The sequence below is a fragment of the Melozone crissalis genome, unplaced genomic scaffold, assembly GCF_028551555.1.
Source record: "Melozone crissalis strain CALT ecotype California unplaced genomic scaffold, PUWL_Pcris_2 ptg000018l_1, whole genome shotgun sequence".
Classification (NCBI taxonomy): domain Eukaryota; kingdom Metazoa; phylum Chordata; class Aves; order Passeriformes; family Passerellidae; genus Melozone; species Melozone crissalis.
The window spans coordinates 2584378-2653929 of record NW_026535796.1 but is presented as its reverse complement, the minus strand read 5'-3'; the positions used below and the strand labels follow the sequence as shown (position 1 = coordinate 2653929).

Here is a 69552-nt window from a genome sequence, read left to right as displayed (position 1 = left end):
TCCTGCTGCTGTGATGGGCACAGGAATGTCACCGTGGGAATGACAGTGAAGACAGCAAAGAAGGCCCAGTATTGGACAGTGCCCATCACCCACAACAGGCGCTCGGGAAGCTCCCAGGGGCAGCAGAGCCAGCAGAGCTTGTACACACACTGCACATTACTGCCACCTATCAACCACAACAGCCCCCAGTAGGGGGACACCACTGACAGCTGGAAAAGGAAATTCAGGTACAGCAGGGGCAAGATATGAGAGCAGGACACGTCCTCCACCAGGATGAGGAGGGCAGATGAGACCGCAAAGAGGAGGTAGAGGAAGTCCATGACAGCCAGGTCAAAGAAGTCAGAGTTCCTGCTTCTCAGGCTGAGGAGGCCAATGACAGCCCCATTCCCAGCCAGCCCACAGAGGCAGATGAGCAGTGTCACACTGTTTATGGCCACATCAGTGTTATCTGTCTCACACAGATCATCTCCTTCAGTGGGTGAGGCAGGAGATGGGGACACGGTGGTCACCTCCATGGATGGACGCTGGGCAGGCAGTGGGATGTGGCCCTGGCTGTGGTCAGAGTGGATGGGCAGTCAGTGCTTGGAGAATGCAGGGATGGACCATGTGGCTCCTCGGCAGCTCCCTGCAGTGGGAAGGATTCAGTGGGGAGGAGTGAGGTGGGAGGGCAGTGGCTATTTGGCAGGGAATGTGAAAGAAAAGCTCAGGGCAGAGGATGGATGACCTTGGGTTGGCCCTGCGGTCAGTGGGAGAGGGTGTCAGGAACAGAGCAGCTGCTGCAGGAGAGGAAGGTGGGGTAGGGAGGAAGGCAAACATTCCACTGCCCTGTTCCCTGTGGGGCAGCAGCAGGCAAAGGGCTCTGTGCAGATCAGCGGCGCTTCCTGGTGCCTCTTGCTCCTTTGGGATCCATGTCCTAAAGCGGCTCCTGCCAGGTCAGGGACATGAAGGAGAAAGTGCCCAGGTCACCAGGAGCTCCCCATTCCAATCCTGCTGGCTCCTCTCTGTGCCCTGTCCTGGTACTGCTCGCCAAGGCTTGGTGGGGCCATAGGGCAGGTGGAAGTTGTTTTACAACTTTGGCTATGTCACAGCTCCACTCCCTCTGAGGTATTTATCTTGATTTTTTTTTTCTTTGCCACAAAGGAATTGACTTCTGTCAACAGTCCGCCTGAAGAATTTGCAAATGGCTCCTCATTTCCTTCTCATTAGAAATACTCCTTCCCTGCCAAATTTCCCATACTCCATTCACTTTCTCTCTACCATTCCTTATTTTTCTTGTCAGAGGTGTCAATGTCCCTCCTGCAGCAGAGGGATGCTGGTGGTGCTGGTGGCACTGGAATGCTGCTGGCAGTGCTGGCAGTGCTGGTGAAGCATCTGACTGCTTGTCAGAAACTGCTCCCATTCTGGGAAGAGCTCCAGAGCCATTGCCAAAATCTTCCCTGGGCCCAAGGAAGGACAACTGAGGCAAGAATTCCCATTTTTGTCATTCCAATGCAGGCTCCCAGAGCCCAAGGGAAGAACAGCACTCAGTGTCTTGTAGCCAGGCTATCAGTAATTGGAGCCCACGTTAACTACTGCCAATCCTCTTGATGATGCAGTGAAAGCTATCAGGGACCAGGGTGCTGTGAACTCCCTGCCAGCCCTTCTCCAGAGCTACTCCTGCTCCTCCTCAGTCCTGGGAACACTTAGGATTGTTTTTGTGGCTGTCTGATCCCAGACTGTCCCTCTGCCAGCAGAGACACCTTCCACTATGCCAGGTCTCTCCAAACTCCATCCAGCCTGGCCTTGGACGCTTTCAGGGATCCAGGGACGGCCATTGCCTTACTGCGCAACCTGTGCCAGGGCCTTGCCACCCTCAGGGAAGGATTTCTTCCCAATATCCAAGCTATCCAATGGCTTCCCACCCTCTGTCAGTGGGAAGCCATTGCCCCTTGTCCTGTCATTCCATGCCCTTGTCCAAAGTCCCTCTCCACCTCTCTTGGAGCCCCATCAGCTCCTGGATCATGAAGCGTTTGCCCTTGAAAGAATTGGGCTGGTGAGGGGATGTGACATTCCATAGCTGGGGACACAAACACGGTGTCAGCAGGAAGGGAGGTGACAGTTCTGGTCCCAGGGCCAGCAGTTTCCAGCAGAAGCATCCCAGATCCCTGAGGCACATGTCAGCCTGGGTGGGAACCATCTTGGAATCCACTGTAGGGTGCTGTGTGAGTCCAAATGGAGTATAGAGGATGACTCAGATGAAACCTGCAACTTTCTAAGGATTAAAGCCATGAGAGCAGCATTCATTCTCAGAAGAAATTTCATTGCTCAAATCCCAAATCATCCCTCTACTGTGTGCCAGTGCACCAGCTCACACTGAATTTATTATTGCATGGATCCTCTTGGACGCTGCGAGGTGCGTGTCCAGTGCCAAATTATGGTATACAAGTGGGAAAACTAGATTTGAACAAGAAATCAAAGTTTAGCAGCACATTTGTTGTGCAGGGTCCTAAGGACCCACCCCAGGAAATAGAGGGGACAAGTTCAGGCTTGACCATTCCAGGGAACCTCCTGCAGATCCCGGTCCAGGGACAGCAGCTGGAGCCTGGCAGCTGAGGGCAGTGCACTGCGGGCAAGTTCTCCAGGCTGCCAGAGGAAACCAGGTCAGACTCTTCTCTTCCACCTTCGTCAGGGCCCCCTCATTGGGCTGTGTGGTGGTTTTGCACGGGAGGCGTTTACAGAAGTGGCGTCAGTTTCTGTTGAACGCTCAATCTGTAGAGCGACTGGGAAAGCTGTGTACGCCTCTGTGAAAAACACATGTTAAAGATGGAGAATCTCGGGAAAGCTCTTTCTCTTGTGGCAGGTACAGCGGTATCCCAGCTGGGCGGCCCTGCCGTGGAGCCGCCCCCTTCCCGGGGCTGCCCCGGCCCAGCCTCACCTGTCGGCCTCAGGCAGGGCAGGGCAGGGCAGGCCGCAGAGCCAATGCTGAGCTGAGCTGTGACTCTGACATCTTGCTCAGCCTCGCCTCTGCCTTAGCCTGAGCCCCATGGCCCGAGCCGGACCCCAGGAACAGCCCCGGGCCGGGGCCAGAGGTTCGCCCATCAACTCCTCCCCTCTGGTCCCAGCTCCCCAAAACACCGAGCCCCGTCTGACCATCTACAAGCCTTCAGCAAGGTATTAACTCGTTCAGTCCTTCAGTCCTCCCTCGAGTGAGAGAAAGGAACTACATACAAGCATGTAAAAAGCAACATAAAAACATCAAAGTCAGTAAAGGAACAGTTAGATCCCAGACAGGAGGGATAAGGAGATACCTTGATCTTAAGGCTGCAATCCTCTTGTAAAGTTATAAAGAAAAGACTCTGTTTCCCGATAACACATGAAAACATGAAGAGATGAAGAGTTCCAATTGTGATAAGTAGGTATGATTCGTGCTGATAAAAATTGAAACAATAATCAATATTGATACAGTAATTAATATTTGAGAATAATAAAATAGTTAATAGTTAAAAGTTGTAATGCCAAAGAAGAGAGGGAAAGGAGGGGCTCCAACCCCCCTTCCCAGCAGATGCTCTCAAGGACCACAAGAAAGAAGCTGAAGATACAGTTGCTAAAAATGACCAAGAACCTGGTTGGGTCCCAAGAAAAGGCTAATTATAAGGGATTTATTGTCTTGATATGTAGATGCAGTGATACGTTAGTCTTGGCTTACATTGTTCTGGCTTGGTGCGCATGTGCCACCCAAAGGTGAATTAAAGGACAACGAAGAAGACTACAGAGCCTTCATCAGTGACGACCCCCAAAGACTTGTGCGACCACCAAACCGAGTGGTGGCGCATGCGTGATAAGCAAGGTAATGAGGGCAGAGATAGAGATATGACGAACCGAAAATAGGAGGAGATGGTATTGACACATGGTATATAAAGGGTAATTTTACTTAGCAAGCTCGTACGTGAGGTGGCAAGGGCCCCAGAACCCTGCCCTCTGTACCCCCCTCCCCCCCCCCCGGTTATCGTTTGCTTATGCGCTATTATTGGAAACACATTATCCCTTATTTTAATCAAATTATACTGTATCCAATTTTTTATTTTTTATTTTACTATTCAATTTAAATTGTTACTACTTTTAATATTGTTTGGGTTTTTTTATGATGGGATAATTGGGCAAACAAAATGATCCCAAAGCCATTTGCTCTCTGATATCTCCATGGACAATCCTCTCCTTCTCCAATTGTTTTCCTGCTCCAGCTGTATCGTGTCCACAGCCAGGAAGGAGGTATCTCCCTGGCTTTTGTGCCAGGCACACAGGACCAGGCTGCCACATCCTCCTTGCCATCTGTCCTGTCCCTCACCCCTCCCTGTGCTGCTCCACATGGAAGCTGTGGGTGGGAAAAGAGGGAAAAGCCACGTTTGGGGGACAGCAGCGTTGCTCAGGTGTGTCTGTTTGTCACCCCTGCAGCTGTGTGAGGGCAGAAGAAGCAGCAGAGGTGTCCCCATGAGCACTTTGTCCCCTGGCACGGAGGGAGCCAGCCCTGCCTGCTGGAGCTAGCCCGGTGGGAAGGCATCCCAGGGGAGCTGGAATGAGGAGAGCCACGACAACTGGAGCCAGTGTGACAGCAGGCAGTGGAGCAAAGTGCCTGTCCCGCTGCTGCTGCTGCTGCTGCTGCTGTGCCTGTGTGGGATGGTGGGAATGGGGCTGTGCTCTGGCTCCTTGGCCAACAGCAGTGCCCACCCTCTGATTGACTTCCTGGCTGGGAGCTGTGCAAAGGAATTCACCCCCTCTGTTAGTGCTGCCTTCCAGAGGGCTTTTGAGGATGTGCCAGAGCCAGGGCATAGGGACAACACAGTGGAATCATCATCAAGTGGAATCATCATGAAAGAGAGACATCACAAAATAGAACCATAAAATATCCAGAGTTGGAAGGAAGCCACAAGGATCATGGAGTTGAGCTCCTGGCCCTGCACAGGACATGCCAACAATCCCAGCCTGTGCCTGAGAGCATTGTGCAAATGCTCCTTGAGCTCTGTCAGGCTGGTGCTGTGTGCAGCAGGGGAACTCCTGCCTGGGGCAATTTTGGTGACAGGAGGAATACTCATGGAATGGTTTTGGTTGTGTCCTGGTTTAGTGAATATTTGGGAGCAAACCTTTAAATGGGATCCCCTTTCAGAGGCTTTCTCAAGAAAACAAATTCAAGCAGCCTCTTCCCCAGCTGGTTCAGGAAAAGATTTCCTGAGAGAAAAGTGGAAGAACTGTTTATTTAACAAGGAAAGTATTCACAAGCATTAGAAATGAAAACAATATGAAACAATAAAATCTCTTGCTGTTCTGAAGAGTTGGCAAATTCAGACAGTCCTTGTTGTGGAGTGTAGTTTGGCTCACTCAGTCCCTTCTCAGTCCCTCTGGTGCTGGAAAATGCCGCGTCCCAGGCCCCGGTGGGCCACAGGTGTGAGCTCCCAGTGCTCTTCTGGGTTTTCAGTCCAGAGCAGGTTTGAACAGTTCCAAGCCAAAGGAAAACCACAGTCCAGGGAACTTCTCTGCCTCAGCCAGCTGAAAAAACCCAAAAGCAAAGGAGAGCTCTGTGCTGCATGTCTGTGCTGCAGACAGCACGGTCTGGGAGCAGGAATGGGGAGGAGTGAGCGCAGCTTCTGAAAACAAACTGCTGCATCTGCTCTGCCCCTCTTTGCTCAAGAACCAGTCTGAAATGTGCAAAACCTATTTCTGGGCTAAACAGATGAGTGGGGATACAATTCAGCTCATAAAGTCACTCCAGGACAGGTTGGAAGGAACAGCAGAGATCATCTCATTCCATCTCTCCTTCTTCCATGGGCTGGGACAACCAGGAAACCTTTTGCTTTGAAGTCTTGGTCATTTGAAAGGAAGCTCAGGTAGGGAGTGGCCTGGGTGACAGTGGAGACAAGGAAGGTGCTGGGAAGGAGAAAAAGTACATGGACGTATAATGGTCCTTCTGCACTTGTCTTGGGTGGGACTTCCTGGCTGTGCTGTTCTTCCATGGACAAGAGGTTGTACATTGGAAAGATTTGCCTTTCCAATGGACAGGAAATGGGAGTCAGGGAGAGAAAAACCCTCTCAGATGACCAAGTCTCTCTCTTCTGTTAATAATCAACAACTCTGTCAATAAATGCTCCTTAGGTGTTTAACCTCACATGTGTCTCCAAAGCCTGACTCATCACCCACAGCTTTCACTCTCACTTCCCTTTCCAGAACCAGTGGCATGTTGGTTTTTCCTGGATTTATAGCAGTGGGAAAAGGAGGGACAACTTCCCCCTGAGCAAGAGATGTGGCTGCTGCCCAGGTCTCTCCCAGCAGGAATCAGGAGCTCTTGGCACTGCCAACATCATCCCAACCACTGCAGGCACGTGCCTTAGGAAGGGCTCTGGTATGAGACAGGGACCTGCCCTGCTCCCAGAGCAGCCAGAGGCTTTAGAGTGGGATAAAAGAAGGAAATGAGCTATTTTGGACACTGTTTAGCAGGCACAGGCTCTGCGGTGAAGCCTGGATGTGGTTTATTCATCAAATTCAGAGGCTAGGACCACCACAGTGGAAAGAAACAAAAACCATGAATGCAAATCTGATTGAGAGGTGGTTACAGAATGACAAAGATCAGGAGAGGCTGGGCTGTGGCTGGAGCTGCTGTGCAGAGTGGCTGTGCAGCCCCTCCTGAGGGTGGCCAGGTTCAGGATGGAGGTGCTCAAGGGCTTCCCTGGACACTGATGCTGGGGAACCAGAGGATGGATGGCCCCATTCTGCAGAAGAGCAGCATAACCCCCTAATCTCTGTACAAATAAATGGTTCAAGCATCTGGTGATAGGAATTTCCATATTTCGTGTACTCTCTGGTACAGGCACAAAGGATCAGTGGAGTTCACAATTTACTCACAAGGATTTAGTTCTGGAATTCAAGAATGTGAGACATTCCCACTGAAAGGATAAGGAAATGTTGCTGTCCCTCCCCAGCTCTGAAGCCCTACCTGGTGTCCCTTCCCATCAGCTGGGAATGCAGGGCCGGCTCTGCTGGACAGAAGAGGAAGGATGTTCCCAGTGATCCCAATCCCTCTCCTGCCATCCAGAGGCACCAGCCCTGCAGGGATTTGGGAAATCACTGCCACCCCGTGCTGGGTGTGTCCCCAGGGATTAAGGTGTCCCATTCTTTGCCAAAAAGATCTCCCTGGAAACACCATGGAACTCATCTGCTGAGCCAAAGGAGATGGAGTTCATTCCCTGGGGCTGAGGCCATGAGGGTCATTGCATGGGGAATAGAGGTGGGGAACAGCACTGAGCCCAGCTGCACTGCTTGGAGCCATGTGGATCCAGGAGGGAGCCTGAAAGCCATGTTCCAATGTGCTCCCTGCAGAGCATCCCACAAAAATCACCCAAGGCAATGCCCCTGCTCCCTTCTCCTGCAGGAATACAACACCACAGGGAGGGTGTTCCTGTGGATATTTATTCATCAGTTATTCCTGAATAATATAAACAAAAGCTCTCAGCCTCTGGCCCAGGTCCTTCAGCAGAGCAGTGGAAGGCATCCACAGGCTCACATCCCCATGTCCCTGGGGGACTCAGTGCTATCGGCTGTTCTTTCTTTCTGCTACTCAAACACCCTCTGAAGGGAGAACCGGAGGGACCTCACTGTACAATGCCTCCAGTAGCTCACAATGGAAAAGGTCCTCCAGGAACTCCCTGCAAGAAGTAGATTAAGGGTTTCATGCTGCTGTTGGTAGGGTGAGCAGGAAAACAGCCTGGGAGGGCACATCGATGTACCCAAGCTGCTGCAGGAAATGGCAGAAGCTGAGGAGGAGAGTTGACAGTGCAGTGAGGTGGAGAAGCATGTCACGCGTCTTGGGGTGCTGCTGCTGGGAGCCCCACTTTGCTCTAATGAAATCAATTGTGCCAGAAATGGCCACGGGAGCAGCCATAAGGAACAGGATGATGGTGTACATGGAGATGAGAGGCAGCCGGCAGTGCTCCTGCTCTTGTGAGTGGAACAGGAATGTCACCATGGGAATGACAGTGAGAAGAGCAAAGAAGGCCCAGGACTGGACACTTCCCACCACCAGCTACATTCGCTCGGAAAGGTCCCAGTGGCAGCGCTGGAAGATGTTGTACATGTAGAGCACAGTGCCAGCTGGCCTGAGCCAGAACAACCCCCTGTAGCACAGACCACTGAGAGTTGGAAAGGGAAACGCAGGTACAGCAGGGGCATTACAGGAGAGCAGGACACGTCCTCCAGCAGGAAGAGGAGGGCAGAGAGGACGGTGAGGAGAAGGAAGAGGAAGTCGGCAACAGGCAGCTTGAAGATGCCAATGTTATGGGTTTTCAGGCTGGGAATGGGACTGTGCTCTGACTCCTCAGATGAGCAGTGTCACACTGTGTATGGCCGCACTGGTGACCTCTATATCACACAGATCATCTCCTTCAGTGGGTGAGGCAGGAGATGGGGACATAGTGGTCACCTCCATGGATGGACGCTGGGCAGGCAGTGGGATGTGGCCCCTGGCTGTGATCAGAGTGGATGGGCAGTCAGTGCTTGGAGAATCCAGGGATGGGCCCTTTGGCTCCTCAGCAGCTCCCTGCAGTGGGAAGGATTCAGTGGGGAGGAGTGAGATGTGCAGGGGAAGAAGGCAGTGGAAGTTGCTGGGAGACAAAGGTAGGAGGCTTGGGAGTTCAGAAGAAGACACAGAAGGGAAGCTCTGGGCAGAGGAGAGGAGAGCTGGGGAGGGCCCTGCAGTCACCGGGAGAGGGTGTCAGGAACAGAGCAGCTGCTGCAGGAGAGGAAGGTGGGGTAGGGAGGAAGGCAAACATTCCACTGACCTGTTCCCTGTGGGGCAGCAGCAGGCAAAGGGGTCTGTGCAGATCAGCGGCGCTTCCTGGTCCCTCTTGCTCCTTTGGGATCCATGTCCTAAAGCGGCTTCTGCCAGGCCAGGGACATGAAGGAGAAAGTGCCCACATCACCAGGAGCTCCCCACTCCTATCCCTCTCTGCCCTGTCCTGTTTTTGCTCCCCAAGACTCAGTGAGGTGACATTGCAGTCGGAATTGGTTTTACAACTTTGGCTGTGTCAGAGTTCCACAGCTTAGTGTTACTGATCTTGATTTTTTTTTCCTTTGTCTCAAAGGAGGTGGGGTTTTTAATGCTATGCAATTCCTTCTGATAAGAAACAGTCCTTCCCAGCTCAAGGTGCATTCTGCAACTGCCTTCCCTCTCACAATAGGTTTCTACCATTCCTCACTTCTCTTCCTTGAGAGGTCATGCTGCCTCCTGCAGCAACAGAATGCTGGAGCTGCTGGTGGCACTGGAATGCTGGCAGTGCTGGTGAGGCAGCTGGGTGCTTCCCACAAGTAACTCCCAGTCTAGGAATGGCTCCATGATACTTGCAAAAAGATGCCCTGGGCCTAAGGAAGCACAGTTGAGCTGCTTCCTTGTTCTATCCCTTTACCATCCTCATCCCTGCCCCCACTCCCCATCCCCACCCCGCTCCATCCTCACCCCATCCTATCACATCCCACAGGTTTCCCAGACGGAGCTGTTCCCCCACTCTGAGCATGGTCTGTCAGGCTCTGCTCTCCTCCAGTGGGGAGATTTGGGATTCACAACCTCCAGACCATGTCCAACCCGCTCTGACCCTCTCCTGGCCACTCCAAAACAGACTCCAATACCCCAGATGCCCCAGGGACCTCGTCCCCCCTGAACAGCCTTGATCTTCCCCTGCTCAACCAGGGACTCCTGGCAGTGCCCTGCTCCTCCTGGCCACAGGGTTCTTGGACCCAGGAGGGAGGAGGAAAGCCCAGCTCCAATGTGCTCCTCAGGATCACACAGGATGATAAATGTGTCTGGAGCCAGTGCAGAAACAGATTTGGAGGCCTGCATTGGTTTTGGGGCAAGTTCTGTAACAAGCAGCAAGAGCACATGGCCAAAGGAAAAGTTCAAGGCAAAGTCACCTTTAATATCTCAGCACTCAGTGAATGAGACCACCAGAGACCCCTCTGAATAATCCTCCAGGCCCAGGAAAGGACTTGGAGAAGGAGGTGGATGCATGGAAATGAGTCCTAGGAAAGTGATGTGTATGTATTAGATAAGAAAGACTCTGTAATGACTGTGTGTGGTTATGATGGGTATAACCCCTGTTGTAAAGTCTCACCCCAGACAGAAATATGGAGAGATCCTTCTGTGTGTCCTCTGCTTCCTAATGCTTCTCATTGTGTTGGAAAGGTTATTCTGGCTGATTTTGCTATCACTCCAAGTCCCATCTCCACTCCTCATGCCACGCCCCGCCCCGCCCCGCCACGCCACGCCACGCTACGCCATGCCGTGTGGTGCCATCCCATCCCATTCCATCCCATCCCATCCCATCCCATCCCATCCCATCCCATCCCATCCCATCCCATCCCATCCTATCCCATGGCCGCTCCCCATGTTGAAGCTCTGTCCCTCAGGCTCTGCTGCTCTCCAGTCAGGACATTTGGGATCAGCACCATCCAGATCCTTCCTGGCTCCTCCTGCTCCCTCCCACACGCCCAGACCCCCGGGGACGCTTCCCCCCCTGCCCGCCAGCCCCGCTGCACCCGGGAGCAGGGACATCTCTGCTGTGACACTCACAGAGCCCTCGGGGTGGGGAATGCTGAGCGCCTGGGCCATCGTGTCCGTGCCAGCCCAGCTCTGGCACTGGGCATCATGGTTGCTGCAGGGAGCACAAGCCATTGCCGTGTCCCCTCCCTCCAGCCACATTCCCGGCTGGCAGCAGCAGCCAGAGGAAGCCGGGAAGCGCTGGCAGAGGGGGCAAAGGCAGCTCAGGGTTCATGGTGCTGTTTATTGATATCAGACCTCAGTGGGATGCAGGAACCAGGTGCCAGGGGGAATTCTGGGGTCACAGCCGTGTTGGGAAGGATCCCTTTCAGGAAAGCAGGTTTTAAGTGTTCTGGGAGGTGTGAGAGAGGAGGGAAAGCCATGCTCCAATGTGCTCCCCACAGAGCATCCCTCCCACATGGCCCTTAGCAATGCCCCTGCTGCCTTCCCCTGCAGGAATTGAGGTGGGAGGGTGACCCTGTGGATGTTTATTAATCAAGTGACTCAAGGAAACCCTCAGGCAATGTCCTGGGGTGCTTCATCAGTGCAGTGGAAGGGATCAACAGGCTCAGACTGTCATGGAATCACTGAAATCATTCCCTGGTGGAATCATTGCTGCTGGCAGTGTTTTCTTCTAGCACCACAAAACCCTCCAGAGAGATTTCTTTAGGACCTCATGGAGCAGTTCTTCCAGCATCTCCCTACCTGGAATTAGATGATGAGTTTGATGATGCTTTTGATTCAGGCAAGCAGGAAACCAGGCTGGGAAGGCAGAATGGTGTAGCTGAGCTGCTGCAGGAAATTCCAGAGGCTGAGGGGGAGAGTGATGAGGAGAGAGAGGAAGAAAATAATTTGGAGCCTTTTGGGCTTGCCCTTGTCTGAGCAACATGAGTCCTGAATGCAGAAGAATATACTGGAAATGAGCATGAAGGGAGCAAAGAGGAGGAGGTGGAGGGTGCGCATGGAGATGAGAGGCCATGGCAGTGCTCTTCATGAAACTGGCCCAGGGAAGCCACTGTTGGATTGAGAGCAATGACAGCAAAGAAAACCACAGCAGGACACTCACCACCATGCATGGCAGGCACTCAGAAAAGAAAGAGGAGCAGCAGCAGAAGAAACTGAAGGCTGCAGAGCCTAACCCTGACTTGTTCATGAAGAGCACACAGTACAGCCCCAGCACATGAGTGACAGCGGGAAAAGGAAGCTCAAGGACCCCAGGGGCACAATAGCAGAGCAGACCACATCCTCTACAAGGAGGAGCAGTGTGGGTGGGAGCATGAGGAGGAGAAAGAGGAAGACAGTGACAGCCAGGTTGAAGATGAAGTTGGTGGTGAAGCCAATGCGGAGGAGGCAGAGCACAGCCCCGTTCCCAGCCAGCCCACAGAGGCAGATGAGCAGTGTCACACTGTGTATGGCCACATCAGTGACATCTGTCTCACACAGATCATCTCCTTTAGTGGGTAAGATGGGAGACTGTTGAAAGCGAAGGGAGAAGACCCATCTTTTTGTTGATCAGCATCGACTCCGATTTATTGACCAAATCAGCCACTTTATATAACAGTGTTAATTAACTTCATGCATATTGGAAAATTCAAGCTCACGATAGGTTACAGAGAAAACTCTAACCCCTCCTTTTGTTTTACAATACCTGTGGTTTGTTTATTGAAAACAGGACCAGCGTTCTCACTGTGATAGGAAAAGTTCTCAAAATCTCAACATCTGTTCCCAAAGCAGCTATCTGTTCCCAGAGAGCCCAAGGACAGAATGTTTTGCCTGTTATGGGAAGACTGTCTGAGAATCTTATTGTTTATAAAGTGGTGCCTGAGAGCCTAATTATTTACAGAACGAAGCCTGGGAAATGCTGTTTTACAGCTACCTTTTTTTATTTTCCCTCAGCTGTATACCTTCATGGCCTCTTTCTTTTAACCATGCTTTAACCAGACTCTCCACAGGAGACGAGGATTCAATGGTCACTCCATGGATGGAGACGTGGCAGATAGTGGGATGTGGTCTGTCCTGGGGTGACGTTATGATGCTTGTATCCCCATTCATCTGTTCTGTGCCTTTAAGACCGGCTCTGAAGAGTGGAAGTTTTGTTTGGGTTTCTCTTATCAGGGACACAGAGACGAACAGTACATAGGGCTGTTTTTCACTTCTTGCTTTCAGCTTGCTGCTTTGTTTGCTCTCTTTGCTGCTCTCGCTTCTGCTCTGCTTTGGCCTCTGCTTATTAGCTAGTTCTAGCTAAACAGTCCACATCCCTTCCTGGACTGTTTCTCCCCTCCTGTTCCTGTGACCATCTCGAACCTGCTCCGGACTGGGACCCAGGAACACCGAGGTTTGGCTGCAGCAGTTGCCCAGCACCGAAGGGACTGAGAACAGAGCAATCACCCCCGAAAGAGACTTTCTGATTTTGTCATCTTCCTCAGAGCGGTGTCATCGGGTATAGTTCATTTTGTGTGTTGGGGGGTGCTGTGCCTGAAATAAACAGGTTCTTTCCACCTCTCTCCAAGGAATTTTTTCCCAAACCGGTTGTGGGGAGGGGCCGTGTGGGTTTTGCTTTCTGGAGGGGCCCTCCTTTGCAGATTCTTTAACAAATTTGCCCTAAACCAGGACAGGTCCCAACTTCAGATCTCTTGTGTTTGTTTTTACCTGACCCAACCTCTCTGGGCAGCCTGTGCCATGGCCCCAGCACCCTCACAAGGAAGGATTACTTCCCAAGATCCAATCTGACCCCACACTCTGTCAGTGGGAAGCCAGTCCCCCTTGTCCTGTCACTCCATGCCCTTGTCCAAAGTCCTCTCCACCTCTTCTAGTACCCCATCAGCTCCTGGATCATGAAGTGTTTGCCCTTGAAAGGACTGGGCTAGTGAGGGGATGTGACATTCCATAGCTGGGGACACAAGCACAGTGTCAGCAGGGAAGGGAGGTGACAGTTCTGGTCCCAGGGTCAGCAGTTTCCAGCAGGAGCATCCCAGATCCCTGAGGCACATGTCAGCCTGGGTAGGAAGCATCTCACGTCAGCTTGTTAGGAATTCCTTGGAATTCACTGTAGGCTGCTGTCTGACTGCAAAGGGAGTGTAGAGGATGACTCAGAGGAAACCTGCAACTTTCTAAGGATTAAAGCCAAGAGAGCAGAATGGATTTACCTTCTCTCAGACGAAATGTAATTGCTGAAATCCTAAATCATCCCTCTGCTGTGTGCCAGTGCTCCAGCTCATGCACAGAATTTATTATTATATGAATCCTCTTGGAAACTGTGTGCTGAAAGTGAAATACCACTGAACTTGCAGTATACAAGGGGGAAAACTAGATTTGAACCAGAAATCAAAGTTTACCAGCACATTTGTAGTGCAGGGCCCTAAGGATCCACCTCAAGAATGAGACGGGACAAGTTCAGGCTTTTCAAAAGACAAGATATCGGGATTGAGGTTTGTATAAAATAGAACAGAAGCTGAGATGGAGCCCAAGTGCTTTGGGCACAGGTGTGGTTGCTGAGGCTCTCTCCCGTTGCTCATTTCCCGGGCAGAGTGAAGAGCAGCTGAGGAGCAGAGCCCTGAGCCCGTGGCAGGCTCTGAGGCAGCTGCCTGTGTGTGAGAGCCCTGGAGAACACGAGGCAGCACGGAGAGCAGGGGCTGTGGCAGGAGCTGGGACAGAGCCCGCGCCGGACGCTGCTCGGGCTCAGCCCGCGGGCTGCGCTCCCCTTTCCCAAGGGACCATTCCAGGGAACCTCCTGCAGATCCCGGCCCAGGGACAGCAGCTGGAGCCTGGCAGCTGAGGGCAGTGCACTGCGGGCAAGTTCTCCAGGCTGCCAGAGGAAACCAGGTCAGACTCTTCTCTTCCACCTTCACCAGGGCCCCCTCATTGGGTGGAACCTGGGTATTGATTTTGGGGGCAGAACTGAGGTCTGGAGGGAATTCAAACCTATAAATAGTGTGGGAAAAGGGAGGGAATATTGAAACGAGTGTCCTGCTGATGGAATCCAGCATCTCAGTGATATCAACTGACACCTGAGAGTCCAGCTCAGATCCATCCCAAAGCCATTTGCTCTCTGATATCTCCACAGTCAATCCTCTCCTCTCTCCTACAATTGTTTTCCTGCTCCAGCTCTGTCCTGTCCACAGCCAGGAAGGAGGTATCTCCCTGGCTTTTGTGCCAGGCACACAGAACCAGGCTCCCACATCCTCCTTGCCATCTGTCGTGTCCCTCACCCCTCCCTGTGCTGCTTCACATGGAAGCTGTGGGTGGGAAAAGATGGGAAAGCCATGTTTGTGGGACAGCAGCGTTGCTCTGGTGTGTCTGTTTGTCAGCCCTGCAGCTGTGTGAGGGCAGGAGAAGCAGCAGAGGTGTCACCATGAGCACTTTGTCCCCTGGCACGGAGGGAGCCAGCCCTGCCTGCTGGAGCCAGCCCGGTGGGAAGGCATCCCAGGGGAGCTGGAATGAGGAGAGCCACGACAACTGGAGCCAGTGTGACAGCAGGCAGTGGAGCAAAGTGCCTGTCCCACTGCTGCTGCTGCTGCTGCTGCTGTGCCTGTGTGGGATGGTGGGAATGGGGCTGTGCTCTGGCTCCTCGGCCAACAGCAGTGCCCACCCTCTGATTGACTTCCTGGCTGGGAGCTGTGCAAAGGAACCCAACCCCTCTGGTAGTGCTGCCTTCCAGAGGGCTTTTGAGGATGTACCAGAGCCAGGGAATAGGGACAACACAAGGGAGTCACCATTTAGTGGAATCATCATGAAACAGAGGCATCATAAAATAGAACCATAAAATATCCAGAGTTGGAACGGACCCAAAAGGATCATGGAGTGCTATAGTTGTTACCCTCTGCAAGAGGCCCAGGTAAAACCCGAGTGGGAACAAACATGCGACACATTAAAATCATGCTGCTGGCTGTTAATCAAAGTTCAACATATTCTTAACTCTGTCAACAAAAGATGTTTTTAACATGTTTTAAATAGAAGATTTTAAAATGGAACACAACATTGGCAGCATATGTAGAATTAGTTCTGATATTTTGTTTTTCTGTGAAAATAACTGAAAGGTGTATCTGATAACAGCCAAATCTAAAATCTGCACAGAGGCATCCTTTAACATTGATACCCTCTTATGCCATTGGGCAGAGTCGCCTCCATGCCAAATCATAGCAGCTTTGTGTGTTTTGATGGATGCCTCTTTAAAAACAGTTGGTCCATTGACAGGGGTCTGTACTGTGGTGGCAGCTTTCCATACAGGGGGAGGTTTCCCATATCTGTCCATAAATGATGTGAGAGATAGTGGATAGGTAATTGGCGAAAAAATTTTGCAAGCATGATTTGAAAATTGGTGTCCTCTGATAGCAGGCATGCCACATTGTCTTTTCTTGCCGGCATGTAGATGGTATGTGGATCCTGGCCATGGAGAATTTGTAGTCGCTCTCTACCTTTCTTAACTGAGAACATATCATTAACAGTGCACACAGTCTTTGTTGCTGTGTAAGGCAAGCATAACCATTCTAACACTTGCAAAGGGTCTTTATCATTAACAAACCATTGAAACAAAACAGCTGAAGGTTAAAATTTGCTAGCAGTTATAGCAAGGTACACAGATTTGTCAGGATCCAATCTCCAATTCTTTCAGTTTTCTATTGCTTGAGCACAGTGTGCAAGGGCAGTTTTAGCTTCTGGGGTCAATTGTCGAAGTGAGTACAGGTGGGGGTTTCTTCTGAGGAAGCCAAATAAAGGGTATAAAAGCTCTGTAGACAAACCAAAAACAGGACACAACCAATTCAAGGAACCTACCAGTTTCTGTAATTAATTTCAAGTTAGGGTATCTTTAACACAAATCCTTAAAGACTGAGGGCTGATGGTCTGTTGAGTAATTCTCCATCCTAGATAATGCCATGGGGACTCACAGTGAGTCCTGCATTTTGAATTGTCTGCATGACAGCTACCTGAATAGAACATAAAATGGATTGATCATGAGCTGCGAGTAAAATGTTATCCATATGGTTGCAGTAGGAAATTTATGACAAACAGGCTGTAGGGCAAGATCCCTTTGGCAACACCTGCCTTGTGGCAGTACAGTCCAGTGAAATCTCTTCATTGCTTCTGTGTGGTTTAAGGCAGGCACAGAAAAGGCAAACTGAGGTGCATCATCAGGATGTAGAGGGATGGGAAAAAACCAGATTTCTAGCTCTAAAATTAGTAAGGGCCAATTGAGGAGAATCATTGTGGGTGATGGAAGCCCAGGCTGCAGAGCCCCCATAGGTTCAACAATTGCATTTACTGCCCATAGATCCTGTAATAATTGTCGCTTGCCATTTTGCTTATGTGCACAGTATATAAGGGTGTGCCAGGGGCTAGAAGATGGACTGATATGGCCTAAGGACAAGCGTTCTTCCATAAGCTGTTTTAAATTTAGTAGCTGTTCCTTTCCTAGGGGCCATTGGTCGACCCACACAGGGTCCTCAGTCTGCCATGTGAATTTACATGTGTCCAGTACTTGTGTTTGGAATGGCTGATCAATGGCCCCTATGAAAAAGGCCCTGCTGTGAGGTTGAGTCTATTTGTATGGTTGTTCCAAATTGTTCTGGGACAATTTGGAACAACCATACAAATAACATTACATGTATGGTATAGAGGCAAGGAATGGGGCAGTCCAGGCAGTTTGCCCATCAGAGCCAAGGACAAGGCAAAGGTGAGTGCTCTGTCTAGGGTGCTGCATCCCTCCCACCCCAATTAGGGATGATGCACAGCTGATTGTGGGCCATTCATTACTTTTAATGATACAGACATCAGCTCCCCTATCAACAACCCCTTTAAATTTTTTGCCATCTAACATTGGGCTAATTAAAATTGGCTGAGCTGTTGTAATAGAGCTTGTCGAGAAAATTTGTGGCTGACCTGTGGTGTCAAAGTTATCTGTAGCACTTTTGCCCTTGCCACTAGGGGTTTTGTTGGAGAAGGGAATAAGTTGTGTATAGGTTGACCTGCAGGTATAAAGCAGGGTGGCATGGGGGCCCATTGTATAATCTGTATTTTGCCCTCATAATCTGAATTAATAATATTGGACAGTACAAAAAGTCCCAACCTGGTGGCAGAGGAATGCCCTGTTAACAAAGCATGAGTGTTATTACCAAGGGGTCCCCAGACCTAAATGTACCAAACATGTCATTGGAGTTATGGATTCTTGGGAGGCAAGATCCAGCCTGGCACTGCCTGCAGTTGTAGGCAGGAGCTCGCTTGCTAAAAGTCTTGTCTTGAATTGTATTTGGTTCTCCGGGGCAAGTGGACCAGCCCCCAGTTGGAAGTTTCCTGGCTGTGTAGCATTCCAATTCACAGAGTACTGGGAGCGGCAGTCAACAGCCCAATGCTTTCTCCTTCCACACCTGGGACAATCTTTAGATGGTATTTTTATCCCACCCCCTTGTTGAAGGCAATCCTTTTTAAAATGACCCATCGAACCACATTTAAAACAGCCCCCTGCCCGCGTGTCCGGAATGCAGAAATGTACGGTTAAAGCCGCTGCCAGAGAATTAGTGTTACCAGCAGTCATTCCCATATTTTGGCATGCTCTGACCATATCTGCTGTGTGGGTTATGAACAGCGAGCAATGCATTTCTACAATCTTTGTTTGCATTTGTAACATCAAGCAGCTGCAACAGAATAACTCTGGCGGCTTGCAGTCTGTCCAGGAACTGCATTATTAACTCTGCTGGAGCCTGTAAAGTCTTAGCAAAACACAGGTTAGAATCTATACCCGTCCCTGGGAGTCGCCGCAAGGCCTGCAGGGCTAGGCAAGCAATGATATCACATGCATCACGTGGGTGGCCTGCCTGCACTGCACAGACTGCAGAGGGACCCTCTCCGGTCAGCTGCACAACAGCGACTGGTGCATTTCTGTCCTGCAGCGCTTCTGCCTGCACTGTACACAGCTCTTGCTAATCTGAGCCAGACTGCAAACTGAGTCACTGGTAGGATCATTTTCATGATGCTTTTCCATTATGCTTTTCGTGGGGAGTGAGGATATACGTGGTCCTGAAAGATTGTAGGTGGTTTAGGGTGAGATGGGAGGATGTCGCTTTCTTTTACTAACACCCTCAGTTCTGTAATTACTTTATAGTCTAGCTCCTGATGTGCCGGCCGATGCTTCAGCTCATCTATTACTGGGTAGGCTGTAACGACCACCAAATCACCCTCCTCAATGGCAGCTTCCTTCCATTTTTGCCAGTGCTGGACTGCTGCATCGCCATTTAGGGCAGGAAGTGAGCCACTGCCCACTTGAGAGATGAGAGTTCCGCGCCCAGGGGTCCTGCCGTGCAGGAATTTTTATCGGGATAAGGCAATCCCCCAGGGCCTGGGTTGATCTCAGGGTAAAGCAATTCTCCAGGGTTTGGATTATTCTTGGGGTCAAATACGGGTTCTAGTGGCACTGAGGGTTTGGGGGAATTAATGGCCAAAGCTGCGAAATGGCCGACATTCGCGTGACTTCCTTTAATGGCCGCCATGATTGTCCCCCACGTAGTGAGGTGCCCGCAAGCTTCGGCACTGCTGTACCTGGCAATATCAAAAAGTCTCTGCTGTATTGCTTGCCAGGTTGCTAATCCCGCTAAAGGGAAAATCTTTAACTTGATTAGACATCCAGTCCAGCAAGGTCCTTAGTTTCACATCAGCCATATTAATCGATTGCTGATGTAGGAGCTGCCTTGCCTAGCCCAAGCTCCTACTTTGTTCCAGGGATATTCCACCTCCAACACATTCTCTCACAGGTCTACTCACCTCCTTGGAGAGGTTGGCGCACTTTTAAATTCCTGAGTTCCTTCCCAAACTTCTCTCGGATCCTTCACCGAATCCTTTTCCCAGACTTTTCTCAGCTGGCTCCTTGCCCTAGTGGAAGCTGCTACTGGACTGGACAGCACATCCTGTGCCGCGTTTGTAGGTCCCGATTCGGGCCTGCCATTTGTAGCACTTGGAACAAAGCGACATGGACTCCCTTATACATCCAAAGGAGATTGCTTCATTGTAAAAATTGGCTGCTGTTTATACCTTTAATCTCAACCTGACATAATGGAAATTAAACTGAGGCCTAATAGAACTTAACAGAAGGAGGGCACCCATTGACTGGCTCAGCTGCATTGCTGCTATGAACATGTCCTACCATCCAATCAGCTTCCTGCTCATACGCTGTCTGCATGTTCCGCCAGCCAATCAGTTTCCTGCTCACATGCTGTTCATGTGTTCCCCCAGCCAATCACAATCTCACTCCCATCTGACTCTCCCCTCACTCCTGACTGCCTCTCAGCCCTCAGGCACCTCCCACCCGCCCAGCCTGCAGCTCTGCCTTTCCCTCAGGGCCTTCTGGCAAGCACAAGGCTTAAAAACTTCAGCAATTATAACAACTATAACCCCGTGTCCTACAGTCAGTTGTACCACACTGGAATCAAACAAAAACCAGAAATCCAAATCTGATTGAGGGGTAATTTCAGAATGACAAAGATCAGGAGAGGCTGGGCTGTGGCTGGAGTTGCTGTGCAGAGTGGCTGTGCAGCTCCTCCTGAGGGTGGCCAGGTTCAGGATGGAGGTGCTCAAGGGCTTCCCTGGACACTGATGCTGGGGAACCAGAGGATGGATGGCCCCATTCTGCACAAGAGCAGCACAACCCCCTAATTTCTGTGCAATTCAATGGTCCAAGCTTCTGATGATGGGAATTTCTATATTCCGTGTACTTTCTGGATACAGACACAGGAGTTCAGTGGAGTTTGCTATCGACCCTGCACTTTACTCAGAAGGATGTAATTATGGAATTCAAGAATGTGAGACATTCCCATTGAATGGATAAGGGAATGTTGCTGTCCCTCCCCAGCTCTGCAGCCCTACCTGGTGTCCCTTCCCATCAGCTGGGAATGCAGGGCTGGCTCTGCTGGACAGAAGGGGAAGGATGCTCCCTGATCCCAATCCCTCTCCTGCCATCCAGAGGCACCAGCCCTGCAGGGATTTGGGAAATCACTGCCACCCCGTGCTGGGTGTGTCCCCAGGGATTAAGGTGTCCCATTCTTGCCCCAGGGAGCAGGCAAGAGCTCCCTGAAAACACCATGGAACTCATCTGCTGAGCCAAAGGAGATGGAGTTCATTCCCTGGGGCCGAGGACATGAGGGTCATTGCATGGGGAATAGAGCTGGGGAACGGCACTGAGCCCAGCTGCACTGCTTGGAGCCATGAGGGAGGAGGATCCAGGAGGGAGGAGGAAAGCCATGCTCCAATGTGCTCCCTGCAGAGCATCCCACAAAAATCACCCAAGGCAATGCTCCTGCTCCCTTCTCCTGCAGAAATACAACACGACGAGGCGGGTGATCCCATGGATATTGAGTAATAAGGAGACTTAATGAATCTCTCAGCCACTTTCCCCGGGTCCTTCAGCAGATCAGTGGAAGGGATCAGCAGGCTCACACTCCCGTGTCCATGGCACTATCCTTTCTGCGGGCTTTTTTTTCTTTTGGCTCCTCAAAGACCCTCTGGAGGGAGAGCTGGAGGGACTCCACAGAGCAGGGCCTCCTGCACCTCCCTGCCAAGAAGTAGATTAAGGGTTTGATGCTGCTGTAGATGCAGGTGAGCAGGAAAACAACCTGGGAGGGCACAACCGTGTAACCGAGCTGCTGCAGGAAATTGCAGAGACTAAGGAGCAAAGTGAAGAGCACAATGATGACGATAACGATGTCACGCCTCTTGGGTTGCTGCTGCTGGGAACCCCACTTGGCCTTAATGAAATCAACTGTATGAGAAATGACCACAGGTACAGCAAAGAGGAGCAGGGTGATGGTGTACACAGGGATAAGAGCTGCCCAGCAGAGCTCCTGCTGCTGTGTTGGGCACAGGAATGTCACCGTGGGAAGGACAGTGAAGACAGCAAAGATGGCCCAGTATTGCACAGTGTCCACCACCCACACCAGACGCAGAGGAAGGTCGCAGTGGCAGCAGAGCTTGCAGAAGTTGTGCATATAACGCACTGGGCTGCTGCGTGTCAGCCGGAACAGTGCCCAGTAGTAGGAGACCAATGACAGATGGAAAACGATGTTCATGTACATCATGGGCAGGATGGGAGAGCAAGACAAATCTTCCACTAGGATGAAGAGGGCAGAGGGTACTGCAAAGAGGAGGAAGAGGAAGTCAATGACAGCCAGGTCAAATATGCCAGCGTTCCTGCTTTTCAGGCTGAGGAGGCCGATGACAGCCCCGTTCCCAGCCAGCCCACAGAGGCCAATGATCACTGCTGCACTGTGTATGGCCACATCGGTGACATCTGTCTCACAGAGATCATCTCCTTCAGTCGGTGAGGCAGGAGATGGGGACACGGTGGTCACCTCCATGGATGGACGCTGGGCAGGCAGTGGGATGTGGCCCTGGCTGTGGTCAGAGTGGATGGGCAGTCAGTGCTTGGAGAATCCAGGGATGGACCATGCAGCTCCTGAGCAGCTCCCTGCAGTGGGAAGGATTCAGTGGGGAGGAGTGAGATGTGCAGGGGAAGAGGGCAGTGGAAATGCTGGGGTGGGAGTGAGGGTGGGAGGGTTGGGCTGTTGTGCAGGGGATTGATAAAGAAGAGAGAATAAACTTTTTCAACTCTCCTGAAGTTGCTTAAAGATTAAGTGGGCAAATTGATAAACATACGTAAAGATGTGGACCCTGGCGGCTGGAGGCAGTGCAAAAACAGATTTGGAGGCCTGCAATGGTTTTGGGGCAAGTTCTGTAACAAGAAGCAAGAGCACATGGCCAAAGGAAAAGTTCAAGGCAAGGTCATCTTTAATATCAGAGCACTCAGTGAATACAACCACTAGAAGCCCCTCTCAATGAATCTCCATTGCCATCAGAGGACTCCCAGTAGGAAGTGGATGCATGGAAGGGAGTTCTAGGAAACTGGTATTAATGTTTTTGTTTAAGGTGGTGTGAAAAATGCATGTATTTTATGATTGGCTTTTTGCAAATATTAAAATGAATATTGCATGTGTTGTGTTAGAAAGTAATGCTGTATTAATTCTCTTAAGTCCTGTGTCAAATACAGTTTTCGGTTATGAAAATTGTTAAAATAGAAACTATGCTGTGTAAGATGCTTTGTTTAACAGAAAGGGCTTGCAGCGAGATAGCAGCCACAGGACACCTAAATCTTTCAGAGAAAGGGAATTTATTGCCTTCTTATCAGAAGAAACTAACTTCTTCCCGCCTTGGAGGGGCTGTTAGGATTAGAAGGAAGAAGCTGACACTGACCAGATGGAATCCTGTGTTTGAATGGAATTTATACATCATGCATGAAGTGTATGAATATGCAACGGGCTATTGTTCTTAAGGGTTAATCCTTTGTTAACAAGTGTCCTTTTTCCGGCTCGTGATGACCAGAAAAAGGTACCCGGACGTCCGTAACTCTTTGTTTTTATTGTCTCATGTTGTCTTAATTCAATATGTCCAAATTGTTATTACTCTAATTGTGGTACCATTTTTTAAACCATTTTATTATTATTAAACTTTTAAAAATTTTAGAAACAAGTGATTGGCGTTTTTCACAGTGTTCTTAAGAAAAGAAAAACTTTTTAATGTCTATATATGGTTATAGTGAATAAAAACATGGTTATAAAGTCTCACAACACACACAAAAAAATTGAGAGATCCTTCTGCATGTCCTGCTGCATAATACTTCCCTTGGTAACACCACTGGTGTGTGTTAGGAACTTTATTCTGTCTGATTTTGTTATCACTCCTAATCCATCCCATCCCATCCCATCCCATCCCGATGGGTTCCCAGTCCCTGGCATCTCCCTGGCTGCAGGTGTGGCCTGTTGGGCTCTGCTGCTGTCCAGTGGGAGATTTGGGATTGTTGGCACCCAGAGCCCTCCTGCCCCCACCAGCCCCTGTCTGCCTCATGCCTTGGGCTGGCTCCCTGGAACAGAGGCCAGAGCAGGTGAAGAGAATAAAAGGAGGCATTGATGAAAGGCCTTCAAAAGGTTCACCTTGGGCTCTCCAAGCCTCCGAGAGGGGCTGCACCCAAAATGGACAATGGCCATGAGTTTTCAGACAGATATACGTTTGATCCATTTACAAATCTGTGGTTAATCCTCCAATTTCAGCTTCAGGTAATGAAGTAATTTAGCCCCAGTTGGCCCTCCCTCAATTCAATTTTGTCTGTACTTTTCTGAGCCTGAGGCAGTAGAGTGTCCTTGAACTTCATGCCTAGAGGGATTGTTTTGTCTGACCAAAATGTGCAGACAGTTAACTAACACTTTTACATGGAGTTTAGAGTTATGCACTAATGCAGTACAGGATATGAAAAATAAAAAGGCTAAAATCCTAAGGCATCATGCCCCCTCTGACATCCTCTAGAAATTCCCCCCAGGCTGCCTTCCCCTCCAGACAGCCCCGCTCCTCTCCTGCCCCACTCAGGAGCCCCAGCAGTGTTTCTGCTCCTCCTGGCAATTCCATGCTTCTCCAGCCCAATGAACAGCAGTGGAGCCATCCCTGTAGTGCCTCTTGTTTGTGTCCAAAGGAGGTTGGGGGGCTGGAGAGCAGGGATGGAGCTGGGGAGGGGCATCTCCAAGAGAAAGACGGCCCCAAAGCCTTCCGGGGCAGGCTGGGGTGAGCAGCCCGTGGGGAGGGAGTGGAGCCTGAGGCCCGGGGCTGGGAGGGATGGGAAGGACGGGAGATGGGTGGGCTGCATGGGGAGTGGGATGGGAGGGTGGTGTGGGAGGGGTGGGACATGATGGAGCTGCTGGGAAAATGTGGTGGGAAGGTGTGGGATGTGGTGGGGCTGGAGAGAAGGTGTGGGGTGTGGTGGGGCTGGAGAGAAGGTGTGGGGTGTGGTGGGGCTGGTGGCCTCAGGGAAGCCATAGAGAGGGGGTTGATGCCCCGTGGTGCCCGTGGTGACAAACACAGGTGTCACCCTGCTCCTGGAAGGGGGTGGCTGTGCTGAGGATCACGGCCTCCTCCTCTCCTTGCTGCTGCACCACCTGAGCCTGCTGAGGGAGCAGCTGAAGGCAGTGGAGAGGAAGAATTTCTGAAGGGAGATACACCTTTGCACCTGGCTCACAAAATTAAAAATTAAAGATCTCATGGGAGATCTCTGCTGTGACACTCACAGAGCACTCAGGGTGGGGAATGCTGAGCCCCTGGGCCATCGTGTCCATGCCAGCCCAGCTCTGGGCACTGGGGATCATGGTTGCTGCAGGGAGCACAAGCCATGGCTGTGTCCCCTCTGACACCAAGAAGTTTAAGTCTATCAGCAAAATTGTGTTAGACTAATAAGAATTTTTTAGTCCAAATTTTGAATATATTGGAAATATATATGCCATAGACAGGTTCACAGAAACAACACATTTCAGGCATTTTTATGCATTATAATATCCCAGACTTTTTATAGATACTCCCAAATGTGGACCCAGTTTCTTACGTCATGGTATAGGTGTTTTGTTTCTTTTAATTAGTACTACAATATGCCATCTATCTTAGTTAAATCAATAACCTGGGGTATTTTTCAGTAAACAATATTTTATTAAATTTGATGTACAAGCCTAGGAAATGCCTCTCTTATTGCCATTGCAATTTATGTCTTGCAATTTATTAATTATGTCTTTTGGTATGTATAGGCCTCTGAAATACTAAGCCTCTCAAGATATCGTTCTTATTCTTTCACATCCAATTATTTCTAGTTATATGATAACCGTTAAAAGTACTTTATTGAGTTTTTTCTCCACCTATTAAGTTCTCTATGGGGTATGCGCTGATAAAGTTTTCTACTAGCACTCAGCCAACAGAGATCTAAATCAAAACCAGCTAAAAAAACACAGTCAAAAAAGCCTTGACTAATCAAACATAGTTCATTACAGAAATTCCTAAACAGTCACAGAATTCCTGACTAACTACCTCTCTGTCCCCTCCCTCCAGCCACATTCCCGGCCGGCAGCACCAGCCAGAGGAAGCCGGGAAGCGCTGGCAGAGGGGGCAAAGGCAGCTCAGGGTTCACGGTGCTGTTTATTGATATCAGACCTCAGTGGGATGCAGGAACCAGGGGCCAGGGGGAATTCTGGGGTCACAGCCATGTTGGGAAGGAGGCATTTGGGGAAAAGTGCTCTAGGACCTGTGAGGGAGGAGCAAATCCATGCTCCAATGTGCTCTGTGCAGAGCATCCCTCCCACATAGCCCTTTTCACTGCCTCTGCTCCCTTTCCCTGCAGGGATAAGGGTGGGAGGGTGATCCTCAGTCACTGCCCCATGGTCCTGCATGGGGGCACCTGAAGGGTTCAACAGGCTCAGACCCCCCTGTCCATGGTGGCATCATTACTGGGGGCAGTGCTCCCTTCTGGCTCCTCAAACACCTTCTGGAGGCACTCCCTGAGGGACCCCATGGAGCAGCGCCTCCAGCACTTTGTTCCTGAGATGTAGATGAGGGGGTTGATGCTGCTGTGCATGCAGGCAACCAGGAGAACAACCCGGGGGGACACAGTGGTTTAGCCGAGCTGCTGCAGGAAATTCCAGAGACTGAGGGGGAGAGTGAGGAGCACAGCCAGGAAGTCAATGATGTCAAGGCTCTTGGATTGCTGCTGCTGGGAGCTACCCCTGAAGTGAATGAAAAGGATTATGCTGGAAATGACCATGGATGGAGCAAAGACGAGGAAGTTGAGGATGTACAGGGAGATGAGAGCTCCCTGGCAGAGCTTGTGTTCCTGTGACTGGCACAGGGAATTCACTGCAGAAATGGCAGCAATGGCAGTGATGGAAAGGGCCCAAAGCACGGCATTGACCACCACCCATGAGAGGCCCTGGGGAAGATGGCAGAAGAGCCCAGGTGGGCAGAGCATGGACCTGCCCCTCTCGATGCTGATGCCGTCAGCCGGTACAGCCCTACGCTGTGGAACATCGGGAAGAGGAGGAAAAGGAAGCGTATGGATGCTGGGGGCATGATGGAGGAGCAGGAGAAATCCTTCAGCAGGAAGAGCAGAGCGGAGGGGACCATGAAGATGAGGAAGAGGAAGTTGATGATGGCCAGGACAAGGATGTAGGCAGTGATGGGTTTCATGGTGTCCCTGTGGATGCGGAACACGAGGAGCCCGAGCACAGCCCCGTTCCCAGCCAGCCCACAGAGGCAGATGAGCAGTGTCACACTGTGTGTGGCCATGCTGGGGACATCTGTGTCACATAGATGTTGCCCTTCAGTGGGTTAGTTGGCAGGGGGGGACACGATGTTCATCCCCTGGATGGATGCTGGGCAGGCAGTGGGATGTGGCCCCTGGCTGTGGTCAGAGTGGATGGGCAGTGAGTGCTTGGAGAATCCAGGGATGGACCATGTGGCTCCTCAGCAGCTCCCTGCAGTGGGAAGGATTCAGTGGGGAGGAGTGAGATGTGCAGGGGAGGAGGGCAGTGGAAATTTTGGGGTGTGAGAGGGAGGTGGGAGGGTTGGGCTGTTTGACAGGAGGCTGATAAATAACACAGAAAATAAACATTTTCAGTTCTTCTGAAGTTTTTTAAAAGAAAAGTTGCCGAAATTAAAACAATGTGTTATAGATGGATAATGGGATGATTGGCTCTCACAGTTAAGGGATGAATACTTTGTGAATATTAAGAGAAGCTTTATTGATATATAATTATTATTATTGCAGTCTGTTGTTTAGGTGTCCCCTGTTGTCCCCATAGTCCCCTTCCCTCCCCTCTGTACTGTTTCCATCAGAGATCCTGAGTCATCTAGGACAGGTGGAAAGAAGGGGTGTACAAAAGCTTGTTGCTGGGGGGGAAAGAGGTGTAGCATGAGGACACCTGACCCTCCAGTCAAGCTGCAGGAAAGCAGGCTCCAGCAATAAACACAAAGAAGGGCTGACTGACAGACTTTGGGAGGGGCCAGGTTTAGCTGATGCAACCCCTGTGGTATCAAATGTGAAGCCTCCATCTTGAAGATCAGCCAGCCACGTGGTGGGCAGCCATGAGGGAAGCTCCCAGGCCTGCTTGTCCCTATTTACTCCTTTTGTCGCGTTTTTTGTTAAGGTTTATTAAACCTTTAGAAATTTTAAAAAGTGGGTGATTGTTTCTCACAGGATGTAAAGGCTGGCACACAGGATGGCAAACATGGCAGGAACCCGTGGAGAAACAGATCAGTAGAGCTGCAGTGATTTTGGGGCAAATTCTGGAGGAAGAAACAACAGTGCTTGGCCAGAGGAAAAGTTCAAGGCAAGGGCACCTTTAATATGGCAGCATGCATTGAATATGACCACCAGAGAGACCCCTCTTAATAAACCTCCAGGATCATAAAAGGGCTTCCAGGAGGAGGTGGATGCATGGAAATGAATTCTAGGAAAATGGTGTTTGTGTATTAGATAAAAAAAAAAAACTTTTTAATGCCTACATCTGGTTCTAATGTGTGGGAACTCAGCACAGCATTCCTGATGTGCAGAGTCACCGAGACAACCCTTGGGGGACTCGGAAGTCCTGGAACGTTGCCAGAAGTGTTTGGTGGTTGGACTTTGATCCTGCACAGGAAGCAATACCTGTATGAGGATGGGAGGATCACACGGGGATAAATGGTGAAGGGATAGATTAATTATAGAGTGAAAACACAGGTTTTAGAATCTCGGTACAGGGGGGTTCTCGGGGACAAGATGGAGGAATTAGGGTGTGTCCTGTCCTCCTTCTTCTTCTTCTTGTCATCCATCTTTGGTGGTGATGGTTGCACTTTGAGATTGATTCTTACTGAATGTGCACTTGTCAATAAGGGTGAAAGGTACTGGGGAGAAAAGGTAAATATCTGCCACGTAGTTTTTGGTATAAAGATAAGTGACCGCCCCGAGGGCAGTCAGTGTGCTCATGGCTGGCTTGCTGTGGGGACCTCTGTCGGGCCGGGAGAAAATATTGTAGATAAGAATTAATAAACAACACTGAAGAACTGAAAAACCTGAAGACTCCTTTGGTCCTTTGGAGCGCGGGCTGCCCCAAAGCCATCCAGAGCCTTTCCAGGCCATTAGAACAGCCGAGGAACGGGACACTAATGGATTAATACCCCGTTGTAAAGTCTTACCATACACACCACACAAGGAGAGATCCCTCTGTGTCCTGTGCAGGTCAATGATTGCTCATGCTTTGAACTGTGTCATAAAGTTTGTTCTGGCCCATTTCAGTATTAGGATGCAGATGGGATGCACAGGAGGAGAGAGAGGAGCTGGGGAGGGCACTGCAGTCACTGGGAGAGGGTGTCAGGAACAGAGCAGCTGCTGCAGGAGAGGAAGGTGGGGTAGGGAGGAAGGCAAACATTCCACTGACCTGTTCCCTGTGGGGCAGCAGCAGGCAAAGGGGTCTGTGCAGATCAGCGGCGCTTCCTGGTCCCTCTTGCTCCTTTGGGATCCATGTCCTAAAGCGGCTCCTGGCAGGTCAGGGACACGAAGGAGAAAGTGTTCAGGTCACCAGGAGCTCCCCATTCATGCTGGCTCCTCTCTGTGCCCTGTCCTGGTGTTGTTTCCCAGGGCTCTGTGGAGTCATGGGGGGAGTGGGGGAATCAAAAATTGCAACTTTGCGTACTTCAGAAATTGAGTTCCTCTGAGGTGTTTATGTTGGGTGTGGGGTTTTTTTTGGTATATTTTTTTTCCTACAGCGGATGTGGGTTTTTTCAGATGCTCTAAATGAAGATTTTTGTGATTTGCTCCTCTTTCTCTCCTGATGAGAAACACTCCATCTCTGCAGAGTGTCCCATTCTCCAATTGCCTTCCGTCTCTAGATAGGTTCCTACCATTCCTCATTTCTCTTCCTCAAGGGGTCATTGTCCCTCCAGCAGCAGAGGGATGCTGATGGTGCTGGTGGCACTGGCAGTTCCGGCAGTGCTGCTGAGGCAGCTGGGTGCTTGCCATAAACAACTCCTGTTCCGGAAAGGGCTCTGAGATCATTGCAAAAACATGCTCTGGGCTGAGAAGCACAGCTGAGCTGCTTCCTCCTATCCCGATCCCATCCTCATCCCTGCTCTCCATTCTCACCCCATCCTATCACATCCCACAGGTTTCCCTGACGGAGCCGTTCCCCACTCCGAGCGTGGCCTGTCAGGCTCTGCTCTCCTCCAGTGGGGAGATTTGGGATTGTTGGCATCTAGACTCCCTCCAACCCGCTCCAAGCCTCTCCTGACCCCTGCAAAACTGCCTCCATCACCCCACACCATCCCCGGGGCCCCCTTTTCACCCCCAACAGCCCTGATCCTGCCATGATCCTTCTGGGACCCTCTGCAGTGTCCTTGCTCATCCTGGCCATAGGGTTCTAGGACCCAGGAGGGAGGAGGAAAGCCCAGCTCCGATGTGCTCCTCAGGATCACACAGGATGATAAACGTGGCTGTAGCCAGTGCAGAAACAGATTTGGAGGCCTGCAGTGGTTTTGGGGCAAGTTCTGTAACAAAAAGCAAGAGCACACGGCCAAAGGAAAAGTTCAAGGCAAGGTCACTTTAATGTCTCAGAGAATACAACCACCAGAGACACCCTCTGAATGATCCTCCAGGATCAGGGAAGGACTTGAAGAAGGAGGTGGATGCCTTTGAATGGGTACTAGGAATGTGATGTTTATGTACTAGATAGCAAACACATTAATGACTGTGTGTGGTTATGATGGATAAAACCCCTGTTGTAAAATCTCACGGCACAGACATCAGGGAGAGAACCTTCTGTGCAGGTAGGGAATTCCTACTTCCTAATGCTTCCCATTGAGTTAGAAAGTTTATTTCAGCTGATTCAATGACAGATGGAATGCACAGGGCAGGGAAGGGGTGGCTTGGGAGGGCCCAGCTGTCACCAGGACAGGGTGTCAGGAACAGAGCAGCTGCTGGAGGAGAGGAAGGTGGGATAGGGAGGAAGGCAAACATTCCACTGACCTGTTCCCTGTGGGGCAGCAGCAGGCAAAGGGCTCTGTGCAGATCAGCGGCGCTTCCTGGTCCCTCTTGCTCCTTTGGGATCCATGTCCTAAAGCGGCTCCTGGCAGGTCAGGGACATGAAGGAAAAAGTGCCCAGCTCACCAGGAGCTCCCCATTCCCATCCTGCTGGCTCCTCTCTGTGCCCTGTCCTGTTGTTGCTCCCCAAGGCTTGGTTGAATCACATGGGAGTGGGGAAGTCAAAAATTGTAACTTTACCTGCTTCAGAAATTCAGTTCGTCTGAGTCATTTATCATGTATGTGGTTTTTGGTTTCTTTTTATTTTTTTTTTTTTTTGTCTTCAGAGGAAGTAGCTTTTCTCAGAAGCTCTAAATGAAATTTTTTGTGATTGTGTCCTCATTCCCTCTTGCTGAAAAACACTCTTCCCTGCAGAGTGTCCCATTGTGCATCTGCCTTCCCTCACCTGACAGGGTTTTATCATTCCTCGTTTCTCTTGCCTGAGGGGTCATTGTCCCTGCAGCACCAGCTGGTGGTGCCGGTGGCACAGAAATGCTGCTGGCAGTGCTAGCAGTGCGGGTGAGGCAGCTGGGTGCTTCTCAGAAACAACTCCTGTTCCGGGAAGGGCTCTGAGATCATTGCAAAAACATGCTCTGGTCCCAAGGAAGCACAGTTGAGCTGCTTCCTCCTCCTATCCTGATCCCATCGTCATCCCTGCTCCCCATCCCCATCCCCATCCCACCCCACTCCCCATCCTCACCCCATCCTATCGCATCCCACAGCTTTCCCAGATGGAGCTGTTCCCCCACTCTGAGCGTAGCCTGTCAGGCTCTGCTCTCCTCCAGTGGGGAGATTTGTGATTGCCGGCATCCAGACCCCCTCCAACCCACTCTGAGCCTCTCCTGACCCCTCTGAAACTGCCTGCAACACCCCAGTCCATCCCTGGGGACCCCTGTGCCCCGGAAGAGCCCCGATCCTTCCCCGCTCCACCAGCGAGCCCTGGCAGTGTCTCTGCTCCTCCTGGCCATGGGGTTCTTAGACCTAAGAGGCAGGAGGAAAGCCCAGCTCCAATGTGCTCCAGAGCAGGACAGAGGATGGTAAATGTGGCTGGAGCCAGTGCAGAAACGGATTTGGAGGCCTGCAGTGGTTGGGGGCAAGTTCTGTAACAAAAAGCAAGAGCACGTGGCCAAAGGAAAAGTTCAAGGTACGGTCACCTTAAATATCAGAGCACTCAGTGAATACAATCACCAGAGACCCCTCCGAATGATCCTCCAGGGCCAGGAACGGACTTGGAGAAGGAGGTGGATGCATGGAAATGAGTATGGGGTGTGGTGGGGCTGGAGAGAAGGTGTGGGGTGTGGTGGGGCTGGAGAGAAGGTGTGGGGTGTGGTGGGGCTGGTGGCCTCAGGGTAGCCCCAGGGAGGGGGGTGATGCCCTGTAGAGCCCATGGTGACAAACACAGGTGTCACCCTGCTCCTGGAAGGGGGTGGCTGTGCTGAGGATCACGGCCTCCTCCTCTCCTTGCTGCTGCACCACCTGAGCCTGCTGAGGGAGCAGCTGAAGGCAGTGGAGAGGAAGAATTTCTGAAGGCAGAGACACCTTTGCACCTGGCTCACAAAACTAAAAATTAAAGATCTTTGAGGAGATCTTTGCTGTGACACTCACAGAGCCCTCGGGGTGGGGAATGCTGAGCCCCTGGGCCCTCATGTCCTTGCCAGCCCAGCTCTGGGCACTGGGGATCATGGTTGCTGAAGGGAGCACAAGCCATGGCTGTGTCCCCTCTGACATCACGAAGTTTAAGTCTAAAATCAAAAGTGTATTAGACTAATAATAATTTTGAGTTGAAATTGTGAACATATTGGAAGTTTATTTGCTATACTTATATACAAAGAAACAACAATTTTCAGGCATTTTATACACTATAATAGTCAAGATTTTTAATAGATTCTCCTCTTAGTGCTCCCAATTTATTATATTATGATATTGGTGTTTTGTTTGTTTTAATTCCTACCAGAACATGCCCTCCATCTTAGTTTAATGAATAACCTGTTTTTTCCCAGGCAAACAGTGTTTCGTAGGCAGTGCTTCAATGCCGGTGAAGAAACCCCTTGCCCTGTCTCCCTGCACTGTCGCTGGGAATGAGCGAGGGCCTGGGGAAAAAAAAGTGCTTTAAAATTTTTTATTACTTCTCATTATCATCCTCTGACTCTGTATATAATAAATTTCTTTATTACCATTTAATTTGAAACCATTTTCTATTCGTTAAAAGTTTTTTCTCCCAGTCCTCATCTGAACTTATGAGCCCTTTATTAATTTTTGTTTCCCTCTCCCCTGCCTAGCTGAGAGCAGGAGAAGGTGAGTGAACGGCTTTCACGGGTGCCTGGCGTTTGGCCAGTGCCAAACCAAGATAGGCTTGCAGCAAGTTATCAGCATCAGAGCCCACATTTCTTACTGACAATACCCTTGATGATGCAGTAAAAGCTATTGGAGACCAGATGTTGGGGTGCTGGGGTGCCGCTTGCAACCCTTCACCAGAGCTCATCCTCCTCCTCCTCAGCCTTGGGAATACTTGTGGTTGTTTTTTCCTGATCTCACCTTTTGCAAGCAGGGACACCTTCCACTAGACCGGGCTGCTTCAAAACCCCATCCAGCCTGGCCTGGAACACCTCCAGGGATGGGGAGGGCAGAGCATCTCTGGGAACCTGTGCCAGGGCCTCTTCACCCTGACAGGGAGGAATTTCTTCCCAATATTCCCCCTAACTCTGTTCTCTGGCAGTGGGAAGCCATTCCCCCGTGTCCTGTCACTTCAGGCCTTTGTCCAACACACCTCTCCAGGTCTTGGAGCCTCTTTAGGCCCTGGAAGGGGCTCTAAGGTCTCCCTGAAGCCTTCCCTTCTCCAGGCTGAACAACCCCAGCTCAGAGACCTCAGAGAAGCCACAGGGAGGGGGTGATGCCCTGTGGAGACAACAGTGACAAACACAGATGTCACCCTGCTCCTGGAAGGGGGTGGCTGTGCTGAGGAGCACGGAGTGCTCCTCCCCTTGGAGCTGCACCATCCCAGCCTGCTGAGGGAGAGGGCAAAGCCAGGGCAGAGGAAGAATTTCTGAAGGCACAAAACCACCAGCAAGGAAATCAGTAAAAAACAGCTTTATTATTAAGCAAACCAATGTGCTATCCCTATTTGTGTGTTTGTGTGTATTCAAGGGCATATGACAAAATGACAGCGTGGGTAAGGATTAAAAGGAAAATAGCTTAAATGCTTTCCAACACTCAAACAGTACTTCAGTTACAGCTTAAACTTATCAATTCAGAAGAGCAATATCACTTAGCAGCTTTTAACCCTATTTATGCCTGATAGAGAGAGCAGCATTTCTGCCACATTTGCCAGAGCAGATGCAGACGTGTGTGCACACAGCCAGCCAGGCAGGCAGAGTGAGTGCAAGGTGCCTGTGAGCAATTGCCCTGGCAGGCAGTGAAATGCTCCCTGCGGATCCCTTTGCATCTCCTCCCTGGGCCAAGGGCTGGGCCTGGAGCCCTGGCGGGATGGGCCCAGGAGCCGTGGGTGTTCGGGGATCAGCCCAGGGCAGCAGCCGGGAGAGATCCCAGCTGGGAGAGGCCCCAGTGCCAGGGAGCTTCTGCTCAGCGCTGCTGGGCCCAGCAGAGCTCCAAGGCTCTCCTTTGGGGCCGCTGCTCACAGGGCCCCAAGGCATGGGCGGCACTCACAGCAATGGTTCAGCCTGGCCACACTTGGGGCCGGCAGCTTCCTGGGACAGTGGGAGAGCAGGGATGCTGTGGCATCCAGGGCAGTACAAGAATTTGCAAGGCTGTTGATAAAAGGCCAGGAGGTGTTTGGACAGCAGCAGTTGCTGGGAGCAGAGGGTGTTTCTGATCAGCGCCACAGGAGCTGAGCCCAGGGGCTGCTCCTCAAGGCTGAGGCCTAAGGAGCCTTTCTGAGATCCCAGTGCAGCCTGATTTTAGGAAAATTGATCCACAAACATCAGAGGTTTATGTACGAACAGGAGACTGAGGAGTCCTTTGACTTTATTTGAGTAAAGGTAGAGGCTATGAGGCATTCCCCTGGGATCTCTCCAATTTTTGTGAGGGCACAGCCTCCCTTTTTGTTCTAATTTCCTGGGTGCGTTTCCCTACTCTCTTTCCCCACTGGCCCAGGTACTTGAGAGGTACAGACTCCCCTATACACCTGACACTAAAGAGTTCCCTCTTATGTATAACCCACCCTTTCAATTTTTAATTCTTACACAATTTAGGGGTTTTTCTTCCCCATTCTTTCTTTCACGTTTTGATGTCTAATTTCATTTATCAGCATACCTAAAGTTTCTTTGTAAATGGAAATATCTTCTTCCATTCATCAATCTGTGGAATCCTTCCCATTGTTTCTTTTATCTCCCAGTGCTAGTTGTATCTACCAGCAGACCCACAGCTTGTTTGTAAAGACAAATCCGCCATTGCTCTCATTGGAAAGGGGTTGGGTGATGCACCAGCACAGGGAGGGTGACACTTTAGATATTTATTCATCAGGTGAATTAAGCAGTCCCCCAGCCACAGTCCCAGCGTCCCTCAGCAGTGCAGCGGGAAGATTCAACAGGCTCAGAGCACTGTGTCCATGGCAGGATCATGGCTGTGGGCAGTGTCTGTCTCCTCAAAGACCCTCTGGAGGGAGAGCTGGAGGGACCCCACAGAGCAGGGCCTCCAGCACCTCCCCACCATGAAGTAGATGAAGGGTTTGATGGTGCTGTGGATGCAGGCGAGCAGGAAAACAACCTGGGAGGACACAATGGTGTAGCCGAGGTACTGCAGCAAATTCCAGAGGCTGAGGGGCAGAGTGAAGAGCACAATGAGGCAGATAACAATGTTGAGTCTCTTGGGTTGCTGCTGATGGGAGCCAGGCTTGACCTTAATGAAGAGGATTGTGCTGGAAATGAGCACGATGGGAGCACAGAGGAGAAGGTTGAAGGCGTGCACAGAGATGAGAGACAGCCAGCATTGCTCAGATAGCTGGACAAAACACAGAGAAATCATGGTGGCAAAGACAGTGATGAAAGTGATGAGCAGGACAAGCACCACCCATGACAGGTGTTGGGGACGCTGGCAGCAGAGCCAGAGGGGGAAGTGGATGGAGCGGCACCTCAGGATGCTGATGCATGTCAGTGTGTACAGACAAAAGGTGTGTGACACCAGTGGCACCCTGAAAAGAAACCACACATACTGCAAGGGCATGATGATAGAGCAGGACACATTCCCCAGCAGGAAGAGCAGAGGGGAGGGCAACAGAATAAGGAGGAAGAGGAAGTCCAGAAGAGTCAGCACGAGAATGTAAAGGATGGTGCTGTTCCTGGACAAACAGCAGGAGCCAAGGAGCCAGAGCACAGCCCCGTTCCCAGCCAGCCCACAGAGGCAGATGAGCAGGGTCACACTGTGTATGGCCACGCTGGTGACATCTGTCTCACACAGATCATCTCCTTCAGTGGGTGAGGCAGGAGATGGGGACACGGTGGTCACCTCCATGGATGGACGCTGGGCAGGCAGTGGGATGTGGCCCTGGCTGTGGTCAGAGTGGATGGGCAGTCAGTGCTTGGAGAATCCAGGGATGGACCATGTGGCTCCTCGGCAGCTCCCTGCAGTGGGAAGGATTCAGTGGGGAGGAGTGAGGTGGGAGGGTTGGGCTGTTCTGCAGGGAATATGAAAGTAAGGCACAGGGCAGAGAAGTGTTGAGCTGGGGAGGGCACTGGCGTCAGCAGGAGAGGATGGCAGGAACAGAGCAGCTGCTGCAGGAGAGGAAGGTGGGGTAGGGAGGAAGGCAAACATTCCACTGACCTGTTCCCTGTGGGGCAGCAGCAGGCAAAGGGGTCTGTGCAGATCAGCGGCGCTTCCTGGTCCCTCTTGCTCCTTTGGGATCCATGTCCTAAAGCGGCTCCTGGCAGGTCAGGGACATGAAGGAGAAAGTGCCCAGCTCACCAGGAGCTCCCCATTCCCGTCCTGCTGGCTCCTCTCTGTGTCCTGCCCTGGTGTTGCTCCCCAAGGCTCAATGGGGTCATAGGGCAGGTGAAAGTTGTTTTATAACTTCAGCTACGTCAGAGCTCTACTCCCTCAGAGTTATTTATCTTGATTATTTTTTTTTTCTTGACCCCAAAGGAATTGGCTTTTGTCAAAAGTCCACATGAAGAACTGTGAAAGTGGCTCCTCATTTTCTTCTCATTAGAAACACTCCTTCCCTGCACAATGTCCCATTCTCCAACTGTCTTCTCTCTACCATTCCTTATTTCTCTTCCCTGAGGGGTCATTGTCCCTCCAGCAGCAGAGGGATGCTGGTGGTGCTGGTGGCACTGGAATGCTGCTGGCAGTGCTGGCAGTGCTGGTGAAGCATCTGGCAGCTTGTCAGAAACTGCTCCCATTCTGGGAAGAGCTCCAGAACCATTGCCAAAGCTAGCCCTTTGCCCAACGAAGCAAAACTGAGGCAAGAATTCCCATTTTTGCATTCTCACCCAGGCTTGCAAAGCTCAAGGTAAGGACAGCACTCAGTTGCTTGCAGCCAGGCTATCAGCACTTGGAGCCCACGCTAATTACTGCCAATCCCCATGATGATGCAGTGAAAGCTATCAGGGACCAGGGTGCTGTGAACTCCCTGCCAGCCCTTCACCAGAGCTGCTCCTGCTCCTCCTCAATCCTGGGAACACTTGGGGTCATTTGTGACACCTGATCCCAGACTGTCGCTTTGCAAGCAGAGATAACGGCCCCTATACCAGATTGCTCCAAACCCCATCCAGCCTGGCCTTGGTGACTTTCAGAGATCCAGGGACAGCCAAAGCCTCACAGGGCAGCCTGTGCCAGGGCCTCAGCACCCTCACAGGGAAGGATTTCTTCCCTATATCCAATCTGACCCCACCCTCTGTCACTGGGAAGCCATTCCCCCTTGTCCTGTCACTCCATGCCCTTGTCCAAAATGCCTGTCCACCAGTTCTAGAGCCCCATCAGCTCCTGGAACATGAAGTTTTTGCCCTTGAAAGGATTGGGCTGGTGAGGGGATGTGAGATTCCATAGCTGGGGACACAAACACGGTGTCAGCAGGAAGAGAGGTGACAGTTCTGGTCCCAGGGCCAGCAGTTTCCAGCAGGAGCATCCCAGATCCCTGAGGCGCATGTCAGCCTGGGTGGGAATCATCTCACCTCAGCTTTCCAGGAATTCCTTGGAATTCTCTGTAGGCTGCTGCCTGACTGCAAAGGGAGGATGTAGAGGATGTAGCGGATGACTCAAGGGAAACCTGCAACTTTCTAAGGATTAAAGCCCAGAGAGCAGCATGGATTTGCCTCTTCTCGGAAGAAATGCCATTGCTGACATCCTAAATCATCCCTCTGCTGTGTGCCAGGCCTCCAGCTGAGCCAAAGAATTTTTTATTGCATAAATCTTCTTGGAAACTGTGTGGTGAAGGTGAAGTACCTCTGAAATTGTGGCATACACATGGCAAAACTAGATTTGAATCAGAAATCAAACTTTAAGAGGACATTTGTAGTGCAGGGTCCTTAGGATCCACCTCAGGAATGACAGGGGGTAAGTTAAGGCAGTTCAAAAGACAAGATTTCAAGATTGAAGTTGCTATAAAATAGAAGCTGAGATGGAGCCCAAGTGCTCTGGGCACAGGTGTGGTTGCTGAGGCTCTCTCCCGTTGCTCATTTCCCAGGCAGAGTGAAGAGCAGCTGAGGAGCAGAGCCCTGAGCCCGTGGCAGGCTCTGAGGCAGCTGCCTGTGTGTGAGAGCCCTGGAGAACACGAGGCAGCACGGAGAGCAGGGGCTGTGGCAGGAGCTGGGACAGAGCCCGCGCCGGACGCTGCTCGGGCTCAGCCCGCGGGCTGCGCTCCCCTTTCCCAAGGGACCATTCCAGGGAACCTCCTGCAGATCCCGGCCCAGGGACAGCAGCTGGAGCCTGGCAGCTGAGGGCAGTGCACTGCGGGCAAGTTCTCCAGGCTGCCAGAGGAAACGAGGTCAGACTCTTCTCTTCCACCTTCACCAGGGCCCCCTCATTGGGTGGAACCTGGTTATTGATTTTGGGGGCAGAATTGAGGTCTGTAGGGAATTCAAAGCTATAAATAGTGTGGGAAAATGGAGGGAATATTGTAATGAGTGTCCTGCTGAAGGAATCCAGCATCTCAGTGATATCAACTGATACCTGAGAGTCCAGCTCAGATCCATCCCAAAGCCATTTGCTCTCTGGTACCTCCATAGGCAATCCTCTCCTTCTCTAATTGTTTTCCTGCTCCAGCTCTGTCCTGTCCGCAGCCAGGAAGGAGGCATGTCCCTGGCTTTTGTGCCAGACACGCCAGACCAGGCTCCCACATCCTCCTTGCCATCTGTCCTGTCCCTCACCCCTCTTTGTGCTGCTCCACATGGAAGCTGTGGGTGGGAAAAGATGGAAAAGCCACGTTTGGGGGACAGCAGCGTTGCTCTGGTGTTTCTGTTTGTCACCCCTGCAGCTGTGTGAGGGCAGGAGAAGCAGCAGAGGTGTCACCATGAGCACTTTGTCCCCTGGCACAGAGGGAGCCAGCCCTGCCTGCTGGAGCCAGCCCAGTGGGAAGGCATCCCAGGGGAGCTGGAATGAGGAGAGCCACGACAACTGGAGCCAGTGTGACAGCAGGCAGTGGAGCAAAGTGCCTGTCCCACTGCTGCTGCTGCTGCTGTGCCTGTGTGGGATGGTGGGAATGGGGCTGTGCTCTGGCTCCTCAGCTTCTGCATCCACAGGAACCCCATCACCCCCTGTGTGCTCAGCCTGCCCATGGCTGGCTCCACCTTCCTGCTCTCCATCACCATCAGCCTGGGGATATTTTCTGTCTCAGAGAGCTTCTGCCACCAGCTGGGCTCGTGGGCTGTGACAGCTGGGCTGAAGGTCCCCATCCTCTTGGCTTTCACTGCTGCTGTCTCCTCTCTGACAGCCCTCAGTGCTGTCACAACTCTGTTTGTCCTCCCGTGTCCTGCTGGCCCTGCCACGGCTCCCAGTGCTTCCCGGTGCTCCTGTGTGCCCTGCTCTGGCTGCTCTCCTTGCTGCTCACTGCCACCCTCCATTGCTGCCCTTTGGTGCCCATGGCCTTGGTGCTGAGCTGCCCCTTCTCAGTGCTCAGCCTGCCCTGTTCTGCTCTGGCCCTGCTGGCCAGGCTCCTGTGCTGCTCATGGAAACAGCTCCCAGGGAAGCTCTGTGCCCTGCTCCTGCTGCTCCTGTCATCTCCTTCCCCTTCTTCACTGCTGATTTTGGGCACTGGCTCTTGCTGAGGGCGTTTGACTTCTCTGTCTTTGCCCCCAGCCCCTCTCTCCTGCTCACCTGTGCCCAGAGCAGTGCCCTCCCTCTGACTGACTGCCTGGCTGGGAGCTGTGCAAAGGAATTCATCCCCGCTGGTAGTGCTGCCTTGCAGAGGGCTTTTGAGGCTTTAGTGCCAGAGCCAGGGCATAGGGACAACCCAGTGGAACCATCATCAGGTGGAATCATCATGAAACAGAATCATCACAATATAGAACAGTAAAATATCCAGTCTTGGAAATTATCTCTACGGGTCTTGGTGTTGAGCTCCTGGCCCTGCACAGGACATGCCAATAATCCCAGCCTGTGCCTGAGAGCCTTGTCCAAATGCTCCTTGAGCTCTGTCAGGCTGGTGCTGTGTGCAGCAGGGGAACTCCTGCCTGGGACAGTTGTGGGTGCCACGAGGAATCCTCATGGAATGGTTTTGGTTGTGTCCTCTGGTTTATGGAAAATTTAGGAGGAAACCTTGAAATGGGATCCCTCTAGAAAACAAATTCAAGCAGCTCCCCTTCCCCAGCTGGTTCAGGAAAAGATTTCCTGAGAGAAAAGTTGAAAAAACTGTTTATTTAACAAGGAGATATTCACAAGCATAAGAAATGAAAACAATATGAAACAATAAAATCTCTTGCTGTTCTGAAGAGTTGGCAAATTCAGACAGTCCTTGTTGTGGAGTGTAGGTTGGCTCACTCAGTCCCTTATCAGTCCCTCTGGTGCTGGAAAATGCCGCATCCCAGGCCCCGGTGGGCCACAGGTGTGAGCTCCTGGTGCTCTTCTGGGTTTTCAGTCCAGAGCAGGTTTGAACAGTTCCAAGCCAAAGGAAAACCACAGTCCAGGGAACTTCTCTGCCTCAGCCAGCTGAAAAAAGCCTAAAAACAAAGGAGAGCTCTGTGCTGCATGTCTGTGCTGCAGACAGCACGGTCTGGGAGCAGGAATGGGGAGGAGTGAGCGCAGCTTCTGAAAACAAACTGCTGCCTCTGCTCTGCCCCTCTTTGCTCAAGAACCAGTCTGAAATGTGCAAAACCTATTTCTGGGCTAAACAGATGAATGGGGATGCAATTCAGCTCATAAAGTCACCCAGGACAAATTGGAAGGAACGGTAGAGATCATCTCATTTCATCTCTCCTTCTTCCATGGGCAGGGACCGCCAGGAAACGTTTTGCTTTGAAGTCTTGCTCTTTTGAAAGGAAGCTCAGGTAGGGAGTGGTCTGGGTGACAGTGGAGACAAGGAACATGCTGGGAAGCAGAAAAAGTACATGGAAGGATAATGGTCCTTCTGCATTTGCCTTGGGAGGGACGCCCTTGCTGAGTTGTTTTTCCCTGAACAAGGGGTTCCACCATGGAAAGTTTTGACTTTCGAATGGACAGGAAATGGGAGTCAAGGAGAGAAAAACCATCTCAAAAGTCAAAGTCTCTTCTGTTAATTATTACCAACTCCTTTAAGAAATGGTCGTTGGGTGTTTAACGTCATGTGTGTCTACAAATCCTGACTGCACACATGACTTTCATTCTCACTTCCCTTCCCAGAATCAGTGGCATGTTCGTTTTCCCTGGATTTAGGGTATTGGGAAAAGGAGGGACAAATTCCCCCTGAGCAAGAGATGTGGATGCTGCCCAGGTCTCTCCCAGGAGGAATCAGGAGCTCTTGGCACTGCCAACATCATCCCAAGCATTGCAGGCATGTGCCTTAGGAAGGGCTCTGGTAGCTCTGGTATGAGACAGGTGCCTGCCCTGCTCCCAGACCAGCCAGAGGCTTTAGAATGGGATAAAAGAAGGAAATGAGCCGTTTTGGACAGTGTTTTACCAAAGCAGGCCCTGCAGTGAAGTTTGGATGTTATTTATTCCACAAATTCTGAGCCAGGAATTACCGCTCTGGAAACAAAGATCAGGACAGGGTGGACTGTGGGTGGAGCTCCTGTGCAGAGTGGCTGTGCCGCTCCTCCTGAGGGTGGCCAGGTTCAGGATGGAGGTGCTCAAGGGCTTCCCTGGACACTGATGCTGGGGAACCAGAGCATGGATGGCCCCATTCTGCAGAACAGCAGCATAACCCCCTAATTTCTGTGCAATTCAATGGTCCAAGTATCTGGTGATGGGAATTTCCATGTTTAAAGCTCTTTTTGTTCACCTGTTCCAGGCTACAGTAGAGTTCACCCTTCATCCGGCACTTTGATATTCAGAAGGATTCAATTCTGGAATTCACGAATGTGAGACATTCCCACTGAAAGGATAAGGGAATGTTGCTGTCCCTCCCCAGCTCTGCAGCCCTACCTGGTGTCCCTTCCCATCAGCTGGGAATGCAGGGCTGGCTGTGCAGGACAGAACGGGAAGGATGCTCCCTGTGATCCCAACCCCTCTCCTGCCATCCAGAGGCACCAGCCATGCAGGGATTTGGGAAATCACCATGGCCAAGGCCATGAGGGTCATTGCATGGGGAATAGAGCTGGGGAACAGCACTGAGCCCAGCTGCACTGCTTGGAGCCATGTGGATCCAGGACGGAGGAGGAAAGCCATGATCCAGTGTGCTCCCTGCAGAGCATCCCACAAAAATCACCCAAGGCAATGCTCCTGCTCCCTTATCCTGCGTGAATACACCACCATAGGGAGGGTGATCCCATGGATATTTATTAATGAGAAGACTCAAGGAAACCCTCAGCCTCTGGCCGAGGTCCTTCAGCAGAGCAGTGGAAGTGATCAGCAGGCTCACATCCCTGTGTCCCTGAGGCACCATCGCTGTGGTCAGTTTTTTCTTTCTGCTCCTCAAAGACCCTCTGGAGGGAATCCCTGAGAGATCGCACTCTACAGAGCCTCCAGCAGCTCGCCATGGAGAAGGGTCTTGTGCACCACCCTGCCAAGAAGTAGATGAAGGGCTTGATGCCGCTGTTGATGCAGGTGAGCAGGAAAACCACCTGTGAGGACACATCGATGTAACCGAGCTGCTGCATAAAATGGCAGACGCTGAGGAGGAGAGTGAGGAGCACAGTGATGACGATAACGATGTCGCGCCTTTTGGGTTGCTGCTGCTGGGAGCCCGACTTGGCCTTAATGAAATCCATTGTGCTGGAAACGAGCATGGGTGCAACAAAGAAGAGGAGGATGAGGGTGTATGTGGAGATGAGAGGCGCACGACAGTACTTCTCCTCGTGTGATGGGCACAGGAAAGTCACTGCAGGAATGACAGCAAAGAGAGCAAAGAAGGCACAAGATTGGACACTTCCGACCACCAACCACATGCGCTCGGGAAGGTCATAGGGGTAGCAGCGCTGGAAGAGGTTGCGCACAAAAAGCACAGGGATACTGCGTATCAGCTGAAACAGCCCCCAGTAGTAGGAGACCACTGACATCCGGAAAAGGAAACTCAGGTACAGCAGGGGCATAATATGAGAGCAGGACACATCCTCCACCAGGAAGAGAAGGGCAGAGAGGACTGTGAAGAGAAGGAAGAGGAAATCAGTGACAGCCAAGTAAAAGATGCCAGAGTTACGGCTTTGCAGGCTGAGGAGGCCGATGACAGCCCCGTTCCCAGCCAGCCCACAGAGGCTGATGAGCAGTGTCACACTGTGGGTGGCCACTCTGGTGACATCTGTCTCACACAGATAATCTCCTTCAGTGGGTGAGGCAGGAGATGGGGACACGGTGGTCACCTCCATGGATGGACGCTGGGCAGGCAGTGGGATGTGGCCCCTGGCTGTGGTCAGAGTGGATGGGCAGTCAGTGCTTGGAGAATCCAGAGATGGACCATGTGGCTCCTCGGCAGCTCCCTGCAGTGGGAAGGATTCAGTGGGGAGGAGTGAGATGTGCAGGGGAGGAGAGCAGTGGAAATGGTGGGGTGGGAGAGGAAGATGGGAGGAACAGAGCAGCTGCTGCAGGAGAGGAAGGTGGGGTAGGGAGGAAGGCAAACATTCCACTGACCTGTTCCCTGTGGGGCAGCAGCAGGCAAAGGGGTCTGTGCAGATCAGCGGCGCTTCCTGGTCCCTCTTGCTCCTTTGGGATGCATGTCCTAAAGCGGCTCCTGCCAGGTCAGGGACATGAAGGAGAAAGTGCCCAGATCACCAGGAGCTCCTCATTTCAATCCTGCTGGCTCCTCTGTCTGTGCCCTGTCCTTGTGTTGCTCCCCAGCTCTCAGTGCAGTCCCAGGGCAGTCACAAATTGCATCTTGGGCTACATCCAAATGTTGTTTCCTCCAAGACACTTATCTTGGGGTTTTTTGCAACAGAGAAATTGTTTTTTGTCAAAAGGTCCTAAATGAAATATTCTGCACATGGTTTATTTCTTCCTGATTAGGAATATTCCTTCTCAGCTAAATCTCCCATATTCTGACTGCCTTCCATCTCCTGACAGGCTTTTACCATTCCTCATATCTCTTGCCTGAGCAGTCACAGCTATGATAAAATAGAACCATAAAATATCCAGAGTTGGAAGGGAGCCGCAAGCACCATGGAGTTGAGCTCCTGGCCCTGCACAGGACATCCCAACAATCCCAGCCTGTGCCTGAGAGCATTGTCCAAATTTTCCTTGAGCTCTCTCAGGCTGGTGCTGTTTGCAGCAGGGGAACTCCTGCCTGGGGTGGTTGCTGGATGACGTGAGGAATCCTCATGAAATGGTTTGGGTTGGAAGGAACCTTAGCTATCATCTCATTCCATCTCTCCTTCTGCAATGGGCAGGGACACCCAGGAAAACTTCTGATTTGAAATCATGGCTCTTTTGAAAGGAAGCCCCGGGAGGGAGTGGCCTGGGTGACAGTGGAGACAAGGAAGGTGCTGGGAACTTGGAAAAATACATTGAGGATCATGATCTTGTTGCACTTGCCTTGGGAGAAGCCCCTTGGCTGAAATGTCATTCCCTGGATAAGATGATGTGGAAAGTTCCTACTCTCCATTGGACAGGAAAAGGGGAGACAGGGAGAGAAAAATACTTTCAGATGTCAAAGTCTCTCTGTTCTCTTAATTATAATCAATTCCTTAGGAGTTAGAAATGCTTATTAGCATTATAAATGTTCCTAAGATGTTAAACCTCATGTGTGTCTCAAGGTTTCACTCCACAGAAGGCTTTCACTCTCACTTCCCTTACCAGAAGCAGTAGCACATTGCTTTCCCCTGGATTTAAGGCAGTGGGAAAAGGAGGGAAAAATTCCCCCTGAGCAAGAGATGTGGCTGCTGCCCAGGTCTCTCCCAGGAGGAATCAGGAGCTCTTGGCACTGCCAACATCATCCCAACCACTGCAGGCACGTGCCTTAGGAAGGGCTCTGGTATGAGACAGGGACCTGCCCTGCTCCCAGAGCAGCCAGAGGCTTTAGAATGGGATAAAAGAAGGAAATGAGCCATTTTGGACACTGTTTAACAGAGACAGGCCCTGCAATGAAGCCTGGATGTTGTTTATTCAACAAATTTTGGGTCCAATATTACCCCGATGAAGGCAAACAAAAACCATGAATGCAAATGTGATTGAGGGGTGGTTTAGAATGACAAAGATCAGGACAGGCTGGACTGTGGCTGGAGCTGCTGTGCAGAGTGGCTGTGCAGCTCCTCCTGAGGGTGGCCAGGTTCAGGATGGAGGTGCTCAAGGGCTTCCCTGGACACTGATGCTGGGGAACCAGAGGATGGATGGCCCCATTCTGCAGAAGAGCAGCATAACCCCCTAATTTCTGTGCAATTCAATGGTCCAAGCATCTGGCGATGCGAATTTCCATATTCCATGTACTTTCTGGTACAGGCACAGGAGTTCAATGTAGTTCACCATCGACCCTGCACTTTACTCAGAAGGATTCAATTTTGGAATTCAAGAATGTGACAAATTCCCACTGAAAGGATAAGGGAATGTTGCTGTCCCTCCCCAGCTCTGCAGCCCTACCTGGTGTCCCTTCCCATCAGCTGGGAATGCAGGGCTGGCTCTGCTGGACAGAAGGGGAAGGATGCTCCTTGTGATCCCAACCCCTCTCCTGCCATCCAGAGGCACCAGCCCTGCAGGGATTTGGGAAATCACTGCCACCCCATGATGGGTGTGTCCCCAGGGATTAAGGTGTCCCATTCTTTGCAGGCAAGAGCTCCCTGAAAACACCATGGAACTCATCTGCTGAGCCAAAGGAGATGGAGTTCATTCCCTGGGGCCGAGGCCATGAGGGTCATTGCATGGGGAATAGAGCTGGGGAACAGCACTGAGCCCAGCTGCACTGCTTGGAGCCATGTGGATCCAGGACGGAGGAGGAAAGCCATGCTGCAATGTGCTCCCTGCAGAGCATCCCACAAAAATCACGCAAGGCAATGCTCCTGCTCCCTTCTCCTGCATGAATACACCACCATGGGGAGGGTGATCCCATGGATATTTATTAATGAGGAGACTCAAGGAAACCCTCAGCCTCTGGCTGAGGTCCTTCAGCAGAGCAGTGGAAGTGATCAGCAGGCTCACATCCCCGTGTCCGTGAGGCATCATTGCTGTGGTCAGTTTTTTCTTTCTGCTCCTCAAAGACCCTCTGGAGGGAATCCCTGAGAGATCGCACTCTACAGAGCCTCCAGCAGCTCGCCATGGAGAAGGGTCTTGTGCACCACCCTGCCAAGAAGTAGATGAAGGGTTTGATGCCGCTGTTGATGCTGGTGAGCAGGAAAACAATGTGGGATGACACAGCAATGTACCCGAGCTGCTGCAGGAAATTGCAGAGGCTTAGGATGAGAGTGAGGAGCACAGTGAGGAAGACAGCGATGTCACTCCTCATGGGTTGCAGCCGCTGGGAGCCCCACTTGGCCTTAATGAAATCGATTGTGCTGGAAATGACCACGGGTGCAGCAAAGAAGAGTAGGATGAGGGTGAATACAGAGATGAAAGCTGCCCGGCAGCGCTCCTGTTCTTGTGATGGGCACAGGAATGTCACCGTGGGAATGACAGTGAAGAGAGTAAAGAAGCCATAGGATTTGGCACTGTTTGCCACCAACCACATGCGCTCAGGAGGGTTCCAGTGGCAGCACAACTTCCATATCTTGTACATGTACCGCACGGGGCTGTTGACCATCAGCCAGAACAGTGCCCAGTAATACGAGGACACAGACAGCTCAAAAAAAACCTGTATGTACAGCCTGGGCATGATATGAAAGCAGGACACGTCCTCCACCAGGAAGAGGAGGGCAGAGAGGACTGTGAGGAGAAGGAAGAGGAAGTCAGTGACAGCCAGGTCGAAGATTCCATTTTTGCTGCTTTTCAGGCTGAGGAGGCCAATGACAGCCCCGTTCCCAGCCAGCCCACAGAGGCAGATGAGCAGGGTCACACTGTGTATGGCCACATTTGTCACATCTGCCTCACACAGATCTTCTCCTTCAGTGAGTGAGGCAGGAGATGGGGACATGGTGGTCACCTCCATGGATGGACGCTGGGCAGGCAGTGGGATGTGGCCCCTGGCTGTGGTCAGAGTGGCTGGGCAGTCAGTGCTTGGAGAATCCAGGGATGGACCATGTGGCTCCTTGGCAGCTCCCTGCAGTGGGAAGGATTCAGTGGGGAGGAGTGAGATGTGCAGGGAAGGAGGGCAGTGGGAATGGTGGGGTGGGAGAGGGAGTTGGGAGGGTTGGGCTTGTTTGGCAGGACATTGCTAAAGAAGAGACAATAAACATTTTCACCTCCTCTGAAGTTGCTTAAAGATTACCAGGGCAGAAAGATAAAAGGATATATAGGTGTGGACGCAGGATGATAAACATGGCTGGAAGCACGGGGGACAGTGATAAGGAGGCCCACAGTAATTTGGGGTAAGTTCTGTAACAAGAAGCAAGAGCACATGGCCAAAGGAAAAGTTCAAGGCAAGGTCAGCTTTAATATCAGAGCACTCAGTGAATACGAACACCAGGGACCCCTCTCAGTGAACCTCCTTGAGCATCAAAGGATGTTCAGTGGGAAGTGGGTGCTAGGAAATGAGTTCTAGTAAAATGGTTCTTCTGTACTGGACAAGAACAATTTTTTAATGTCTACGTATGGCTATAGTGGATAAAACCACTGTTGCAAAGTTTCACAATACACATACAAATAAGGAGAGATCCTTCTGCATGTCCTGCTGCCCAATACTTCACTTGGCAACACCATTAGTTGGTGTTAAGAGCTTTGGTGTCAGTCCTCATCCATGCCATGCCATGCCATGCCTCCCATCGCCTCCCATCGCCTCCCATGCCATGCTATCCCATGCCATGCTATCCCATCCCATCCCGATGGGTTCCCAGTCCCTGGCATCTCCCTGGCTGCAGGTGTGGCCTGTTGGGCTCTGCTGCTGTCCAGTGGCAGATTTGGGATTGGTGGCACCCAGAGCCCTCCTGCCCCCACCAGCCCCTGTCTGCCTGATGCCTTGGGCTGGCTCCCTGGAACAGAGGCCAGAGCAGGTGAAGAGAATAAAAGGAGGCTTTGATGAAAGGCTTTCAAAATGTTCACCTTGGGCTCGCAAAGCCTCCGAGAGGGGCTGCACCCAAAATGGGCAATGGCCATGAGTTTTTCAGATAGATATAAGTTTGGTCCTTTTACAGATCAGGGGTTAATCCTCCAATTACAGCTTCAGAAAATTAAGTCATTTAGTCCCAGTTTGCCCTCCCTCAATTCAATTTTGTCTGTACTTTTCTTGGTCTGAGGCAGTAGAGTGTCCTTGAATTTCAGGCCTAGAGAGATTGGTTTGTCTGACCAAAATGTGCAGACAGTTAACTAACACTGTCCATGGAGTTTAGAGTAATGCACTAATGCAGTACAGGATATGAAAAATAGAAAGGCTAAAATCCTAAGGCATCATGCCCCTCTGACATCCTCTAGGAATTCCCCCCAGGCTGCCTTCCCCTCCAGACAGCCCCGCTCCTCTCCTGCCCCACTCAGGAGCCCCAGCAGTGTTTCTGCTCCTCCTGGCAATTCCATGCTTCTGCAGCGCAATGAACAGCAGTGGAGCCATCCCTGTAGTGCCTCTTGTTTGTGTCCAAAGGAGGTTGGGGGGCTGGAGAGCAGGGATGGAGCTGGGGAGGGGCATCTCCAAGAGAAAGACAGCCCCAAAGCCTTCCGGGGCAGGCTGGGGTGAGCAGCCCGTGGGGAGGGACTGGAGCCTGAGGCCCGGGGCTGGGAGGGATGGGAAGGACGGGAGGTGGGTGGGCTGCATGGGGAGTGGGATGGGAGGGTGGTGTGGGAGGGGTGAGACATGATGGAGCTGCTGGGAAGATGTGGTGGGAAGGTGTGGGGTGTGGTGGGGCTGGAGAGAAGGTGTGGGGTGTGGTGGGGCTGGAGAGAAGGTGTGGGGTGTGGTGGGGCTGGTGGCCTCAGGGAAGCCCCAGGGAGGGGGGTGATGCCCGTGGAGTCCATGGTGACAAACACAGGTGTCACCCTGCTCCTGGAAGGGGGTGGCTGTGCTGAGGATCACGGCCTCCTCCTCTCCTTGCTGCTGCACCACCTGAGCCTGCTGAGGGAGCAGCTGAAGGCAGTGGAGAGGAAGAATTTCTGAAGGCAGAGAAATCTTTGCACCTGGCTTACAAAATTAGAAATTAAAGATCTCAGGGGAGATCTTTGCTGTGACACTCACAGAGCACTTGGGATGGGGAATGCTGAGCCCCTGGGCCATCGTGTCTGTGCCAGCCCAGCTCTGGGCACTGGGGATCATGGTTGCTGAAGGGAGCACAAGCCATGGCTGTGTCACCTCTGAAATCAAGACATTTTAAGTCTAACAGTAAAAGTGTGTTAGACTAATAACAATTTGGAGTCAAAATTGTGAACATATTGGAAATATCTTTGCCATAGACAGATTTAAAGAAACAACACTTTTCAGGCATTTTTTTGCATTATAATATCCAGGATTTTTTTATAGATACTCCCAATTTCTTACGTCATGGTATAGGTGTGTTGTTTCTTTTAATTAGTACTAAAATATGCCATCTATCTTAGTTAAATGGATAACCTGGGTTTTTTTCCAGTGAACTATATTTTAGTAAATTTGATGTACAAGCCTAGGAAATGGCTCCCTTATTGCCATTAAAATTATGTCTTGCAATTTTTTAATTACATCTTTTGGTGTGCATAGGCCTCTGATATCCTAAACGTCTCAAGATATCATTCTTATTCTATGACATCCAATTTTTTCTAATTATATGATAAATTAAAAGTACTTTATTGATTTTTTTTCTTGATCTATTGAGTAAGTTCTCTATGGGGTATGCGCTAATAAAGTCTTCTACTGACACTCAGCCAAAACAGATCTAAATCAAAATCAGCTAAAAAACCACAGTCAAATAAGCCTTGACTCATTAAGCATCTTTCATTACAGAAATTCCTAAACAATCACAGAATTCCTGGCTAACTACCTCTCTGTCCCCTCCCTCCAGCCACATTCCCAGCTGGCAGCAGCAGCCAGAGGAAGCCGGGAAGCGCTGGCAGAGGGGGCAAAGGCAGCTCAGGATTCACGGTGCGGTTTATTGATATTAGTCCTCAGTGGGATGCAGGAACCAGGTGCCAGGGGGAATTCTGGGGTCACAGCCATATTGGGAAGGATGCATTTGGGGGTAAAGTGCTCTAGGACCCGTGAGGGAGGAGCAAATCCATGCTCCAATGTGCTCTGTGCAGAGCATCCCTCCCACATGGCCCTTTTCAGTGCCTGTGCTCCCTTTTCCTGCAGGAATAAGGGTGGGAGGGTGATCCTAAGTCACTGCCCCATGGTCCTGCATGGGGGCACTTGAGGGGTTCAACAGGCTCAGACCCCCCTGTCCATGGTGGCATCATTACTGGGGGCACTGCTCCCTTCTGGCTCCTCAAACACCTTCTGGAGGAACCCCCTGAGGGACCCCATGGAGCAGCGCCTCCAGCACTTTGTTACTGAGATGTAGATGAGGGGGTTGATGCTGCTGTGCATGCAGGCAACCAGGAGAACAACCCGGGGGGACACAGTGGTTTAGCCGAGCTGCTGCAGGAAATTCCAGAGACTGAGGGGGAGAGTAAGGAGCACAGCCAGGAAGACAATGATGTCAAGGCTCTTGGATTGCTGCTGCTGGGAGCTACCCTTGAAGTGAATGAAGAGGATTGTGCTGGAAATGACCATGGATGGAGCAAAGACGAGGAAGTTGAGGATGTACAGGGAGATGAGAGCTCCCTGGCAGAGCTTGTGTTCCTGTGACTGGCACAGGGAATTCACCGCAGAAATGGCAGCGATGGCAGTGATGGAAAGGGCCCAGAGCACGGCACTGACCACCACCCATGAGAGGCCCTGGGTAAGGTGGCAGAAGAGCCCAGGTGGGCAGAGCATGGACCTGCCCCTCTCGATGCTGATGCCGTCAGCCGGTACAGCCCTACGCTGTGGAACATCGGGAAGAGGAGGAAAAGGAAGCGTATGGATGCTGGGGGCATGATGGAGGAGCAGGAGAAATCCTCCTGCAGGAAGAGCAGAGTGGAGGGGACCATGAAGATGAGGAAGAGGATGTTGATGATGGCCAGGTCAAGGATGTAGGCAGTGATGGGTTTCATGGTGTCCCTCTGGATGTGGAACCTGAGGACCCAGAGCACAGCCCCGTTCCCAGCGAGCCCAGAGAGGCAGATGAACAGGGTCACACTGTGTGTGGCCATGCTGGGGACATCTGTCTCACAGAGATCATCTCCTTCAGTGGGTGACATGGCAGGGGGGACACATGATGCTTATCCACATGGATGGACGCTGGGCAGGCAGTGGGATGTGGCCCCTGGCTGTGGTCAGTGTGGATGGGCAGTCAAGTGCTTGGAGAATCCACGGATGGACCATGTGGCTCCTCAGCAGCTCCCTGCAGTGGGAAGGATTCAGTGGAGAGGAGTGAGATGTGCAGGGAAGGAGGGTGGTGGAAATTGTGGAGTGGGAGAGGGAGGTGGGAGGGTTGGGCTGTTTGGCAGGAGGCTGATAAATAACACAGAGAATAAACATTTTCAGTTCTTCTGAATTTCTTCAAAAGCAAAGTGGCCAAAATTTAGAATGATGTGTTATAGATGGATAATGGGATGATTGGCTCTCACTTAAGGGATGAATACAGTGTGAATATTACGAGAAGCTTTATTGATATATAATTATGTCATTGCAGTCTGTTGTTTAGATGTCCCCTGTTCTCCCCATAGTCCCCTTCTCTCCCCTCTGTACTGTTGCCATCAGAGAGCCTGAGTCATCTAGGACAGGTGGAAAGAAGGGCTGTACAAAAGCTTGTTGCTGGGGGGGGGGGAAGAGGTGCAGCATGAGGACACCTGACCCTCCAGTCAAGCTGCAGGAAAGCAGGCTGCAGCAATAAACACAAAGGAGGGCTGACTGACAGACTTTGGGAGGGGCCAGGTTTAGCTGATGCAACCCCCCGGGGTATCAAAGGTGAAGCATCCATCCTGAAGATCAGCCAGCCACGTGGTGGGCAGCCATGAGGGAAGCTCCCAGGCCTGCTTCTCCTTATTTAGTCCTTTTGTTGCATTTTTATTAAGGTTTATTGACCATTTAAAATTAAAAAAAGTGGGTGTTTGTTTCTCACAGGATGTAAAGGCTGGCACACAGGATGACAAACATGGCAGGAACCAGTGCAGAAACAGATAAGGAGGCCTGCAGTGATTTTGGGGCAAATTCTGGAACAAAAAACAACAGTGCATGGCCAGAGGAAAAGTGCAAGGCAAGGGTACCTTTAATATGGCAGCATTCATTGAAAGTGAGCACCAGAGAGACACTGCTTAATAAACTTCCAGGATCATAAAACGACTTCCAGGGGAAGGTGGATGCATGGAAATGAGTAGTAGGAAAATGGTGTTTGTGTATTAGATAAAATAACTTCTAAATGGCTACATATGTTTCTAATGGATTAATTCTGTGTTGTAAAATCTCACCATATACACAATACAAGGAGAGATCCCTCTGTGTCCTGTGCAGGTCAAGAATTCCTGCTTCCTCATGCTTTGCATTGTGTTAGGAAGTTTGTTGTGGCCCATTTCTGTATTAGGATACAGACGGGATGCACAGGATGAGAGAGAGGATCTGGGGAGGGCCCTGCGGTCACTGGGAGAGGGTGTCAGGAACAGAGCAGCTGCTGCAGGAGAGGAAGGTGGGGTAGGGAGGAAGGCAAACATTCCACTGACCTGTTCCCTGTGGGGCAGCAGCAGGCAAAGGGCTCTGTGCAGATCAGCGGCGCTTCCTGGTCCCTCTTGCTCCTTTGGGATCCATGTCCTAAAGCGGCTCCTGCCAGGTCAGGGACATGAAGGAGAAAGTGCCCAGGTCACCAGGAGCTCCCCATTCCCATCCTGCTGGCTCCTCTCTCTGTGCACTGTCCGGGTGCTGCTTCCCAAGGCTTGGTGGAGTCAAAAGGGAGTAGGAAATTTCATCTTTGGCTACATCAGAATTTCTCTCACTCTGAGTTATTTGTCTTGCCCTTTTTTTTTCTGCCATAGAGGAAGCAGCTCGACATGCAGATTTCTTTGAGTGCCTCCTCATTTCCTCCTGATTGGAAACTCTTTTCCAAATTGGACATTCTCCAAATGCTTTCCCTCTCTCAGCAGGTTTCTACCATTGCTTATTTATCTCCCCTGAGAGGTCATTTTTCCTCCAGCAGCAGAGAGCTGCTGGTGGGGCTGGTAGCACTGGAATGCTGCTGGCAGTGCTGGAAGTGCTCACAGCACTGTGCAAGCATCTGGGTGCTTCTCAGAAACAACTCCCATTCTGGGTTGATTTTCAGGATCATTGCCAAAACCTCCCCTGGCCCCAAGAAAGCAAACTGAGCTGAGAATTCCCATTTATGAAATTCCAACGCAGGCTCACACAGCCCAAGGGAAGGACAGCACTCAGTTGCTTGCAGCCAGGTCAGCAGCACTTAGAGCCCACCCTGATTGCTGCCAATCCCCTTGATGATGCAATGAAAGCTATCAGGGACCAGGTTTTGGGGTGCTGTGATCCCCTTTCCAGCACTTCATCAGGGCTCATCCTCCTCCTCCTCAGACATGGGAGCCCTTCTGTTTGATTTTACCTGACCCCATCCCTCTGGGAAACCTGTGCCAGGCCCTCAGCACCCTCACAGGGAAGGATTTCTTCCCAATATCCAATCTGACCCCACCCTCTGTCAGTGGGAAGCCATTCCCCCTTGTCCTGTCACTCCATGCCCTTGTCCAAAGTCCCTCTCCATCTCTCCTGGAGCCCCATCAGCTCCTGGATCATGAAGTGTTTGCCCTTGAAAGGATTGGGCTGGTGAGGATTAAAGCCAAGAGAGCAGCATGGATTTGCCTCTTCTCAGGAGAAATGCCATTGCTGACATCCTAAATCATCCCTATGCTGGGTACCAGCGCTCCAGCTCACACAGAGAATTTATTATCGCATGAATCTTCCAGGAAACTGTATGGTGAAGGTGAAATACCACTGAAATTTCAGTATACATGTGGGAAAACTAGATTTGAATCAGAAATCAAAGTTGAACAGTACAGTTATAGTGCAGGGTCCTTAGGATCCACCTCAAGAATGAGAGGGGGCAAATTCAGGCTGTTGAAATGACAGGATTTCAGGACTGAGGTTGCTATAAAATAGAATGGAAGCTGAGATGGAGCCCAAGTGCTTTGGGCACAGGTGTGGTTGCTGAGGCTCTCTCCCGTTGCTCATTTCCCAGGCAGAGTGAAGAGCAGCTGAGGAGCAGAGCCCTGAGCCCGTGGCAGGCTCTGAGGCAGCTGCCTGTGTGTGAGAGCCCTGGAGAACACGAGGCAGCACAGAGAGCAGGGGCTGTGGCAGGAGCTGGGACAGAGCCCGCGCCGGACGCTGCTCGGGCTCAGCCCGCGGGCTGCGCTCCCCTTTCCCAAGGGACCATTCCAGGGAACCTCCTGCAGATCCCGGCCCAGGGACAGCAGCTGGAGCCTGGCAGCTGAGGGCAGTGCACCGCAGGCAAGTTCTCCAGGCTGCCAGAGGAAACCAGGTCAGACTCTTCTCTTCCACCTTCACCAGGGCCCCCTCATTGGGTGGAACCTGGTTATTGATTTTGGGGACAGAACTGAGGTCAGTAGGGAATTCAAACCTATAAACACTGTGGGAAAAGGGAGGGAATATTGAAACAAGTGTCCTGCTGAAGGAATCCAGCAGCTCAGTGATATCAACTGACACCTGAGAGTCCTGGTCAGATCCATCCCAAAGCCATTTGCTCTCTGATATCTCCATGGGCAATCCTCTCCTTCTCCAATTGTTTTCCTGTTCCAGCTCTGTCATTTCCACAGCCAGGAAGGAGGTATCTCCCTGGCTTTTGTGCCAGGCACACAGGACCAGGCTACCACATCCTCCTTGCCATCTGTCCTGTCCCTCACCCCTCCCTGTGCTGCTCCACATGGAAGCTGTGGGTGGGAAAAGATGGGAAAAGCCACATTTGTGGGATAGCAGCGTTGCTCTGGTGTGTCTGTTTGTCACCCCTGCAGCTGTGTGAGGGCAGGAGAAGCAGCAGAGGTGTCCCCATGAGCACTTTGTCCCCTGGCACGGAGGGAGCCAGCCCTGCCTGCTGGAGCCAGCCTGGTGGGAAGGCATCCCAGGGGAGCTGGAATGAGGAGAGCCACGACAACTGGAGCCAGTGTGACAGCAGGCAGTGGAGCAAAGTGCCTGTCCCACTGCTGCTGCTCTGTGCCTGTGTGGGATGGTGGGAATGGGGCTGTGCTCTGGCTCCTCGGCCAACAGCAGTGCCCTCCCTCTGATTAGTTCCTGGCCGGGAGCTGTGCCAAGGAACTCACCCCCTCTGTAATTGTTGCATTGCAGAGGGCTTTTAAGTATGTGCCTAGGGAATAGGGACAACACAGGGGAGTCATCATCAAGTGGAATCATCATGAAAGAGAACCATCATAAAATAGAGCCACTCTAACCCAGAGTTTGAAGGGAGCCACAAGGAGCAGGGAGTTGAGCTCCTGGCCCTGCACAGGACATCCCAACAATCCCAGCCTGTGCCTGAGAGTAATGTCCAAACGCTCCTTGAACTTTGTCAGGCTGGTGCTGTGTGCAGCAGGAGAACTCCTGCCTGGCGTGGTTGCTGGATGAAGTGAGGCATCCTCATGGAATGGTTTGGGTTGGATAGAACCTTAGAGATCATGTCATTCCATCTCTCCTTCTGGCATGGGCAGGGAAACCCAGGAAAACTTTTGGTTTGAAATCGTTGCTCTTTTGAAAGGAAGCTCAGGTGGGGAGTGGCCTGGGTGACACTGGAAACAAGGAAGGTGCTGGGAAGTTGGAAAAGTACATTGAGGATCATGATCCTCCTGCATTTGCCTGGGGCGAAACTCCCTTGGCTGAACTGTCATTTCCTGGACAAGAGGTTGCACCATGGAAAGTTCCTACTCTCCACTGGGCAGGAAGACAGGAGACACGGAGAGAAAAACCCTCTCAGATGTCAAAGTGTCTCTGTTCTCTTAATTATAAACAAGTCCTTAGGAGTTAAAAATGCTTATGAGCATTATAAATGCTCCTAAGGTGTTTAATCTCATGTGTGTCTCAAAACGTGACTCTACACAAGGCTTTCACCCTCACTTCCCTTTCCAGAAGCAGTGGCACATTGGTTTCCCTGGATTTAAAGCAGTGGGAAAAGGAGGGACAACTTCCCCCTGAGCAAGAGATGTGGCTGCTGCCCAGGTCTCTCCCAGGAGGAATCAGGAGCTCTTGGCACTGCCAACATCCCAACCATTGCTGGCACGTGCCTTAGGAAGGGCTCTGGTATGAGACAGGGACCTGCCCTGCTCCCAGAGCAGCCAGAGGCTTTAGAATGGGATAAAAGAAGGAAATGAGCCATTTTGGACACTGTTTAACAGGCACAGGCTTTGCAGTGAAGTCTGGATGTGGTTTATTCAACAAATCTGATTGAGGCATAGTTACAGAATGACAAAGATCAGGAGAGGCTGGGCTGTGGCTGGAGCTGCTGTGCAGAGTGGCTGTGCAGCTCCTCCTGAGGGTGGCCAGGTTCAGGATGGAGGTGCTCAAGGGCTTCCCTGGACACTGATGCTGGGGAACCAGAGGATGGATGGCCCCATTCTGCAGAAGAGCAGCAGAACCCCCTAATTTCAATTAATTAAATTAAATGGTCCACGCATGTGGTGATGGGAATTTCCATATTCTATGTACTTTCTGGATACAGGCACAGGAGTTCAGTGGAGTTCACTATCGACCCTGCACTTTACTCAGAAGGATTCAGTTCTGGAATTCAAGAATGTGAGACATTCCCAGTGAAAGGATAAGGGAATGTTGCTGTCCCTTCCCAGCTCTGCAGCCCTACCTGGTGTCCCTTCCCATCAGCTGGGAATGCAGGGCTGGCTCTGCTGGACAGAAGGGGAAGGATGCTCCCTGTGATCCCAACCCCTCTCCTGCCATCCAGAGGCACCAGCCCTGCAGGGATTTGGGAAATCACTGCCACCCCGTGCTGGGTGTGTCCCCATGGATTAAGGTGTCCCATTCTTTGCCGGCAAGAGCTCCCTGGAAACACCATGGAACTCATCTGCTGAGCCAAAGGAGATGGAGTTCATTCCCTGGGCCTGAGGCCATGAGGGTCATTGCATGGGGAATAGAGCTGGGGAACAGCACTGAGCCCAGCTGCACTGCTTGGAGCCATGTGGATGCAGGAGGGAGGAGGAAAGCCATGCTGCAATGTGCTCCCAGCAGAGCATCCCACAAAAATCACGCAAGCCAATGCCCCTGCTCACTTCTCCTGCAGGAATACAGCACCATGCGGTGGGTGGTATTGATTAATCAGGAGGCTCAAGGAAACCTTCAGCCTCTTTGGGCCCTACTGGGATCCTTGAGGAGAGCAGTGGAAGTGATCAGCATGTTCAGACCCCCGTGTCCATGGCAGGGTAATTTCTGCAGGCTGTTTTTACTTTTGGCTCCTCAAAGACCCTCTGGAGGGAGAGCTGGAGCGACTGCACGGAGCAGGGCCTCCAGCGCCTCCCTGCCAAGAAGTAGATGAAGGGTTTGATGCTGCTGTGGATGCAGGTGAGGAGGAAAACAACTTGTGAGGACACAGCGATGTAACCGAGCTGCTGCAGGAAATTGAAGAGGTTGAGGAGGAGAGTGAAGAGTGCAATGATGACGACAACGATGTCGCGCCTCTTGGGTTGCTGCTGCTGGCAGCCCTGCTTGGACTTGATGAAATCGACTGTGTGAGAAATGGCCACAGGTGCAGCAAAGAGGAGCAGGATGACGGTGTACATGGAGATGAAAACTGCCCGGCAGTGCTCCTGCTGCTGTGATGGGCACAGGAATGTCACCGTGGGAATGACAGCAAAGAGAGCAAAGAAGGCCCAGTATTGGACAGTGCCCAGCACCCACAACAGGCGCTCGGGAAGCTCCCAGTGGCAGCAGAGCCAGCAGAGCTTGTACACACACTGCACATTACTGCCACCTATCAACCACAACAGCCCCCAGTAGGGGGACACCACTGACAGCTGGAAAAGGAAATTCAGGTACAGCAGGGGCAAGATATGAGAGCAGGACACATCCTCCACCAGGATGAGGAGGGCAGACGGGACCGCAAAGAGGAGGTAGAGGAAGTCCATGACAGCCAGGTCAAAGAAGTCAGAGTTCCTGCTTCTCATGCTGAGGAGGCCGATGACAGCCCCATTCCCAGCCAGCCCACAGAGGCAGATGAGCAGTGTCACACTGTTTATGGCCACATCAGTGTTATCTGTCTCACACAGATCATCTCCTTCAGTGGGTGAGGCAGGAGATGGGGACATGGTGGTCACCTGCATGGATGGACGCTGGGCAGACAATGGGATGTGGCCCCTGGCTGTGGTCAGAGTGGATGGGTAGTCAGTGCTTGGAGAATGCAGGGATGGACCATGTGGCTCCTCAGCAGCTTCCTGCAGTGGGAAGGATTCAGTGGGGAGGAGTGAGGTGGGAGGGCAGTGGCTATTTGGCAGGGAATGTGAAAGAAAAGCTCAGGGCAGAGGATGGATGACCTGGGGTTGGCCGTGTGGTCAGCGGGAGAGGGTGTCAGGAACAGAGCAGCTGCTGCAGGAGAGGAAGGTGGGGTAGGGAGGAAGGCAAACATTCCACTGACCTGTTCCCTGTGGGGCAGCAGCAGGCAAAGGGGTCTGTGCAGATCAGCAGCGCTTCCTGGTCTGTTGGAGATGAAGGGGAGACGACCATCCTTTAATGCATCGAACTCCAACTTTATTGATCAATCAATCACCTTATATAACAGTACTAACGAACTTCATGCATATTCTGTAATCCAATGTCATGATAGGCTAACAGAGAAATTTCTAACCACTCCTCTTGTTTTAGAATACCTACAATTGTTTATTAAAAACAGAACCAGTGTTCCCAAAACTTCTTCATCAGTTCTCAGGGTGCCAGCTTTTCCCAGAGACGGTGTTCTTCTTGTTATGGGAAGACAGCCTGAGAACTTTATTGTTTATAAAGTGATGCCTGAGAGAGTCTAATTGTTTATGGAAATCAGAAGGCTGAGAAGTGTTAGAAACTGCTTTACTTTTCTCTTCTACTTTTCTCTCAATTGTATGTCTCATGGCCTCTTTCTTTAAGCCATTCCTGAAAAACTCTCCAACACTGGTCCCTCTTGCTCCTTTGGGATCCATGTCCTAAAGCGGCTCCTGCCAGGTCAGGGACATGAAGGAGAAAGTGCCCAGGTCACCAGGAGCTCCCCATTCCCGTCCTACTGGCTCTCTCTGTGCCCTGTCCTGGTACTGCTCCCCAAGGCTTGGTGGGGTCATAGGGCAGGTGGAAGTTGTTCTACAACTTTGGCTATGTCACAGCTCCACTCCCTCTGAGGTATTTATCTTGATTTTTTTTTTCTTTGCCACAAAGGAATTGACTTCTGTCAACAGTCCGCCTGAAGAATTTGCAAATGGATCCTCATTTCCTTCTCATTAGAAATACTCCTTCCCTGCCAAATTTCCCATACTCCATTCACTTTCTCTCTACCATTCCTTATTTTTCTTGTCAGAGGTGTCAATGTCCCTCCTGCAGCAGAGGGATGCTGGTGGTGCTGGTGGCACTGGAATGCTGCTGGCAGTTCTGGCAGTGCTGTTGAAGCATCTGGCTGCTTGTCAGAAACTGCTCCCATTCTGGGAAGAGCTCCAGAGCCATTGCCAAAATCTTCCCTGGGCCCAAGGAAGGACAACTGAGGCAAGAATTCCCATTTTTGTCATTCCAATGCAGGCTCCCAGAGCCCAAGGGAAGAACAGCACTCAGTGTCTTGTAGCCAGGCTATCAGTAATTGGAGCCCACGTTAACTACTGCCAATCCTCTTGATGATGCAGTGAAAGCTATCAGGGACCAGGGTGCTGTGAACTCCCTGCCAGCCCTTCTCCAGAGCTGCTCCTGCTCCTCCTCAGTCCTGGGAACACTTAGGGTTGTTTTTGTGGCTGTCTGATTCCAGACTGTCCCTCTACCAGCAGAGACACCTTCCACTATGCCAGGTCTCTCCAAACTCCATCCAGCCTGGCCTTGGACGCTTTCAGGGATCCAGGGACGGCCATTGCCTTACTGAGCAACCTGTGCCAGGGCCTTGCCACCCTCAGGGAAGGATTTCTTCCCAATATCCAAGCTAAACCCACCCTCTGTCAGTGGGAAGCCATTGCCCCTTGTCCTGTCATTCCATGCCCTTGTCCAAAGTCCCTCTCCACCTCTCTTGGAGCCCCATCAGCTCCTGGATCATGAAGTGTTTGCCCTTGAAAGGATTGGGCTGGTGAGGGGATGTGACATTCCATAGCTGGGGACACAAACACGGTGTCAGCAGGAAGGGAGGTGACAGTTCTGGTCCCAGGGCCAGCAGTTTCCAGCAGAAGCATCCCAGATCCCTGAGGCCCATGTCAGCCTGGGTGGGAACCATCTTGGAATCCACTGTAGGCTGCTGTGTGAGTCCCAAAGGAGTATAGAGGACGACTCAGATGAAACCTGCAACTTTCTAAGGATTAAAGCCATGAGAGCAGCATTCATTCTCAGAAGAAATTTCATTGCTCAAATCCCAAATCATCCCTCTACTGCGTGCCAGTGCACCAGCTCACACTGAATTTATTATTGCATGGATCCTCTTGGACGCTGCGAGGTGCGTGTCCAGTGCCAAATTATGGTATACAAGTGGGAAAACTAGATTTGAACAAGAAATCAAAGTTTAGCAGCAAATTTGTTGTGCAGGGTCCTAAGGACCCACCCCAGGAAATAGAGGGGACAAGTTCAGGCTTGACCATTCCAGGGAACCTCCTGCAGATCCCGGCCCAGGGACAGCAGCTGGAGCCTGGCAGCTGAGGGCAGTGCACTGCGGGCAAGTTCTCCAGGCTGCCAGAGGAAACCAGGTCAGACTCTTCTCTTCCACCTTCGTCAGGGCCCCCTCATTGGGCTGTGTGGTGGTTTTGCACGGGAGGTGTTTACAGAAGTGGTGTCAGTTTCTGTTGAACGCTCAATCTGTAGAGCAACTGGGAAAGCTGTGTACGCCTCTGTGAAAAACACATGTTAAAGATGGAGAATCTCGGGAAAGCTCTTTCTCTTGTGGCAGGTACAGCGGTATCCCAGCTGGGCGGCCCTGCCGTGGAGCCGCCCCCTTCCCGGGGCTGCCCCGGCCCAGCCTCACCTGTCGGCCTCAGGCAGGGCAGGGCAGGGCAGGCCGCAGAGCCAATGCTGAGCTGAGCTGTGACTCTGACATCTTGCTCAGCCTCGCCTCTGCCTTAGCCTGAGCCCCATGGCCCGAGCCGGACCCCAGGAACAGCCCCGGGCCGGGGCCAGAGGTTCGCCCATCAACTCCTCCCCTCTGGTCCCAGCTCCCCAAAACACCGAGCCCCGTCTGACCATCTACAAGCCTTCAGCAAGGTATTAACTCGTTCAGTCCTTCAGTCCTCCCTCGAGTGAGAGAAAAGAACTACATACAAGCATGTAAAAAGCAACATAAAAACATCAAAGTCAGTAAAGGAACTGTTAGATCCCAGACAGGAGGGATAAGGAGATACCTTGATCTTAAGGCTGCAATCCTCTTGTAAAGTTATAAAGAAGAGACTCTGTTTCCCTATAACACATGAAAACATGAAGAGATGAAGAGTTCCAATTGTGATAAGTAGGTATGATTCGTGCTGATAAAAATTGAAACAATAATCAATATTGATACAGTAATTAATATTTGAGAATAATAAAATAGTTAATAGTTAAAAGTTGTAATGCCAAAGAAGAGAGGGAAAGGAGGGGCTCCAACCCCCCTTCCCAGCAGATGCTCTCAAGGACCACAAGAAAGAAGCTGAAGATACAGTTTCTAAAAATAACCAAGAACCTGGTTGGGTCCCAAGAAAAGGGTAATTATAAGGGATTTATTGTCTTGATATGTAGATGCAGTGATACGTTAGTCTTGGCTTACATTGTTCTGGCTTGGTGCGCCTGTGTAACCCAAAGGTGAATTAAAGGACAACGAAGAAGACTACAGAGCCTTCATCAGTGACGACCCCCAAAGACTTGTGCGACCACCAAACTGAGTGGTGGCGCATGCGTGATAAGCAAGGTAATGAGGGCAGAGATAGAGATATGACGAACCGAAAATAGGAGGAGATGGTATTGACACATGGTATATAAAGGGTAATTTTACTTAGCAAGCTCGTACGTGAGGTGGCAAGGGCCCCAGAACCCTGCCCTCTGTACCCCCCTCCCCCCCCCCCCGGTTATCGTTTGCTTATGCGCTATTATTGGAAACACATTATCCCTTATTTTAATCAAATTATACTGTATCCAATTTTTTATTTTTTATTTTACTATTCAATTTAAATTGTTACTACTTTTAATATTGTTTGGGTTTTTTTATGATGGGATAATTGGGCAAACAAAATGATCCCAAAGCCATTTGCTCTCTGATATCTCCATGGGCAATCCTCTCCTTCTCCAATTGTTTTCCTGCTCCAGCTGTATCGTGTCCACAGCCAGGAAGGAGGTATCTCCCTGGCTTTTGTGCCAGGCACACAGGACCAGGCTGCCACATCCTCCTTGCCATCTGTCCTGTCCCTCACCCCTCCCTGTGCTGCTCCACATGGAAGCTGTGGGTGGGAAAAGAGGGAAAAGCCACGTTTGGGGGACAGCAGCGTTGCTCAGGTGTGTCTGTTTGTCAGCCCTGTAGCTGTGTGAGGGCAGGAGAAGCAGCAGAGGTGTCACCATGAGCACTTTGTCCCCTGGCACGGAGGGAGCCAGCCCTGCCTGCTGGAGCCAGCCCGGTGGGAAGGCATCCTAGGGGAGCTGGAATGAGGAGAGCCACGACAACTGGAGCCAGTGTGACAGCAGGCAGTGGAGCAAAGTGCCTGTCCCGCTGCTGCTGCTGCTGCTGCTGTGCCTGTGTGGGATGGTGGGAATGGGGCTGTGCTCTGGCTCCTTGGCCAACAGCAGTGCCCATCCTCTGATTGACTTCCTCAGGGGCTGGGAGCTGTGCAAAGGAATTCACCCCCTCTGTTAATGTTGCCTTGCAGAGGGCTTTTGAGGATGTGCCAGAGCCAGGGCATAGGGACAACACAGTGGAATCATCATCAAGTGGAATCATCAAGAAAGAGAGACATCACAAAATAGAACCATAAAATATCCAGAGTTGGAAGGAAGCCACAAGGATCATGGAGTTGAGCTCCTGGCCCTGCACAGGACATGCCAACAATCCCAGCCTGTGCCTGAGAGCATTGTGCAAATGCTCCTTGAGCTCTGTCAGGCTGGTGCTGTGTGCAGCAGGGGAACTCCTGCCTGGGGCAATTTTGGTGACAGGAGGAATACTCATGGAATGGTTTTGGTTGTGTCCTGGTTTAGTGAATATTTGGGAGCAAACCTTTAAATGGGATCCCCTTTCAGAGGCTTTCTCAAGAAAACAAATTCAAGCAGCCTCTTCCCCAGCTGGTTCAGGAAAAGATTTCCTGAGAGAAAAGTGGAAGAACTGTTTATTTAACAAGGAAAGTATTCACAAGCATTAGAAATGAAAACAATATGAAACAATAAAATCTCTTGCTGTTCTGAAGAGTTGGCAAATTCAGACAGTCCTTGTTGTGGAGTGTAGTTTGGCTCACTCAGTCCCTTCTCAGTCCCTCTGGTGCTGGAAAATGCCGCGTCCCAGGCCCCGGTGGGCCACAGGTGTGAGCTCCCAGTGCTCTTCTGGGTTTTCAGTCCAGAGCAGGTTTGAACAGTTCCAAGCCAAAGGAAAACCACAGTCCAGGGAACTTCTCTGCCTCAGCCAGCTGAAAAAACCCAAAAGCAAAGGAGAGCTCTGTGCTGCATGTCTGTGCTGCAGACAGCACGGTCTGGGAGCAGGAATGGGGAGGAGTGAGCGCAGCTTCTGAAAACAAACTGCTGCATCTGCTCTGCCCCTCTTTGCTCAAGAACCAGTCTGAAATGTGCAAAACCTATTTCTGGGCTAAACAGATGAGTGGGGATACAATTCAGCTCATAAAGTCACTCCAGGACAGGTTGGAAGGAACAGCAGAGATCATCTCATTCCATCTCTCCTTCTTCCATGGGCTGGGACAACCAGGAAACCTTTTGCTTTGAAGTCTTGGTCATTTGAAAGGAAGCTCAGGTAGGGAGTGGCCTGGGTGACAGTGGAGACAAGGAAGGTGCTGGGAAGGAGAAAAAGTACATGGACGTATAATGGTCCTTCTGCACTTGTCTTGGGTGGGACTTCCTGGCTGTGCTGTTCTTCCATGGACAAGAGGTTGTACATTGGAAAGATTTGCCTTTCCAATGGACAGGAAATGGGAGTCAGGGAGAGAAAAACCCTCTCAGATGACCAAGTCTCTCTCTTCTGTTAATAATCAACAACTCTGTCAATAAATGCTCCTTAGGTGTTTAACCTCACATGTGTTTCCAAAGCCTGACTCATCACCCACAGCTTTCACTCTCACTTCCCTTTCCAGAACCAGTGGCATGTTGGTTTTTCCTGGATTTATAGCAGTGGGAAAAGGAGGGACAACTTCCCCCTGAGCAAGAGATGTGGCTGCTGCCCAGGTCTCTCCCAGCAGGAATCAGGAGCTCTTGGCACTGCCAACATCATCCCAAGCATTGCAGGCACGTGCCTTAGGAAGGGCTCTGGTATGAGACAGGGACCTGCCCTGCTCCCAGAGCAGCCAGAGGCTTTAGAGTGGGATAAAAGAAGGAAATGAGCTATTTTGGACACTGTTTAGCAGGCACAGGCTCTGCGGTGAAGCCTGGATGTGGTTTATTCATCAAATTCAGAGGCTAGGACCACCACAGTGGAAAGAAACAAAAACCATGAATGCAAATCTGATTGAGAGGTGGTTACAGAATGACAAAGATCAGGAGAGGCTGGGCTGTGGCTGGAGCTGCTGTGCAGAGTGGCTGTGCAGCCCCTCCTGAGGGTGGCCAGGTTCAGGATGGAGGTGCTCAAGGGCTTCCCTGGACACTGATGCTGGGGAACCAGAGGATGGATGGCCCCATTCTGCACAAGAGCAGCATAACCCCCTAATCTCTGTACAAATAAATGGTTCAAGCATCTGGTGATAGGAATTTCCATATTTCGTGTACTCTCTGGTACAGGCACAAAGGATCAGTGGAGTTCACAATTTACTCACAAGGATTTAGTTCTGGAATTGAAGAATGTGAGACATTCCCACTGAAAGGATAAGGAAATGTTGCTGTCCCTCCCCAGCTCTGAAGCCCTACCTGGTGTCCCTTCCCATCAGCTGGGAATGCAGGGCCGGCTCTGCTGGACAGAAGGGGAAGGATGTTCCCAGTGATCCCAATCCCTCTCCTGCCATCCAGAGGCACCAGCCCTGCACGGATTTGGGAAATCACTGCCACCCCGTGCTGGGTGTGTCCCCAGGGATTAAGGTGTCCCATTCTTTGCCAAAAAGATCTCCCTGGAAACACCATGGAACTCATCTGCTGAGCCAAAGGAGATGGAGTTCATTCCCTGGGGCTGAGGCCATGAGGGTCATTCCATGGGGAATAGAGCTGGGGAACAGCACTGAGCCCAGCTGCACTGCTTGGAGCCATGTGGATCCAGGAGGGAGCCTGAAAGCCATGTTCCAATGTGCTCCCTGCAGAGCATCCCACAAAAATCACCCAAGGCAATGCCCCTGCTCCCTTCTCCTGCAGGAATACAACACCACAGGGAGGGTGTTCCTGTGGATATTTATTCATCAGTTATTCCTGAATAATATAAACGAAAGCTCTCAGCCTCTGGCCCAGGTCCTTCAGCAGAGCAGTGGAAGGCATCCACAGGCTCACATCCCCATGTCCCTGGGGGACTCAGTGCTATCGGCTGTTCTTTCTTTCTGCTACTCAAACACCCTCTGAAGGGAGAACCGGAGGGACCTCACTGTACAATGCCTCCAGTAGCTCACAATGGAAAAGGTCCTCCAGGAACTCCCTGCAAGAAGTAGATGAAGGGTTTCATGCTGCTGTTGGTAGGGTGAGCAGGAAAACAGCCTGGGAGGGCACATCGATGTACCCAAGCTGCTGCAGGAAATGGCAGAAGCTGAGGAGGAGAGTTGACAGTGCAGTGAGGTGGAGAAGCATGTCACGCGTCTTGGGGTGCTGCTGCTGGGAGCCCCACTTTGCTCTAATGAAATCAATTGTGCCAGAAATGGCCACGGGAGCAGCCATAAGGAACAGGATGATGGTGTACATGGAGATGAGAGGCAGCCGGCAGTGCTCCTGCTCTTGTGAGTGGAACAGGAATGTCACCATGGGAATGACAGTGAGAAGAGCAAAGAAGGCCCAGGACAGGACACTTCCCACCACCAGCTACATTCGCTCGGAAAGGTCCCAGTGGCAGCGCTGGAAGATGTTGTACATGTAGAGCACAGTGCCAGCAGGCCTGAGCCAGAACAGCCTCCTGTAGCACAGACCACTGAGAGTTGGAAAGGGAAACGCAGGTACAGCAGGGGCATTACAGGAGAGCAGGACACGTCCTCCAGCAGGAAGAGGAGGGCAGAGAGGACGGTGAGGAGAAGGAAGAGGAAGTCGGCAACAGGCAGCTTGAAGATGCCAATGTTATGGGTTTTCAGGCTGGGAACAGGGCTGTGCTCTGGCTCCTCAGATAAGCAGTGTCACACTGTGTATGGCCGCACTGGTGACCTCTATATCACACAGATCATCTCTTTCAGTGGGTGAGGCAGGAGATGGGGACACGGTGGCCTCCTCCATGGATGGACTCTGGGCAGGCAGTGGGATGTGGCCCCTGGCTGTGATCAGAGTGGATGGGCAGTCAGTGCTTGGAGAATCCAGGGATGGGCCCTTTGGCTCCTCAGCAGCTCCCTGCAGTGGGAAGGATTCAGTGGAGAGGGATGTGATGTGCAGGGGAAGAGGGCAGTAGAAATTGCTGGGAGACAAAGGTAGGAGGCTTGGGAGTTCAGAAGAAGACACAGAAGGGAAGCTCTGGGCAGAGGAGGGGGGAGTTGGGGAGGGCCCTGCAGTCACCGTGAGAGTGTGGCAGGAACAGAGCAGTTGCTGCAGGAGAGGAAGGTGGGGTAGGGAGGAAGGCAAACATTCCACTGACCTGTTCCCTGTGGGGCAGCAGCAGGCAAAGGGCTCTGTGCAGATCAGCGGCGCTTCCTGGTCCCTCTTGTTCCTTTGGGATCCATGTCCTAAAGCGACTCCTGGCAGGTCAGGGACATGAAGGAGAAAGTGCCCAGGTCACCAGGAGCTCCTCACTCCTGCCCCACTGGCTCCTCTCTCTTTGCCCTGTCCTGGTGTTGCTCCTCAATGCTCGGTGGAGTCATGGGAAAGTCAGAAATTGCATCTTTGGCTCTGTAAGAATTTCACTTCCTCACACTTATTTATCATGGCTTTTTGCTACAGAGGAAGTGACTTTTGTCAAAAGCTCCAAATGAAACATTTTGCAGATGGTTTATCATTCCCTCCTGATGGAAAACATTTCTTCCCTGCAGAGTGGCCCATTCTCCGACTGCCTTCCCTCTCCTGGCAGGTTTCTACCATTCCCTGCTTTCCTTCTCTGACACAGGTCACGGTCCCTCCAGCAGCAGAGGGATGCTGGTGGTGCTGGTGGCCCTGAAATGCTGACAGTGCTGAATGTTCTGATGAGGCAGCTGGGTGCTTGTCAGAAGTAACTCCAATTCCGTGAGGAGCTCAGGGATATTTGCCAAAGCCTCCCCTGGGCTCAAGGAAACAGAGCTGAGCTGCTCCCTATCCCATTCTATCCTATCCTATCCTATCCTATCCTATCCTATCCTATCCTATCCTATCCCAATCTCTGCACCCCATTCCCACCCCACTCTCCATTCTCACCCCATCCCATCACATCCCAAAGGTTTCCCAGATGGAGCCGCTCCCCCACTCTGAGCGCGGCCTGTCAGGCTCTGCTCTCCTCTGGCTTTGCCAGCATCCAGACCCCCTGCAGCCCCCTATGACCCTCTCCTGACCCCTCCAGCCTGCCCTGACACGGCAGAACCCATCCAGGGCTGATTTTTTTTCCCCTGACAGCTCCCCCTGCTCCACCAGGGACCCCGGCAGTGTCCCTGCTCCTCCTGGCCATAGGGTTCTAGGATCCAGGAGGGAGGAGGAAAACCCAGCTCCAATGTGCTCCTCAGGATCACACAGGATGATAAATGTGGCTGGAGCCAGTGCAAAAACAGATTTGGAGGCTTGCAGTGGTTTTGGGGCAAATTCTGTATCAAGAAGCGAAAGCACATGGCTAAAGGAAAAGTTCAAGTCAAGGTCACCTTTAATATCTCAGCACTCAGTGAATACAACCACCAGAGACCCCTCTGAATGATCCTCCAGGATCAGGAGAGGACTTGGAGAAGGAGATGGATGCATGGAAATGAGTCCTAGGAAAGTGATGTTTATGTATTAGATAAGAAAGACACACAACCCCTGTTGTAAAGTCTCACACCAAACAGAAATATGGAGACGTGTAAGAGCTGTAATGAGAGATGCAGGACTCCAGGTGGGGCTTCAAGATGCAGTTTCTTACATCCAAGAGGTTACAGCAGTCCAGGGTGGTGGGTGACAGAGCCTGTGCCCACAGCTGTCAGCTCCAGCTGCAGGCAGGCCTGGAGACCCTTTGCTTTAGGTTACATTGCATTACATACTTTTCTTTGCTGAGCATCTTAATACAGTAGAACCAATCTATACCTTAACTTTTATCTCTAGCCTACCCGAAATACTACAATTACCATATTCATGTTCCTTTTCTCCAATCACTAAAAGTTGTACATTACAGTTTAAGCTAGAACTTGTTAATCAGTTTTCTTGCATTCGAAAATTCTGAGACCTTTTTTCTACTTGCAACATCAGCAGGCTTGTTTGCCTGTGCTATCTCTCTGGTGGGTAAAAACATCTTCTTGTTTGAGGTGAGTTTATCCTTTGCTCTAAGTCATAAAACCCCCTTCTCACTAACTTACCCTTTGCCTCCTTGGTTATCCAGCAAGATTGGCTCAGCAATTCTTTTCTTCTATATCAAAACTTGCTTCCATCTCTATTCATTCATCAGATTCTACATTCAAAAATCTTTCTGCTAAGCATACATATATGTGAGACTATTTTGGCAAACTTTCATTCTTCCGAACAGACATCGTACTGTGTGTCCTTTGGAGGTAAAGAACTCCTGATTCCTAATGCTTCCCATTGTGTTTGAAAATTTATTCTGGGTGATTTTGGTGTCACTTCCAGTTCCCATCTCCACTCCACTCCCTATCCCATCCCATCCCATCCCATCCCATCCCAACCCATCCCATCCTGTGGCTGCTCCCCGCCTTGAAGCACTGTGCATTGGGCTCTGCTGCCTCCAGCTGAGACATTTGGGATCAGCAGCCTCCAGACCCTTCCTGACCTCCTCCAGACCCTTTGAGAGCTCTCTGACCCTTCTGGACCCCTCTGACTGTTGCCTGATTGATAAATGACACAAAACTCGGATAAGTTTTGTGGGTGCTTTATTAAGGGCCCGGGGGTGCCGGTGGACTAACGTCCCAAGTCCGAGCCCCCAATTTCACATATGAGTACTTCCCTTTTTATACATGCAATTCATAA

At 51.3% G+C, this 69552-nt stretch overlaps 5 protein-coding genes and 2 pseudogenes across 5 annotated transcripts in view; 1 reads left to right on the top strand and 6 right to left on the bottom strand.

Moving 5' to 3' along the window:
• LOC128936987 (mas-related G-protein coupled receptor member H-like) overlaps positions 1-515 on the bottom strand; it is a 921-nt gene extending 406 nt beyond the window's left edge. The window contains exon 1 of the mRNA XM_054276301.1: positions 1-515. This exon is cut by the window's left edge and continues 406 nt beyond it. Within this exon, the coding sequence (XP_054132276.1) occupies positions 1-515 (515 nt within the window).
• A 20452-nt stretch (positions 516-20967) lies between these two features.
• On the bottom strand, positions 20968-21888 carry LOC128936973 (mas-related G-protein coupled receptor member H-like). The gene has a single exon (XM_054276287.1). The coding sequence runs from the start codon at positions 21886-21888 to the stop codon at positions 20968-20970; it is 921 nt and encodes a 306-aa protein (XP_054132262.1).
• Positions 21889-34988: 13100 nt separating this feature from the next.
• Positions 34989-35906, bottom strand: LOC128936968 (mas-related G-protein coupled receptor member H-like). Its single transcript, XM_054276281.1, has one exon. It carries the CDS (start codon positions 35904-35906, stop codon positions 34989-34991), a length of 918 nt encoding a protein of 305 aa, XP_054132256.1.
• Positions 35907-39060: 3154 nt separating this feature from the next.
• On the top strand, positions 39061-41885 carry LOC128937088 (mas-related G-protein coupled receptor member D-like; annotated as a pseudogene).
• A 416-nt stretch (positions 41886-42301) lies between these two features.
• On the bottom strand, positions 42302-43324 carry LOC128937087 (mas-related G-protein coupled receptor member X1-like). Its single transcript, XM_054276439.1, has one exon. It carries the CDS (start codon positions 43322-43324, stop codon positions 42302-42304), a length of 1023 nt encoding a protein of 340 aa, XP_054132414.1.
• A 7028-nt stretch (positions 43325-50352) lies between these two features.
• LOC128937086 (mas-related G-protein coupled receptor member H-like) lies at positions 50353-51266 on the bottom strand (annotated as a pseudogene).
• A 6141-nt stretch (positions 51267-57407) lies between these two features.
• Positions 57408-58328, bottom strand: LOC128936989 (mas-related G-protein coupled receptor member H-like). Its single transcript, XM_054276302.1, has one exon. It carries the CDS (start codon positions 58326-58328, stop codon positions 57408-57410), a length of 921 nt encoding a protein of 306 aa, XP_054132277.1.
• Between the last annotated feature and the right edge of the window lie 11224 nt (positions 58329-69552).

Coding starts and splice junctions, on each gene's coding strand:
- LOC128936973 (XM_054276287.1), bottom strand. CDS start 21,888: ATGGAGGTGACCACCGTGTCCCCATCTCCTGCCTCACCGACTGAAGGA.
- LOC128936968 (XM_054276281.1), bottom strand. CDS start 35,906: ATGGAGGTGACCACCGTGTCCCCATCTCCTGCCTCACCCACTGAAGGA.
- LOC128937087 (XM_054276439.1), bottom strand. CDS start 43,324: ATGGAGGTGACCACCGTGTCCCCATCTCCTGCCTCACCCACTGAAGGA.
- LOC128936989 (XM_054276302.1), bottom strand. CDS start 58,328: ATGCAGGTGACCACCATGTCCCCATCTCCTGCCTCACCCACTGAAGGA.